This window comes from Sus scrofa, chromosome 17 (genome assembly GCF_000003025.6).
Source record: "Sus scrofa isolate TJ Tabasco breed Duroc chromosome 17, Sscrofa11.1, whole genome shotgun sequence".
Lineage (NCBI taxonomy): Eukaryota > Metazoa > Chordata > Mammalia > Artiodactyla > Suidae > Sus > Sus scrofa.
Genome location: NC_010459.5, coordinates 62,865,185 through 62,931,863, shown reverse-complemented (window position 1 = coordinate 62,931,863; position 66,679 = coordinate 62,865,185). Strand labels below are relative to the sequence as shown.

The 66,679-nt window shown below is 63.9% G+C and overlaps 6 protein-coding genes across 30 annotated transcripts; 4 read left to right on the top strand and 2 right to left on the bottom strand.

Moving 5' to 3' along the window:
* On the top strand, positions 13,487–14,551 carry NPBWR2 (neuropeptides B and W receptor 2). Its single transcript, XM_021077700.1, has one exon. It carries the CDS (start codon positions 13,544–13,546, stop codon positions 14,549–14,551), a length of 1,008 nt encoding a protein of 335 aa, XP_020933359.1. The 5' UTR covers positions 13,487–13,543.
* On the bottom strand, positions 18,846–26,164 carry OPRL1 (opioid related nociceptin receptor 1; the record flags this gene model as incomplete). Its single annotated transcript, NM_214176.1, is given in 4 exon segments — positions 18,846–19,990; positions 20,099–20,454; positions 24,844–25,106; positions 26,050–26,164. Coding segments are annotated over 3 exon segments (1,113 nt in total). The 3' UTR covers positions 18,846–19,466.
* Positions 30,141–32,521, top strand: LKAAEAR1 (LKAAEAR motif containing 1). Of its 2 annotated transcripts, XM_021077670.1 has the most exons (4): positions 30,141–30,770; positions 31,649–32,055; positions 32,196–32,318; positions 32,400–32,521. In XM_021077670.1, the coding sequence occupies exons 1-4, from the start codon at positions 30,767–30,769 to the stop codon at positions 32,457–32,459; spliced, it is 594 nt and encodes a 197-aa protein (XP_020933329.1). In that variant the 5' UTR covers positions 30,141–30,766; the 3' UTR covers positions 32,460–32,521. The 2 variants fall into 2 exon arrangements, with proteins under 2 accessions (XP_020933329.1, XP_020933328.1); XM_021077669.1 differs by having other exon boundaries at positions 32,196–32,521.
* On the top strand, positions 35,715–42,657 carry RGS19 (regulator of G protein signaling 19). 20 transcript variants are annotated; one of them, XM_021077655.1, is made up of 8 exons: positions 36,763–36,810; positions 37,031–37,390; positions 37,546–37,677; positions 39,818–39,919; positions 40,113–40,234; positions 41,444–41,518; positions 41,609–41,843; positions 41,916–42,657. In XM_021077655.1, the coding sequence occupies exons 4-8, from the start codon at positions 39,890–39,892 to the stop codon at positions 42,105–42,107; spliced, it is 654 nt and encodes a 217-aa protein (XP_020933314.1). In that variant the 5' UTR covers positions 36,763–36,810; positions 37,031–37,390; positions 37,546–37,677; positions 39,818–39,889; the 3' UTR covers positions 42,108–42,657. The 20 variants fall into 20 exon arrangements, with proteins under 20 accessions (XP_020933316.1, XP_020933305.1, XP_020933313.1 ...); XM_021077651.1 differs by lacking the exon at positions 37,546–37,677 and having other exon boundaries at positions 36,695–36,810; XM_021077657.1 differs by lacking the exons at positions 36,763–36,810; positions 37,031–37,390; positions 37,546–37,677 and adding an exon at positions 35,715–35,858.
* TCEA2 (transcription elongation factor A2) lies at positions 43,074–65,270 on the bottom strand. 5 transcript variants are annotated; one of them, XM_021077643.1, is made up of 10 exons: positions 65,146–65,270; positions 47,598–47,660; positions 47,279–47,384; positions 46,321–46,408; positions 44,936–45,066; positions 44,672–44,728; positions 44,203–44,357; positions 43,990–44,136; positions 43,448–43,519; positions 43,074–43,289 (listed from the first exon to the last, which is right to left on the bottom strand). In XM_021077643.1, the coding sequence occupies exons 2-10, from the start codon at positions 47,622–47,624 to the stop codon at positions 43,281–43,283; spliced, it is 792 nt and encodes a 263-aa protein (XP_020933302.1). In that variant the 5' UTR covers positions 47,625–47,660; positions 65,146–65,270; the 3' UTR covers positions 43,074–43,280. The 5 variants fall into 5 exon arrangements, with proteins under 5 accessions (XP_020933302.1, XP_020933301.1, XP_020933303.1 ...); XM_021077642.1 differs by lacking the exon at positions 65,146–65,270 and adding an exon at positions 63,497–63,591; XM_021077644.1 differs by lacking the exon at positions 65,146–65,270 and adding an exon at positions 50,805–50,906.
* Positions 60,106–61,996, top strand: SOX18 (SRY-box 18). The gene is made up of 2 exons (XM_021077645.1): positions 60,106–60,584; positions 60,709–61,996. Exons 1-2 carry the CDS (start codon positions 60,227–60,229, stop codon positions 61,518–61,520), a joined length of 1,170 nt encoding a protein of 389 aa, XP_020933304.1. The 5' UTR covers positions 60,106–60,226; the 3' UTR covers positions 61,521–61,996.

Genomic DNA, 66,679 nt, shown 5'->3' with positions numbered 1-66,679 from the left:
GGGGCAGAAACCCGGACAGAGCTAGAGACTCTCGTACTGAGTGAAGTAAATCAGAAAGAGACAGACAAGTGCCATGTGACATGACTTATATCTGGAATCGAGTAATCTAAATGAAGCTTTCCACAGAAAAGAAGCAAACTCACAGACTTGGAGAACAGACTTGTGGTGGCCGAGGGGAGGGGGGGAGGGGGATGGAAAAATGCAAATCAAAACTACAGTGCCATTCACGCCGGTCAGAGTGGTCACCATCATCAAGTCCACACGTGACAAATGCTGGAGGGGGTGTGGAAAAGAGGGACCCCTCCCGCACTGATGGTGGGAATGTAAGCTGGCACAGCCACTATGGAGAACAGCATGGAGGTGCCTCGGAAAACTAAATACAGAACCACCTTATGACCCAGCAGTCCCACTCCTGGGCATCTATCCAGTCTTCACTGAAAAAGACACATGCACCCCGCATGTTCACTGCAGCACCATTCACAACAGCCAAGACAGGGAAACAACCTACATGTCCACCGACAGATGAGTGGATTAGGAAGATGTGGTACATATCCACAATGGAATACTACTCAGCCAGAAAAAAGAACAAAATAATGCCATTTGCGGCAACATGGATGGAACTAGGGACTCTCATACTGAGTGAAGTACGTCAGAAAGAGAAAGACAAACACCGTATGATTTCACTTATATCTGTATCTAATATACAGCACAAATGAACCTTGCCACAGAAAAGAAACTTGGACAATAGACTTGTGGTGGCCAGGGGTGGGGAGGGAGTGGGATAGACTGGGAGTTCTCAGTTAACAGACTCCGAATGCTGCATTTGGAGTGGAGGAGCAACGAGGCCCTGCTGCACAGCACAGGGACCTAGATCCCGCCGCTTGTTGTGGAAGATGACAGAGGATGACGTGAGAAAAAGAATGGGCGCACGTGGGTGTACGCGCATGTACAGGTGTGACTGCCCACGCTGTGTACAGCCGAAGTCGACACGACATTCTAAATCAACTGCAATAAAAAGGGTTCCTGAGAAAATGAGGGGCTGGGGCAGGGTCTGACAGTGGCCCCTCTGCGAGTCTGGGAGTGACGTGGGAGACACTGCCCCCCTCTGGCGGGTGAGGGAGGAGGAGGGTCGGGGATGCAGGTGGATCCCGGAACCCCGTTAAAACACGGTTAGGGTCAGGCTCGCCCAGAGTCGGGCGTGCTAGGAGGGCCCAGGGGCACCCATGTCTGAACTGAACTGGCACTGTGTTTGTGTGTCAGTTAAAGAATTAAAACCCAGGGACCAGGCCCCTTCCAGACCTGCTGGGCGGTGGGATGCGTTCCACAGTTAACAGGCCCCGGACGCTGCTGAGGCGGATGGTCCCAGCCCTTTCGCCCAAGGCCAGGGACCCCGGGAAGGACATGTGGCCCCTGGGTTCCACCAGCGCAGAGCTCAGGCCCGGGCCGTGAGGGAGGGGACAGGGCAGGCCTGGCTGGGAGGACGTGCCCCTGACCTGGGCCCTCCCGAGTGCCCAGCCTCCGGCCTCCTGCTCGGCCCAGCGCACAGACCCAGCCGGAGCAGCCGTGTGCAGACGTGGCCAGATGACCCTCACTGCCCACTCGGAGAGACACGACTACCCAACAGGGTCTCCACTGCAGCCGGTGTGTCTACACTGCAGAGGGTCTTCCCTGAACTACCCCTAGTGCATCCACCCTGTGATCTGTCTACACTGCAGTGCATCTATAAACACATCTGCAGCCAGGACCACCAGGAGCCACCTCCACTTGTGGCTGGATGACAGGGACAGCAATCCAGGACAAACAAACTAATGCCCCTGCTTCAAGGCCCAAGGGTCTTTACGGAGCCCACCCCCACCCCAGCCCAGCCCCCTGCAGGAGCATCTGCAGAAGTCAGTCTGTCTGCATAGACGCACACCCTGCTCTCGCCCAGGAGTCAGAACCCAGGGAGCGACATGAAAGCTTTGACACGAGGGCCACGACCTGACTTCCAAAAAGCTATGCCTTAACATTTTCTAGCATGAGCTGTTTTGAGGGGTTTTGCTTTAAAAACCTCCCGCTGCCTCCACAAAGCCCCCACCGGCCACTGCGGTGGCCCAGGCCCTCAGAGGTCCTCCTTTCCTGCCAGCCTTGGCCCCCGTGTGGCGCGCCCTCCCCCGCACACGCTGACTTTCTCGGGATCCCTCACAAAGGGCCTCAGAGGTTCGTTCGCTCCCAGTCTGGACGGCAGAATTCCAGGATCAAGGAGCAGGCGAGGCCACTCTCTCCAGAGGCTCCAGCCGAGAACCTTCCTCGACCCGCCCAGCTCCTGGTGACCCCAGGTGTTGCCTGACTTACAGAACACATCACCCCCACCTCTGCGTCTGTGGCCCCCTGGCGTTCCTCCTGCGCCCAAATGGCCTTCTTCTAACAAGGACTCGACTGCAACTAGTCACGTGCGCAGATACCGGGGGTCAGGCCTTCAGCATGTCTTTCTGGGGACACAATTCACCCCGCAGCAACCATCAACGAAGAAGCCGGCCACAGGTGACCACGCCGTCCACACATATACACAGGCAACCCAGAACCGAGAAGTGAATTTGTAAGTACAAGCAAAACTGGCCAAGACCCAAAAAGCAATCAGCCATCGCAGTCCACTGGACAAAGTTAATTTGCATCTCCGTGAACAAGAAGCGTCTGCATTACTGTCAACTTTCCACCGCGGCAGAGCTCTAGGGCAGCGCAAAGAAACCGACGACACAAGATCTGGAAGAAGGAGCCAACAGGACACCTGACGCATTTTTTCCACACTTCAAATTCCTTTGCAATTTATCCCGACAAAATTTCTAGCACATATAAAATCAGAGGGAAGACTCCCAGCCCCAGCCACGGGAGCAGCCTCGAACTCCAAGGTCAGCTCCGGGCCCTTTGGTGTCTGCCCCACACCCACACCCGGGGGATCGGCCTGCAGCGAATCCAGACGCCACCACAAGACGCCATTCAAAAGTGTCTCAGTGGAGTCCTTGTCGTGGCTCAGCAGAAACGCAACTGACTAGCACCCATGAGGATGTGGGTTCAATCTCTGGCCTCACTCAGTGGGTTAAGGATCTGGCGTTGTCATGAGCTGCGGTGTAGGTCGCAGACACGACTTGGATCCCGTGTGGCTGTGGCTGCAGTGCAGGCCGGCAGCTGCAGCTTCGATTCAATTCCTAGCCTGGGAACCTCCATATGCCATGGGTGAGGCCCTAAAAAGACAAAAAAAAAAAAAAAAAAAAAGTGTCTCAGTGAATAGCTGGCAATAAGCAGCCAGAGAGAAATGCGGCCATCCTACCAGATTTTAGAAAAATCAGCCTGGTTGCCAAGCAGAGAAGAGACTAAAGGAAGCAACGAGAAGCAGGCAGGAGAAGGCCATCGCACCCACGGGCACCGCACAGACACGCACGTACCCGCCCACCCTCAGGCTCGTCACCCATCACTCGGATGACACCTTCCCACAGAAATGTCAGGTCCAGAGTTTCCGTCATGGCTCAGCAGTAATGAACCCGACAAGCATCCATAAGGACACGGGTTCGATCCCTGGCCTTGTTCAGTGGACTAAGGATCCAGCATTGCCCTGAGATATGGCGTAGGTCGCAGATGCGGCTCAGATCCCAAGTTGCTATGGCTGTGGTGTAGGCTGGCAGCTGTAGCTCCCATTCGACTCCTAGCCCAGGAACTTCCATATGCCATAGATGCAGCCCCAAAAAGCAAAAACAAAACAAAACAAAAAATTAGAACGGTCGAGATCCCCATAGCCGCTCAAGCTATGCAGGCCTGACCCTCATCCGGGAGTCAGCGCCCTGCTTCGCAGACAGAGACCCTGGCCCCTCCCCCGCTCTCCGGAGACGGAGGGTCTGCCCAGCGGAGCGGAAGCAGGCTGAGGCTAGGCAGGGACCTGCTCCAGGCCTCCCAGGCGCTGAGCCCCCTCAGGCGTTCCCCATCAGCCCCCTCCATGCCACAGCCGCAAGCTCAGCCCTCTCCCCACCCAGCTGGGGTCTCAGCGGCTTCACTTGCAACTGGCCACCTACTGCCAGCCTCAACCCTTCCATCCTTCTGTCCTGCAGCCAGAATGACTGTTTTGAATCAACGTGGCTGTGTGGCTGCTCTGCCTAAAACCCTTTCCAGCCCCGCTGCCCACAGAGAGAGAGCCCTGTCTCCTCCCAGGTCAGCCCCGCCGCCCCCAGACTCCCCCCAGCTCCAGCCACCAGTTACTCAGCAGCCTTGCCAGCGCCAATCACGCTCCTCCGGCTCCCACCCCCCCAGCACGCTAAGAGCAGGCAAGCCTCCGACCTGACCAAGGTCAACTCCAGATGGAACTTCTCGCAGGTGAGTGGGGGGAGAGAGGGTCCGACCTGTCCCTGAATTCGCAGGGACATGCCACTCAAGGAAGCACTGTCGCCAAACCTGAGTTCCACCGTGGGGCCTCCTTTGGGTGTGTCCAGGCTAGAACTTAGGAAGGGCAGTGAGGCTCCTGGGCTGGGTCACGGGCCACCCTCCTGGCTCACCCCTAGGCCACCCGTCCCTAACCTCTGCAGCAATGCTCAGAACTGGCCACTGGGAGTCAGGGTTGAGCTGCACTGTGAGAACACGGCCCAGCCTGGGAAAGGAAGGGACCCTGCCCTCCACCCAGCCCTGGGGAAGGTGACTGCTGCCCTGTGGTTGGACAGCGCTGATCCCAGGGGGCCTCCTGGCACAGGGGGGCTTTGAGGGGCTTCCTCACCACAGAGCTGAACACCTCGGGCCAGTGGCTGGTCTCCTGGCTTCCCTGCTCCCAGCACAGGCCTATGAAGTGGGATCAGAGAAGTTCTCTCGGCCTACAGCTCTCGCAACCTGTCCCCTGTCCCACTCACAGCCGATGCAAGGCCAGTGTCCCCTCCAAGCTTCCACCTGAGATGACCAGGGCAGGTCCAGAGCAGAGTGGGCAGGTGCGGACAGGGCTCCTTCCAGCATCAAAGGCCCAGGGTGGGCCCACGCTGGCTTCTCCAGCTAACCCTCTCCACACTCTGAAGCAGGAAAATTAAGGTTCCCATTTGACAGGTAAGGAAACGGAGGCTCAGAGACGCGTACCTCACCCCAGGTCACACAGCAAAGACAGGGCTGGCTCTAGGCCCACAGTCCTGCCCACCACCTGGAGGTGCAGACAGAGACCTCAGATGAGACCCGCCTCCACGGCACGAGCCACCAGCTCTGCTCAAGCCCACACTCCTCCACGCAGGAAGGAAGCAGGGCTCTGAGTCTCCAGCTGCTTCAGCACCTGCCAGGCTCCTGAGGGGGCAGCATGGGGGTTGGCCACGGGCACCGCTGAGCGCCAAGTGTGCCTGTTGCTCCGGGGCTGCACGCACTTGCCAGGGAAGCCCCCTCAGGGCTTCCTGTTCTCACCTGCAAAATGGGGCCACAGAGGCACTGCCCCCATGTCACATGGTGTGGGGTCCACCAGTGCCTGGCACACAGCAGGCATCCGGGTCAACCGGCGGACACAAACCAAGAGAATCAGCAGACCTCTGCCCTGGGTGGAGCGGGGGACAGGGGTCGCCTTCTGGCCGAGCCCAGGCCTGGGCACACCAGGCAGCCTTCCTTGCAGGGGGGCGCACCCTTTATCAGGCAGCCCCACTGACAGGTGGTTTGTCCAGGAACACCTGTTTCCTGGAATACAGGTGTTTGGTGCTAAGCCCAGGCAGTCAGGTCAGCTGGGACAGGTGGCCACCCTCCCTCCCATAAAGGGGACAGTGGAGGTCACAGGGTCACAGGTGTTGGGGCTCTTAAGAGGACACAAATGGACACCAGGAAACGTCCCTGAGTGAGACCTGTTGGGACAGGGTTGCCATGGTGACAGGAGCACCCACGAGTGGGCAGGGGTGGGGGAGGCGGCCCTTGCTGCTGACTCACCAGGGCTGGGCGCGGGGCCCACAGCCTCCTGGCAGCTCCTGGAGCTTTAGGAAGGACACCCAGGTCCTGGGCTCGAGACGCAGCTCTGAGGACATACTGACTGCGCTGCAGGCCTTGGTCCAGCAAGGAGACAGAGGGGAGCTGCAGGGCCTTTGGCACAAGAAGGTGGCCCTGACCAGGCGAGAGGCCACCATGCAGCTGGGTCCTTGCTGACCCCACACATCTGCCACCTCCTCCATCCTCCATCCCGAGGCTGGCCGTGATCTCCAGACCCAGACCACCCCCTCAGGGGCCCTCCCGAGACTCCCTCGCCTGGCCTGGCCTCCGACCTCTTTGCCGTCGCCAAGCCCCCCAAGGAGGGAAACCCACGCACCTGTGCTGCTCCCCACGCTCGGAGTTCCCTGCGGATGCCACGCTGTGACGGCCAACAGAAGCCGAAACGGTGCTTGGTGAGGCACAGGAGCTGCCCTGTCTGGATTCTAACCTCTGTCCTCTCCAGGTACCAAATGACACTGCCCACAGACACTGGGGGGCCCAGCAGGCCCCCACCCCACGTCCCACCGCAGACCCACACCACAGAGGCCTGCTGCGCTCACAGCCTCCAGACCTTGAAAACCTAGTCTTGCTCCCCCACCAAGAGCTCTGGCCACCTGCCATCCCCGAGGGCAGGGGAAGGGCTGAGCCCCTGCGCGGTGCGGGGACAGGGTGGTTCTGGGCCCCAGCCCAGGGCACCAGGGAGAGCCAGGCAGGGAGAAGCTGTGTCCCACAGGACACGTGACCAAAAGGGCCAGAGCGAATGGCTTTTTTTTTTTTTTGTCTTTTTGCTATTTCATTGGGCCACTCCCGCGGCATATGGAGGTTCCCAGGCTAGGGGTCTAATCGGAGCTGTAGCCGCCGGCCTACGCCAGAGCCACAGCAACGTGGGATCCGAGCCACGTCTGCGACCTACACCACAGCTCACGGCAACGCCAGATCGTTAACCCACTGAGCAAGGGCAGGGACCGAACCCGCAACCTCATGGTTCCTATTCGGATTCGTTAACCACTGCGCCACGACGGGAACTCGAAAACGTCTTTTTTTTTTTTTGCGAATGGCTTTTAGACCAGAGTTGCCACTCAACAGTCCCAGCCAGCTCAGCCCCTCACACAGAAGCCCCCAGCCCCGACTCTGGAGGCAGAGCCCCCGCCCCACCTGAGCCAAGGGTTTGAGGCCAGGTAGAGCTGCAGGCCTCAGCTAGGCAGGGGGTCCCAGCCTCAACCCCCTCTCCTGACAGGCAGGGCCAGCATGATGACAAAAGGCCCCACTGCCCTGGACCCAGGCTCCGCCCGGGGCCTGGCACACAGCGCCCGCATCACTGTCAGTGACCACAGGGACCAGCGGAGCAAGTGCGAGCAAATAAGCGGTCCAGGGCAGCCCGCCCTTAGAAGGCCCTCTTCAGGGCCCTATGCAGGGGAGGGGGATTGGAGAGAGTGGCCAGGACAGGCTCAGAGCTCAGGAGGCCGCCTCCCTGGGGCTTCCGTCCCAGCCCTGCCCCTACTCTGCCCCCAGGCACGGCCGCTCCCACAGAGCACCGGGGACCCTGCCCAGCGTCTGTCTGCAGGGCTCTCTGAGGCTGGCAGACGCTAGGCCTCCCCCACAGCAGGACCCCAGAGAAGGCACGGCAGTGCCCCCAAGCAAGCCCCCTCCTGGGGTCTGAGCCTGGTGGGAGAGCCTCCGGCACACAGACCAGACAGAGCAGGGCCATGTGCTGCTGCCACGTGCGGGCAAGGAGGTGCACCAACAAGCTGAAGCGTGTCCATCAGCCTGCAGGTGAGCAAATCCATGGCAAGTAAACACGGCCTGTGTGGGCAGCACGCTGCAAACACGGGGCACGGAACGCGCACGTGCTTACCACACCTGGGACCACCAGACACCAGGCGGGCCCTGGCACCTCCCCATCGCAGGCCCTCAGCTGTCCCTGCCTTCCCCCGCCGAGGCCCACTCTCTCCGTGACCAGCCCAGACAGCCCCCACCCCACCCCAGATGGGCCTAAAGCAGCAGACAAGACACAGCCACGCAGGCGAATCCACGCTGCGGTCCAGGCTCACGTCAGCGACGGGGAGCAAGGATGGGGCACAGAGATCCGTGCGCAGTACCAGCTGCGGGCTCAGGCAGGGCACCACTCTCTGAGCCTGGGTTTGGTACCAGGCAGCCCGGAAGGGGGACAGGAACAAGCAAGGCCAGAGGCCCCAGCCCAGCAGGACCCATCAGCCTGGCCCTGCCCACGGCCAGCTGGGTCTGTCCTCCCTGTCCCATGGACACAGAGCCCCCTCCAAGGTCCACACGTCTGGCCTCCAGGGCATCCCAGACCCTCTGGGCCCAGAAACCCACTGCACTGTGTGGCCCTGAGGCCTTCAGGTCAAGCACGGCTCCCCCTAGGGTCCAGAGCCCCAGGCCTGTCTGAGTCACGACTCTGCAGGAGCTGACTAGGGCCTGAACCAGCCCGCCTGTCCTGCATCCTTCAGCAGGAATTCACATACCGAGCAGGGGGCCAGGCTCACGGACACTTCCTTCCTGGATCCGTCTTCGGTCCCAGAGCTCTGTGCTGCACACACACTCCTGCCAGCCACGCCCGAGACCTTGCCCGCGGGAGACACAGAGGCACCTGCTCCCTTCCCCCACATCCCACCTGTGCCGAGTGACAGGGGGCCACCAGTGTGCACTGGGACCACCCACGAGACATGTCCCCTCTCAGGACAGGGCCACCTCCTCATCAAAGCCACCCCCCCACCCCGGCAGGCTTGTTCCTGGTTTCCGGTGCCTGGGCAGGAAGGAGGGGGCAGCGGCCTTACTCCCCCCACCCCAATCACCGGGGCTGGTAATTGCCTTAACAGCCCTGGGGCTGAGAAGGGCCACACCTGGGGGCCCAGGCCTCCTTGTGCTTCCTGCTTCTCAGCGTGTGTGGGGGGTGGCACATGGGCAGGACAGGCCAGGGGCAACAGCCTCAAGCCCAGCCTCCCAGAGGCCTTGGACGCGGCTGATGCTACCCCCGGCCAGCGGGATTCCAAATGCCTCCTGACCTCCAACCTCCTGCCGGACAGACCCCCGGCTCAGCGCTCCTGCGAAGGCCCCTCCCCAGCCTCCTCCTCGGGGCCTGCTCCGCCCAACCCACCCCCTACAGACCCTCCTCAAACTCTCCAGCCAGAGCCTGTGTCCCGACAGGGTGAGCCAAGCCCCTGCCCCCACCATGGCCTCTGCCCACCCCACCCCCCCGACGCTTGCCAGGCCTCTCCTACCTCCCTGGAGCGCAGCCTTCACAGCAGGACCACCTGCTGGTGGGCAGGTGGACGTCTGCCTTCCTCCTCCAGGACCACTGCTCCTGCTCGCCTCCAGCCACACCTGGGCTCAGGCGTCTTGATCTCGTTTACTCCCCACCAAAGAGGCAGCCTGCAGAGAGCAGGATCTGTCCCCTCTGTTCACGGCTCTGTCCCCAAACACTCACAGGGTAGGTCAATGACTCTGCGCACAGGGTTGGGCTGCAGGAGAGCCGACCGAGCAGAAGCCCCTGTGGGTCGCATCCGGCTGCCCCAGGCCGCTCCCACTGGCCCCAAGCCCGAGGTCCCCCTCCCAGCCTGGCACAGGGCAGGCAGGAACTGTCAGGACCCCAAAGCCATGACCTGCCCCTGGAGACGGCTCGGTGCCCACCAGTGCTGAAAGAGAGGAGGCAGCTGGGCGCCAAGCAGCAGGGCAGGGGTCCTGAAAGGCTGCGTTTGCTAAGGCCCCTCCCAGCCATATAGACGCAGAGGCCTCTCCCAGCTTCCCTGGAAATGAGCCCTAAAGCACCTGCCTCTTGTCAGCAGGCAGAGCTCCCAGCTACCACCTTAGAGGCCGCTGGGGCCCAGGCATTCTGGGCAGCACTCCACCCTGCAGGCCTGTCCTCTGGGCCGAGAGGGGGCCAGTGGGAGGGCAACAGGCCTGGACGCGGGCCTGAGGGCAGAGCACGACCCCACCCCAGGCCTGCCTGGGTGGAGCCGAAATGCCAAAGCACACACGGGCACGCAAGTGAGCGTGGCAGCCCGCAGGTGTGTGCACGTGTCTGTGTAAGTGTGTGCATCTGTGCGTGTGACAACCCGTCAGGGGCAGGCAGAGGGGGCTGCCACACCAGGTGAGGGACAGCCGCCCAGCCCCGGTCTCGGTTCGGCTCTCACTGCCCCAGCCACACTGGGCAGGGTCAGCCCGAACCCCTCCTCCTACCTGCCACGGAGGGTGGCGGGCAAAGGCTCACAGGCCACTAGGGTCTGCTTGTCCCCCAGGCAAGCACGCAACAGGGCACAAGTACACACTCATGCTGTGCAGACTCAAGCGAGCCCCTGGTGCCAGGAGAGCAGGTAGAGGCCTGGCCCTCCCTCCCGGTGCCGCCTCCCCTGCCTCGGCCTGAAAGTCCTTGTGGGCTGGCCGCAAACAGCCACCTGTCTCCACGGAACACACGATGCCTGACCCACGTGCAGACAAAGGCACGCTGCTCCGAGGCCCAGGGCGCAGAGGCTGGGGCGCCCCCGCTGGGCCAGGAAAGAAGGGCTTCTGGGGGGTCCCTGGACATGCGGCCGGGCATCAGCACCCACACCTGCCCCCTCCGCAGCCCCCTGAGTCCGCTGCCTTGGCCCCCTCTTCTCACCCTCCACCCCATCCCACTTCAGGTGTGACAGCCTGGGCGGAGCAGAGATCAGGCTGGAGGAGCTCGGAGCCCCTGACCTGGCCAGACGCCCAGGTATGAGGGGGACCCCAGACTCACGGTTTGCCTCAGAGGCAGGCAGGGCCATGGTGGGAAACCCCAGGAGGGGCCTCGTGATTTTTTTTTTTTTTTTTTTTTTGCATTTAAGGGCCACACCCACAGCATATGGAGGTTCCCAGGCTAGGGGTTGAATCAGAGCTGTAGCCGCCAGTCTATGTCACAGCCATGCCAGATCCAAGCCACATCTGCAACCTACACCACAGCTCATGGCAACGCCAGATCCCTGACCCACTTGGATCCTAGTCGGATTCGTTCCCACTGCGCCATGACGGGAACTCCAGGGTTCTTGTGATTCTGACACAACCTGCTCCCCTAGCGGCTTGAGGGGAAGACCCCCTAAAGAGCAAGAAGGGCATGAGGGCCCCCCATGCTCAGGGGGCTCCTGTCAGCCACGTGCTGACTGGCGGTCAGAGCCCTGGGCCCTCCTGAGATGCTCAGGAAACGGGGTGCCCAGCACCCATCCCCCAGGGGGCCCACAACCAGGCCTGGAGAGGTCAACCCTTCCCCCACCCACGCCATCTCCGAGGACAGCAGCTGAGTGACAGGAGGCCTGGGCCACTCCCTACAGGCCAGCACCAGGGCCGTGGTCAGCCATCCACTCCCCAGCACATGCACTGCCAACAGGCAGGCCCCACGGTCAAGGCCCCATATGCCAGCCCTGACCTCCCCTCTGGCACCCAGGAGCTGCGCCCTGACCCAGCAGCTCCCCCACCCACCAACACCCCCAAATCTCAGACTCAGCCCCAGATTCAGGAGCCTCTCCTCACACTCGCTGACTGCCAGGGTCTCAGCCTGGGCCTCCCATGACCAGTCCAGACCCTGCCCCACCCAGACCAGAGGGCTGCTCTCTCCCAGGCCCTCAGGTTTCGAAGCCCAGCGAGGAGAGCAGTGCCCAGCCGGGCACCTTCGCTCTGCTCCTCATGGAGAAGTTCCTCGTTCAAAGCTACAACACCCACGGTGTCCACGTTGGACAGTGAATGTTCCGAGGAAACCTGGCCACAGCGCCCCCTCCCCTCCCTCCCGCCAGAAACTTAGCCCGTGAGCCCATGCACAGAGACCGCTTGCAGGCAGGGGTTCTGGGGGGTCCCACCAGGGGGCAGCCCACCGAAGGCTCGGCCCCAGGGGACGGCTGGAGCCCCTGGCCTCCCGGAGCCAGCAAGGCGCCCATGCCTTCCTCTGGGCCCAGAGGAGGGGAGGCTGGTGCCCTGAATGCAGCCTCGGGTGACTTCAGGGAGCTCAAGAAAGCGCCCAGGCTCCTTCCTGGCCCAGGCCACGGGCCCAGAGGGACCACAACTGCAGTGAAGGAGGCAGGTCTGCGAGGGCAGGGGGCAGCCTCACCTCCCTCGCAGGCAGCTCGCAGACCCCCTGACCCGGAAGTCCACCTGAGGACCTGCCTGGGAAGGGAGCAGGGCACAGTCACCAGCCACAGAGTCACCTGCAAAAGCACAGCCAGAGACAGCCCAGCCGTCCACGCCTGGGGTTAAATAAGCCAGGTGTGTCCTGCAGAGCAGCAGAAGCAGGACAGGGTCCAAGGCAGAGCGACACGTGGTTCTCATCGGCTGGGCAGGGTCCTCGGTGAGCGGCTGGGGACAGTGGGCACTTCGGGGAGGGACCGGGAGCTGCGGGAGAGTGGACTGCCTCTCCCTCCACCGCCTTCTACCACTCACATGACCTTTCACGTGGACATGATCCTCTTTCAGCAAAAAAGAAGCTGGGTTCTAAGGGGCCACAGGTTCTGCATCCACATGAAAGCAGACAGACCCCCGACCTCCACACCGCCAGGGACCCACAGAGACCCCCCTCAGGCGCAGGCACAGAGCCCACCACGGAAACGCCACCCAGACAGCCGTGGTGCACACACGCGAGGTCAGGTGCAAGACCCGCCAAGACACCCACGTTCACAAATGAGGGCGCCCACGGACAGAGCCCTGCGCCGCCGGCAGGCCGCACACAGGCACACACGTGCACAGACACGTGCACACACGTGCACACACACGCACCAGGCCGCCCGCTGGAGAGCCCGACCAGGCAACCCTGCGGGTGGCGGCGGTGCCGCCTCAGCTCACCCCCCTCCCCAACGAGGGCTCCGCGTCAGCAGCGGACCCGCCTCCCTCCCTCACACACACACACAGCAGCGCTGCCACCCGACTGGAGGCCTTGCGGGGAGCCAGCTCTGCAAAGGCTGCCACGAGCAGGTCCTGAAAGGTGGCAGGGTGCGCCGGGACCCTGTTAGGGGCCTGTCGTGGGGGCCACACCTCTCCCTCCACGCCTGCCACTGCCCGAGCTGGCCATCACCACATGCCCACCAAGATCACCAACTCCTGCCCACGTGTCTCCAGACAGGTCAGTGAGCAAAAGAGCAGGTGACCACGGGGGCGGTCTGCAGTGCGGCTGGGAGGGCGTGGCTCCAGGACGCCTGGATTCACAGGGGGGCAGGGATCGCTGGGAGGTGCCCTTGCAAAGGGACACCCTTGCCCTTATGTAGCTTGTGCTTTGGCGTGTGGCCAGCACAGGGGCTGGGCAGGGGCAGATCCAAGCTCCCCCTTCCCGGGGGTGAGGTCAGCAGCTATTCTCTGCAAGAGGAGGGGGACTCGGGGACGGAAACTGACCAGCCGAAAGTGCTGCTCGGGAGGCGTCTCCACCAGGCTCTCTCTGGCCAGTGGGCAGCGGTGGACGGAGAGAGGCCCCCTGTGCCCTTGACCCTGGCAAAGTGGCCGCACCCTCTGGTGGAGAACTTGAGGCAGCTGCTGTTCTCAGCTGACAGCCAGATCCCAACGTTTCTGGTTGTTTCCTTCTCAGAATCCAGCCCAAGAAGCTCTGACACACCTCCCACCTGCCCAGGGCACACGTCATCATCGGTGCCACCCCAGGATGGAGGCCGCCGGGCCAGAGCGCCTGGACAGCAGAGGCTCCCCCTTCCCGGGCACAACAGGAGCCAGCCTCTCCTGGGACAATGGCACCAGACACAACATCACCTTCCCGGAGCCACTGCCAGCCCTCTACGTGCTCCTGCCAGTGGTGTACTCCCTCATCTGCGCCGTGGGGCTGATGGGCAACACGGCCGTCATCTGCGTGATCCTGAGGGCGCCCAAGCTGAAGACGGTGACCCACGTGTTCATCCTGAACCTGGCCGTTGCCGACGGGCTCTTCACGCTGGTGCTGCCCGCCAGCATCGCGGAGCACGTGCTGCAGCACTGGCCCTTCGGGGAGCTGCTCTGCAAGCTGGTGCTGGCCATCGACCACGGCAACATCTTCTCCAGCGCCTACTTCCTGGCCGCCATGAGCCTGGACCGCTACCTGGTGGTGCTGGCCACGGCGCGGTCCCGCCGCGTGCCCTGGCGCACCCTCCGGGGGGCCAAGGTTGCCAGCCTATGCGTCTGGCTGGGCGTCGCTGTCGCGGTGCTGCCCTTCTTCACCTTCGCCAGCGTCTACAGCAACGAGCTGCAGGTCCTGAGCTGCGGGCTGAGCTTCCCGCAGCCCGAGCGCGCCTGGTTCCAGGCGAGCCGCATCTACACGCTGGTCCTGGGCTTCGCGGTGCCCATGTGCACCCTCTGTGTGCTCTACGCGGACCTGCTGCGAAGGCTGCGGGCCCTGCGGCTCCACTCCGGTGCCAAGGCCCTGGGCAAGGCCAGGCGGAAGGTGACCCTCCTGGTCCTGGCCGTGCTGGCCGTGGGCCTGCTCTGCTGGACGCCCTTCCACCTGGCCTCGGTCGTGGCCCTGACCACAGACCTGCCCCAGACGCCCCTCGTCATCGTCATCTCCTACGTTGTCACCAGCCTCAGCTACGCCAGCTCCTGCCTCAACCCCTTTCTGTACGCCTTCCTGGACAACGGCTTCCAGAAGAGCCTCCGCACTGCATGCAGGTGCCCGGGGGCATGAGCGCCCCGCCCACCATGCCCTGTGCTGTCGGGAGGGAAAAGCACTGTCCCTTTCAAGGAATGTCCCCTCACTATTTTCTCCGGGCACAGAAATAAAGTCTCATGAAGGTTGGCCACCGAACCGGCAGAGATGGCCGTGGACCCAGCCATGACTCTGGCTCCTGGACAGGCCCTGGGTGGTCAGCCGTGGGGATCCAGGTCCTGCCCCACCCCACCCCCCACCCCACCCCACCCCCGCTTGCCTCCTCAGGCAGAAGGTCCTGGCGCGAGAGACAGCTGACCATACGCACTCAGAGGGACAGACAGCTTCGCCAGGCAGCTCCCTCTACCTTCTCCCTGCCAGCAGCCGTCTGCAGGGACAGACCTGAGCTGTGACCTCATCCTGGGGCCAGCTCTGCCTTCCACCAAGAGGATCCCTCGGGCTCCTCCTGAGACAGAATTGGGAGGTGACAGAGTGGGACGCCTGGGGCAGCAAAGCCAGGTGTCGCCGTAAAAGCCAGAGATGAACATCAAAGGCTCTTGGCCTGAAATTCAAGCAGCATTTCACCAGAAGGCCTGCGCCCGAGGCCCCTCCTGGCTCCCGGAGTGGGAATCAGGCCCCCTTGAGCCCTCCTTGCCATTGCCTGTGGCCCCTCAGGTCCTGCTATAGGACCCCAGGGCCCTTCTGCCAGGACCTCTGGACCCCCACAGTCTAGAGGTGGCATCTGTTCCCCTTCCTCCCTGGGGTGTGGCCTGGGGCCTAGACTCAGCCAACAGGGGCTCCGTGCTGAGCCTCGGCGGGGGGGTGGGGGGACTTCTGAGGTTCTGGCTGCTCAGAGACCATTTTCTGCCACTTGGGGGGGGCAGGTCCCTGAAGACCCCCTCCCCTAACACCACATCCATGCCTGGACCCCAGCCTTGCCATTCCATGAGCTGACAGCCTGGCACCCAATAACCCTTCCAAGCTTGCAGGGCCCCAGGCTAGTTCCAATCCTTGTGACACAGCTTTGGCCAGTCTGTCCAGCTGGCAGGCAGGACCCACCTTTCACCACAAGGTGAGGTGGCCCCCGAGGTGCATGGCCACCTCCCCCCATGCCACTCTCCCCTCCTCTCTCCCGGCCTGAAACGACACAGATGCTACCTCCGTCCTGTCCTCTTCCGGATGTCATAGACAACACGGTGTCTGGAAGCCACTGCTGGATAACAAGTTTACTATCTCACAACCTGTGGATCAGAAACCTTCCAGCAGCTCTCGGTTGGGTCTGGCTCAGGGTCTCTCGTGAGATTTCAGGCAGAACTTCAGCTGACGCCAGGTCACCTAAGGCTGGACTGGAGCTGGAGCAGCTGCTCCCTCACACAGTCCCTGGCTGGAGGCCTCCGTTCCTCCCTGCTAGCACCGTCCACCGGCTGCCTGGCGCCTCTGGACATGGCAGCGGGTCCTGGCGGGGGGGGGGGGGGGGGCATCCGAGAGAGAGCGGGGGTCGGGAGGGGTGGGGGAAGCCTCTACACCTTTAGGCCTGTCTGGGACGCCATGCGCAGCTTCCTCTCCCTTGGAAGTGAGTCCCCACCCCTCTGGCCATTTCTCGAAAACTAGCACGCAGCCTCTCTGGGGAAGAACTGGCTGTTCCCCCCCGCGTCCTCACTGCGCTGCAGTCGCACCTCTCCAAACAGCAGCCCTAATTACCTTGTCAGCGCTCATCCCGTGCCCTGCGAGCTCCTTGAGACTCCCACACCCCCGCTAAGACCCCAGCGGAGCCAGAGCTGCAGCGAGGTGTGAATGCGCGAGGCGGAGACGCGACGCGGCTGCAAGGGGGTCGCCGCTGCGGGAACGCCGGCGGAGGGGCGCGGCGCCTGGGAAGGTCTCCCCCGGCCCCAGCAGAACGGAAGGCGCCAACCAAGTCTCCCCAGCGGACCCCACACTCTGTTCCCTGCGGCCCCCGCCGCATCCACAGCCCAGCAAGGAGAGCCCGTCTCGCGCGGCTAACACCATGCTGGGACGAAGGCGGATCAGGCCCAGCCAGGCAGTCCACGGACCCCCGCCCCGCCCGTGTATCCGATGGGAGGGAGGGTCCTCACGCTGGGCGCGCAAGACCTCAAGGCGGCGTCGGGGGGGAGCCGCGGGCCAGCCAAGATGGAGGGACAGGAGAGCCCTCACCCGGACCCTACCCAAGTGAGCTGCCGACCCCCGGGGGAAATGCCGCCCCCTCCCCGGAGACTTCCCGAGGTGGGGCGGGGAGCGGGGAGGGAACGAACCCGCGCTCTGGGTTCCGGGCCCCCAAGCTCCTGGCCCTTTGCCCGGGACCCAGCACCACCACCCAGCCCCGCCCCTGGTGGGGGTCTCCCGCCGACCACAGCGCCCCTGGTGGGCAGAGTCCAGAGCGCCAGGTGGGCCCGCAGTTTCCCCGGGCGAGGCCCCTTCCCCTTCCCCCGCCCCGCCCCCGCCCCCGCCTGCCCGCACCACTGCGCAAGGGAGGTTCAGCGTCCCTTTTGCGCGGGCGAGGAAAACAAAGCTCAGAGAAGCCAGGGGGCTGGACGAGCCCAGCGGGTGCGGCTGGGGCGGGGGCGCGGAGACGGGCGAGGCCGGAGGTAGGGGCGGAGGCGGGGCTATGGGCTGGAGGCGGGCCTGGAGATGGGGACGGGGCGGGGCTGGACGCAGGGGGCGGGGCTGGACCCAGGGGGCGGGGCAGAGGGGAGAAGCGAAGGGAGGTTGGGGTGCAGGTGGGGAGAGCTGGGGAGCTGGGGCCTGCCTTCCGAAGTTCCCCGAGGCTGCTGGCCTGCCCCTCACCCTGCTGGACAGGGAGGAGCGCAGACGCTTGCTGTGGGGGGCAGCCTGCTGAGCAGGACGCTCACGGCCTCCAGGACCCACCTCGAGCCACCTCCTGCCGCCAGGACCTGACCGGCGCCTGAGTGCTGCCCACCCAACTACTACCTGCCACCAAGTGGCCCCTTCCTCCCAAACCTTTGCTCGAGGCTCGATTTTTGTGTTACCAGCAATTTGCTTGCCATGAAAACTTATATAAAACCGGACATTGGTTCATCTGCCTGTGAGCTCGCCCTGCCGCCCCTGACAAGCCCCTCTCTGACAGGGGTGCCTGCCTGAGGATCACCCAGGGTGGATTTGGGCCCACACAAGAGCCAGGAGGACAGGAGAGTCTCAGGGCCGCCAAAGGAGGCCGTTCTGTTCACCTGCCATCAACCTTCCCCTGGATCCGCACAGGGAAGGGGAAAGGGGCTAGAGTGGGGGGACGGGGCTGAGACTAAATGGGCTAAAGAAAACCCATGGCCCAAGCGTGAGGAAGCGTCCTTCACAGGACCCGTCAGAACCTGGGAGGCAGGGGCAGGGGTGCCGTGCTGGACTGTTTGAGGAGAAACTAGGCTAAAGCAAAGGTGACCGTTCTCAGCAGATCGTGAACTAGCCAACCCCCCACAGTGCAGCCTCCCAGGGGGACGGCCTGCCAAGGACAGAGCCTGGCCAGGTGAGAGGCCCAGAGCCGGCGGAGGGGGGATGAGCCACCTACACCCACAGACTAACCCAGAGAAGTCACCCCAACAGTCCCCCTCAAAGAGCGAGAAGCACCAGTGGTGGGCAGAGTGCCCTGACCAGCGTGCAGGGTTTATTGTGCCTCCGGATGACCCCTGGAGACAGGTTCGGGGCTGCTTACATGCAGGGGAGTTCACGCCCTTTGCATGCATGATACACAGAGATGTTACAAATTCACAGGTCTTCCAGCCTTGGCAGGAAAAGGCCACGGGAGGCAGCACAGAGAGAGCCCCCACAGGGCCAGGGCTCCCCAGCGGGAGAGGCCAGTCCAGAGTCAGCAGCCCCTCTTCCTTGCAGGTGCCTAATGTCACCTGGCCAGGGTCTGCAGCTCAGCTTGCAGGCAGAATCGTGTTTCCACCATTGCAGGTATTTCAGCAGCTCGTGCGCAGGGAAAACATTTGCTGAGTCACTGGCCTGCAGCTTCCATTCACAGGCTGGGAGGGCGCTTCTCCAGGTGGCCACAGCAGGAAGGGACCCTCAGCCCCTCAGCCCAGGGGTGCCAAGGCCCACCCCTCATGCCAGGGCAAAACAGTCCTCTGGTTCGGCACCATTTAAGACAAGCCCTGGCTTGTGAATGAGTGTGGGGCCAGTCACTGGGGCTGCACTGTGCCCACTGCCATCCCTCCCAGGCCACCGGGACTCAAAGAGGGCGCAGGGTCCTGCCAGCCACACAGCCTCGGGCCTCTGGCGGAGGTCTGAAGGGAGGCGCATGCGGGTGAGCCTGAGGCGGCACAGCACGCAGCGGAGACCTGGCCCCCAGGGCTGCTTCACAAGGGACGGAGTGGCCTGCGGCAGCCATGCAACCCCCATGAACACACCACCTCTGGGCGAGAGGGCTCATCGTGTCTGTGGAAGGAATGGGCTCGCTGAGAAGCCTCTGAAGGGAGCCCACTCAGAGCGAGTCCCTCTGCCCAGGGTGCCCGCTGGGCTCTCCAGGCAGCGCCAGCTCATCCAGCTCCCTGAGGAGACGCCGAAAGAGTCCATGCAGACGGCACGCAGTGTGACGGCCCAGGGGGCTGTACAGCCGCTGGCACACCTGCAGGTGCGTGCCCATCTCCACAGGAGCAGGGTGCATCAGGAGAGGGGCCAGAAGAGTCCCCGAAGCCTGGGCACCGGTGGGGCTCTGGCGAGCACGTGCACTGGGGCGTCCTCGCACCCCCATCGCACACTGCACTAGGGGGCAGCTTTAGTGTGACCAGGGCCTCGGGGGCAGCACGAACACTCTGACCTGTCCCATGATGTCACCAGACCCTTCAAAGCCACGGGCAGCCCGTGGAGGCCGGTGGTGCCCCGTTAGTTGCATGTCAGCCTAGAGAGCAGTGACCTGGGTGAGCTCCGTGTTGGGGGTCGATGGGCTCTGCGGGCTGACAGGCGCCATGGGCAGGTCCACGCCTAGTCATGCAGGTCGCGGCACCGTCTCGGAGGTCTTGCAGGCAAGAGCCACGTCCTTGGCAATGCTGCGCACACGGTCCGACACCTGCATCTCCCGGCGCCGGGTGGGCGCACAGCAGAACTTGCGGAAGCAGGCCTTGAAGTTCTCGTCCAGGAAGGCGTAGAGGATGGGGTTGAGGCAGCTGTTGACGTAGCCGAGGGCAGTGCAGAAACGCAGGACAGCCACCGCAGTCTCACTGCCCGGCTGAACACCCAGCCCTTGGACCAGCACGAAGACCTGGACAGGTGTCCAGCAGCCCACAAACACAGCCACCACCACCAGCACCAGTCGCGTGATGCGCCGCAGGTTCCGGTCCTTCTCTCGGGAGCCTGAGAGCAGGCGGACGCCGCGCAGCCGCCGGACCATCAGGCTGTAGCACACAGAGATGATGAGCACGGGGATGACGAAGGAAAAGAGGAAGATGCAGACAGCAAACACGGGGCCCCAGTAGTCCTGTGGGGCAGGGATCTCCACCAGACACTCGATCTCTGCAGGGAGAGAAGGGGCCGGGGCGGTGGGCCGGTGGGCAGGTGGGCAGGGATGGAGCCCCCCAGAGCGGGGAGCCTGGGGCTGGGGAGGAGGGGTCCCCCACTGACCTTCATCCTCAACCTGTGCCGAGCCCATGATGGCGACAGGAACGCCAACGATGGAGGCCAGGGCCCAGATGGCCACATTGACCGCCTGGGCCTTGCTGGACGTCCGGACGTCAAGGGCACGGATGGGATGGCAAATGGCCACGTAGCGGTCCACGCTCATGGCAGTCAGCGTGAAGGTGCTGGTGAACATGTTGTAGTAGTCGATGGCAATGACCGCCTTGCACAGGGCATTCCCGAACGGCCAGAAGCCCAGGAGGACATCCGTGCCCTGGAAGGGCAGCGTCAGCAGCACCGCAGTGTCCGCCAGGGCCAGGTTGAAGATGTAAATGTTGGTGGCCGTCTTCATCTTGGTGTGTCTGCGGAGAGACCAGGGCAGGGGAAGGCTTCGCCTGGCCACCCTGGCTGGACCTGGCGGCCAAGGCCAAGGGACCCTTCTTGTTGGCCAGCACAAGGCGTACCCACGCTGACCCCATTAAAACGTAGGCTCCGGGGCCCGGCCCAACAACATGGAGCCTGAAGGCAAACACTGCAGCAACTTCTTCGAGTGCTCATGGCACACACAAACCGTACACAGCCTAAAGACTGGTCACTTTGGACAAGACGGTGAGCGGGCAGAGCAGGTACCCGGCCCTGCGGAAAGCAGAGGCAGGACTCACAAGACAGAGAACCTAACCTTCTCCATTTCAAGTCTCCCCCAAGGCCCCTCTCAGACTGGAAGGCTGGCCCGACCACCGCGAGAGATTGCCAGGGGCTCCAGAGTCCACAAGCCCCTGTCACGCCTGTCCTCACCATTGCCTCCAGTCAAGACAGGGAATGGTGACAGGGAGGAACCGGACCTGAGTGTATGCTAGAACCGGGAGTGGGGCTGGGGAAACTGCAGGTGCTTAATAAACCTTTGCCGAATGAACGAAGAGTTGTGATAATGGCCATGGTGGCAGTGTTTGTGATGGTAGCAATCGTGGTGGGGTTAGTGGTGGTCACGGTGACGGTGGAGGTGATGGGGGTGGTCATGGTGACAGCGGTCGTCATGGTGACGGCAACGGCAATGCCAGAGATGACAGTGTTCCGTGTCAATTAACCTACCATGAAGGAATTTGAGGGTTAATTCTGCTTCTTAGAGAGGGATTAAGAATAAGCACAGGAGTTCCCGTTGTGGTGCAGTGGTTAATGAATCTGACTAGGAACCGTGAGGTTGCAGGTTTTCAATCCCTGGCCTTGCTCAGTGGGTGAAGGATCCGGCGTTGCCATGAGCTGTGGTGTAGGTCGAAGACACAGCTTGGATCCCGCGTTGCTGTGGCTCTGGTGTAGGCTGGTGGCTACAGCTCCAATTACACCCCTAGCCTGGGAACCTCCATATGCCGTGGGTGTGGCCTAGAAAAGGCAAAAAGACAAAAAAAAAAAAAAAAAAAGAATAAGCACAAAGAGGCCTTAATTATGACCAAATAACCACGACAATGATGATGGCAGATGCTTGTGCCAAACTTGGTTTTCGTCTCATTTAAGATTTCAAAATTGCTCCTTTGATGCTCACTCTGTGCAGGAGGACACTCAGCGCAGAGGATCTAAGGGGTCTTCTTAAGGCCCTAGAGCTGGTAAGAAGCAGAGCAGCTCAAGAGAACCAGGACAGCAGAGTCACCTGGTAGCTTAGTGGGTTAAGGATCCGGCATTGTCACTGCTGTGGCTTGGATTTGATCCCTGGCCTGGGAACTACTGCATGCCACAGGCGAGGAGAAAGAAGCCGAGGGAAGAAAGAAAGGGAGGGGGGAGGGGAGAGGGAGGAGGAGGGAGGGGAGGGAGAGGGAGAGGGGGAAGAGGGAGGAGGAGAGGGAGGGAGAGGGAGGGAGGGGGGGGAGGGGGAGAGGGAGGGAGAGGGAGGGAGGGGGGAGGGAGAGGGAGGGAGGAAGAAAACTAGAGAAGCAGCCTCAAACAGGAGAAGAGATCTGCCAAAGATGCACCTGATACAGGACGGCTACCCAGCCACACAGAGACCCTAATACTCGACAATAAGAAAGCACACCTGGGTAAAAACGGGCCAAAGACCTTAACAGAGCTTTATCAAAGAAGATATAAAGGGAGTTCCCTTAGTGCCTCAGTAGTTAATGAACCCAACTAGGATCCATGTGGATGCAGGTTTGGTCCTTGGCCTCACTCAGTGGGTGAAGGATCCGGCGTTGCCATGAGCTGTGGTGTAGGTCGAAGACACAGCTTGGATCCCGCGTTGCTGTGGCTCTGGTGTAGGCCGGCAGCTGTAGCTCCGATTTGACCCCCAGCCTAGGAACTTCCAGATGCTGCAGGTGCGGCCCTAAAAGGAAAAAAAAAAAAAAAAAGATACATGTATATATATAGATAGATATAGATATAGATATAGACAGCAAATAAGCACCTTAAAAGACGCTCAGGTGGTCATATGTAATCAGATAAATGCACGTTAAAACAACGAGACACCACACGCACCCACGCGGACGACCAAAGTCGGGGCACCGACACTAAACGCTGGCGAAGACGTGGAGCTGCAGCGGCTCCTGCTCATGGCTGGTGGAGGTGCACCATGGTACAGCCACTTTGGAAGACAGTTTGCCAGCTTCTCACAAAGCAGACCCTTACCACACATCCCGCAATCACTCACCCCTTGGCATTTCCCTGAAGGAGCTGAAAACTGATATCCACATAGAAACCTGCACATGGATGTTTCTAGCAGTTTTATTCGTAATTGCCAAAACCTGAAATCTCCTCCGAGATGTCCTCCAGCTGGTGGACGGATAACTACACCACGGTATATTCAGAAAACGGATGCTCTTGAGTGATAAGAGGCATGAGCCCTCCAGCCTTGGGAAGCCTCGGAGGAGCCTCGCATGAGCGTTACTGAGCGAAAGAAACCAAGACGAAAAGGCCACCCGCTGTTTGTCTCCAACATGCTGGAAAAGGCAAAACTGCAACAGGAAACAGGGCAGTGTTTGCCAGGGCTTGGGAGGTGGGGGCCGGGCAGCCAGAACAAGGGGGTGGTGGGGCAGTGAAACTGGTGTTACCCTGCTGGGGGCTACATGTCAGTGTGCGTTTGCCACACAATGTGCAAAGCAAGAGGGAGCCCTAGGGAAAAGCATGGATTGGGGGTGATTACGACCAGTCTACCCGGTTCTTCAGTTGTAAAAACGCCCGGCTCTGATGGGGGTGTTGGCAATGACAGTGACCTGCAGGGGAGGGCGGGCGGCGACTGCACGGGGTCCTCTGTATCTTCCCCTCAGTTTTGCTGTGAACCCAAAACTGTTCTTTTAGAAAAACCAGCTCTTGGAGTTCCCGTCACGGCACAGTGGTTAACGAATTTGACTAGGAACCGTGAGGTCTCGGGTTCGATCCCTGCCCTTGCTCAGTGGGTTAAGGATCCGGCGTTGCCGTGAGCTGTGGTGTAGGTTGCAGACGTGGCTCGGATCCCGCGTTGCTGTGGCTCTGGCGTAGGCCAGTGGCTCCAGCTCCGATTCGACCCCTAGCCTGGGAACCTCCATATGCTGTGGGAGTGGCCCAAGAAATGGCAAAAAGCCAAAAAAAAAAAAAAAAAAGAAAAGAAAAACCAGCTCTAAACAAGAGCAGGGCTCAGACCCAGGAGTTTCTGACTCGGAGGCGGCCCACCCCAGTCCAGTGGCTCAGAATCCACTGCACCGCCTCTCAGGCCGGGGCGGCCGCAGCAGTTCCTGTGCTGTGAGTGGCTCTCCCTGGGGACTGCTTGTGGGCGAGATGGCCTCGGGGTCTGCTCTACTCCACGCAGAGCAGAGTCACCGAGAAGCACTAACACGAGGCAGGGGCACAGCCCAACCCCAGCTGCTGCATTTCTCAGCCACAACACAGCCTCCAGCCACAAAGGGACACAAGAGTCCAGCACCCTGGGGTCAGCATAGGGGAAGGGGCAGCCGCTCGGCCCAGCCCCTTGTCTGAGCACACACAGCATACAGCAGCACATACACAAATACAAGGGCTTCTCATGACATGCACAAACACAGGTACACAGCCACAGATGCCTTGTACATGCACGCATGCACATGCAAAGCACACACATGTGCAGGACTCACACTGCACACATGTACGTGTTCGTGCTCACCTATTCGCATACATGCTCACATGTGTACAGATGTATACCTGTCTGTGCCTATTGTGTACCTGCATGCGCACACACGTACAGGTGCAATACACTCACAGATATAGGTACAACCCAGACTGCAACATTCACACGTGTGGGCACAAACCTCCTTCAGGTGAGCCCAAATACGTATGTGCTCACATGCATGCACACACGTGCATGTCCCCACGCCCCCCCCACACCGTTCCCACCCTGTCCTCACACACGGTCCCCGCATGAGACATGCTGTCTCAGCTGTCCTAACACACTGTCCACACACTGTCCCCCTGGGATGCCCTACGGCGGCTTGGCTGCCCCTCTTGACCCCACAAGCGCTCCCACCCTGAGCACTGGCCCTGCTGGAATGGGCCCAGCCGGCAGCAAAGCACACGGAGCCCTGGAGCCAGGGGGGAGGGGCTTCATGCGGCCGCCCAGGCCCCAGCCCCGAACTTGCTGCCGGGAGCTGCCTCTCGGGGTCGCTGTGGGGCCCGAGAGACTCACCCGGCAGCGTGGCAGGGAGCCTGGCCCGGCCTCAGGCCGGGAATGTCACCTGTCAGGAGACAGAGCGGCACCTCCTCCTCCCCGCCCCCCCCCCTCTGCCCGAGCTGCAGCCGGGACCCTCGAGGGCTCAGCCTACCTGAGGATGACGTACATGACGAGGCAGTTGCCCAGCAGCCCCCCGACACACACTGCCAAGTAGAGCCCCACGATGGTGACCTTGAGCCCGAGGGGCAGGAAGGCGCCGTGGCTGGCGTTGAGCAGCAGGTGAGGGGGCAGCAGACTGTGGTTGGGGCTCAGGAGGGAGAGGTTGCCCTGCAGGGGGCTGCCGTAGAGAACCTCCCAGAACGGGGCCGGGAAGAGGGACTCCATGCCGCCACCCTGCGCGCAAAGCCGAGGTCCCTGGAGGGCACAGGAAGACATGAGCGCGGCACCCAACCCCCGCCCGGCCCAGACCGCGGGCGCCGCACACGCAGCCCCCAGACCGCACCGCCACACAGGCACGTGGGCACACGCCTGAGCACAAGGAGACACGCAAATGTGTGTGCCCAGACAGGGACACACAAACATAGGGCACGTTTGGCTTGCAGGCCCCCACACGGGACGTGTGGATGCAGTTACATAGCATGACACGTGTCCACCCACAGGGACCCACAGACACACAATTGCCCACGAGTGCACACACGCGCGCGCGCAGGCACACACACACACAGATGCCCAAAGCTGCCCTCGTGCCCACGCAGGCACAAAAGGGCTCGAGACACACCCAAAACACCTGGAACACAGGACACAGGGCTCCCTCCTGCCCCTCCCCAGCCCCGCCTGAGAGCTGCAGGCGCTGTGCCCACGACTCCGCCTCACCTCAGTCGCCTTGGCGGGGGCTGGGACCCTGGAGACCCTGACCCTGGCCTGCAGGGCAGCGAGGGGCGGGAGCCCCTCCGCAGCCAGCACCGGGTCTGGATGAGTCTGTGGCTGGGCGGCCGCGCGGTGGCAGCTGCTCCTTCTCAGTAGACGCCGGACCAGACGCAGCAGCCTGGTGCCTGAGCTGGGGGAGGGGGAGGAGCTGCGGCTCCAGGGGGCGGGGCCGCACAGGCTGGAGGAGGGGGCTGCAGGGAAGGGGGGCACGGGGCCCCAGGCTGGCGGGGACAGACACGGACCAGGGCACCCTCAGAGATGAGCAAGAGAGAGGCCCGCACCCACAGAGCCTGGATAGAGCCTGGCTGGGACACACACACAGGGACCGGGAGGCACAGGGGCACAGAGACACACGGACACACACGCACGAGGACATGCAGAGGCACACAAAGACACAGAACAGATCTGGAGAGAGGTGCGAGGCACACACAGAGACACAGCCTTGCACAGATTCGGAGCCGCCTCTGCTGGCATTCTGTTCCCAGCGCCCCTCAGACCGGCTCCTCATGAACAAGCAGGAGGCTCCAGGCGCCCTGTGTGCCTGTTGTGTGCCAAGTCCATCACCAGCATGAGCTCCTCCAGCGGCTACACCTGGCCTCTGCCATCAGCATGACCTTGTGCCAACAAGAGCATTAGGACTCAGAGGCGAATGCCACCTGTCACAGTGGCAGAGACAGGGTTCAAACCCACTTTTTTCTGTCACTTTGAGACACACCAAGGCCATCTCTGCTATATCTAGGTCCCAGAGCAACATCTGAGCATGGTTCCCTCACAGCCTGGGCCCCCAGCGCCCACGCAGCTGAACCCAGAGCTGCCTCCTTCCCGGCCCAGGGGGGTCACACGCCATGTGGGTGATCCCAGAGCTGAACCACAGCCCCACCCAGTCATGGGTCATTCTTCCTGCCCAGGCTCTGCCCACACAGCCCAGACCCTGCTCAGAGCATCTGTCTCCAAGGATGGGGACCTGGCTGCTAAGCAACCGGCAGCCTTGTTGCTAGGATACCTGGCGAATCAGAGGAGGACAGAGCAGACAGCTACCCTAGGACTCAGCATCCCAAGCTGTCCCCCAGGACTTATCTCCGCATCTTCACTGCAGTCGACTCGGGGACACGTGGGAGACATGGGCGCATCCACGGGGGCGCTCAGGACACAGACTCACGTGGCTGCAAGCACACACAAAGATGCTCCAACAGGCACACGGGTAACACACTGACACAGGTACATGCTCAGAAATGCACAGACCCTTGGAGGGACACGCGCACAGGGCCGCACACACGCAAACCCACACTCCGGTAACAGGAGGGAACAGACAGACACACAGGTCAAGGCCACAGACGCCCAGGTCACACACGTGCACCGCATTCCCCAGGCAAAGCTCGGAGCCCCAACCCATTGACCTTGGGGGCCCAGCAGGGCAGGAACCCAGGGAGGTTCGACCTCCTGCAGCCTCTGCCAGCTGGGCTCCCCACGGTCTGAGCAGCCAGCCCCAGTCCCTCCTGCCTCCTGCCCGGGCCCATCCGCTCACTTACGGAGCTGAGCTTCCTGATGGCCTGCAGCTGTCTCCCAGCCCAGGCCCTGGTCTGGGGAAAGGGCTGGGCTAGGAGGCTGCTTTGAGGGGGCTGTGAGTTCTGGTCTGGACAGATTTCCTTCAAGGGCACACAGGACGGAGCCAGCACAGAGGACAGCTGGGGCGGACACCTGGCCCCTCACAGGCCGGAGGACATGCCGGTGGTAGCCAGGCCAGGGATGGCAGCCACTCAGCCATGGACCCTGAGGGAAACGGCCCAGGCCTCTCCCGACCCCCTCACGGCCAGGGTAAGACACAGAGCGTGTGCATCACACATGGGGCAGCAGGGAGTCCGGTGGCCTTTGTGTCCACGCAAGACAACCTCAAACACACGCGTCCTACGCAGGCCAAAGAAATACGCAGGGCACACGGGACAGCCCAAGACGCGCAGCCTACACGACAGCAGCACAGAACACGTGTCCACAGATCACAGTGGAAGCCTGACCAGGGCTGCAGGGGGGTCACAGGCATTCAGGCAGGACCCAGGTCCCAGAGTGCCATTTACACCACAAACTGGCGTGACCGCCCCTCACTCCTGCACACTCAGGGACTCGGCCAGCCCTCAGCCTGGCGCAGGTGCCCTCGGCTCCCGCCCCAGCTCCGCACGCTTCACAACCCCTGAGCTGCGCGCAAGAATCAAAGCAGAACCATAGGCAGCCTCACCCCGAACAGTCATCCCCGGGGAATTCAGTCACCAGGCCAGCTGCGCTGTTAAAAAGCAAAAGGATTTTACTACTTCTAGGCCTCTTCCCTAAATGTTACTTTTCCCCTGTGATTTCTTAATATTTATACACAGCGAAGGACAACTGAGGGGCTGATTCTCAGTATAACAGTAAAATCTGCAGTCACTTAACAATGCTCATCAATTTTAGGCTCAAGTTTTATCTTCAGGCTTTGGAGCCACTCAGCACACGCTTCGACAGCTCAGTATTTCCATGAGCCCTTGGAAAACACGTGACTCCTGGACACAGAAAGAGCGGAAGACATGGCTTGATGTCCCTGTGCCGGGGGACCCTCCCTTCCCAGGGGGCCACAGGTGTGGAGAAGCAGAAGGAAGCTACGCTCAGGAATAGGAACGTGTGGACACTGGGCCCTCCGGGAACTAGACAGGAGAGGCTGCCAAAGGGTTTCAATCCTGCAAAAGCAGAGGGAAAGTTACACATCCTTCCTACAAGAGAGCGTGCCTGCTCCCCTGTAGCTCTCACTCCAGCAAGCCTCGCCCCCTGCTCTGGACCCAGGGAAGCTGAGAGGAGGGCCACATCCCTGTCGCAGAGAACTCACTCACGAAGGAGCACAGAGCGAGGGCCAAAGGTAGCCTCTGCCCGGACTGCAGGCTTCCAGGAGATCTGCCTGGAGGAGGTGGCTGCTAAGTCAGCCTTCCTCAGCCCTCGTTGCTTCCTCTGGAGCCAAAGAGAACTTTGTCTTCAAAAGCCCCCAGGTGGTGCTGAAGGCCAGGCCCAGGTCACACCTTAGAGGCACTAGCTGGGCCAGAAGGGGCAGCATCCATCCGGGGAACAGCTCCTGGAAAGGCTGAGAGGCTGGTTCGGAAGTGGCTGGCGCGCAGGCTCCGGGGAAATAGACGCACAGAGTCCCAGCTGCCCTCTCACCAGGAGGCTGGAGCAAGCTTCCGAAAGCAACAGCAACAGTCGACGGCCTCCTTCTGAAAGGCCAGAACCTCATCTGAGACCCCACCCCCAAAGTCAGGACAGTCCCTCCCCTCAGGGGCTCAAGTCCTGAAATCCCAGAAAGGCACCCTCCTGGCCCCAGTGTCCACACTGGCCCCAGCATGTCCACGAATGAAAGGGAAAAGGGGGCGTTCCCATCGTGGCTCAGGGGTAGCGAACCCGACCAGGATCCATGAGGACGCAGGTTCCATCCCTGGCCTTGCTCAGTGGGTTAAGGATCCAGCATTGCCGTGAGCTGTGGTGTAGGCTGGCAGCTACAGCTCTGATTCGGCCACTAGCCTGGGACCCTCCACAGGCTGCAGCTGTGGCTCTGAAAATAAAGCAAAAAAGAGAGAGAGAGAGAGGTGTGTACACTGCAAAGCAGCCAAAACATTAACTAGGGAGTCCCCATCGTGGCTCAGTGGAAACGAACCCAACTGGGAACTATGAGGTTTCAGTTCGATCCCTGGCCTAGGAATCCAGCGTTGCCGTCAGCTGTGGTGTAGGTCACAGATGTGGCTCTGATCCCACGTTGCTGTGGCTGTGGTGTAGGCCGGCAGCCACAGCTCCAATTTGACCCCTTGCCTGGGAACCTCCATACGCCATGGGTGCTCCCCTAAAAAAAAAGGCAAAAAAACATCAACTAGTTATGGACTTATGCACTAATTTTGACCCAACAAACTGTGGAATGAGTACATGAATTAATGAATCTAGAATAAAGTGATGAGTGCATGAAACAATGAAAGAATTAATAAAGTGAATCAGTTATAAACACTATGAAATTAACAAATGCACAAACAGATAACAGAAATCTAGGACCCAGGACCCAGAGATTTAGGGTTCATCAAAACCTGAGTCTGGGAGTTCCCATTGTGGCTCAGCGGGTTAAGAACCTGACATAGTGTCTGTGAGGACACCAGTTCCATCCCTAGCCTTGCTCAGTGAGTTAAGGATCCAGCATTGCCCCGAGTTGCACTGTAGGTCACAGATGCGCCTCGGATCCAGTGTTGCTGGGGTTGTGGTGTAGACCTGCAGCTCTAGCTCCAATTCAACCCCTAGCCTGGGAGCTTGCATATACTGCGGACATGGCCATAAAAAGAAAAAAGAGTAGTTCCCGTTGTGGCGCAGCGGAAACGAATCCAACTAGGAACCTGGCCTGGCTCACTGGGTTTAGGATCTACCGCTGCGGTGAGCTGTGGTGTAGGTCACAGACGAGGCTCAGATCCCGCGTTGCTGTGGCTGTGGTGTAGGCCAGCAGCTGCAGCTCTGATTCCACCCCTAGCCTGGGAACCTCCATATGCTGTGGGTGCGGCCCTAAAAAAAGAAAAGAAAAGAAAGAAAGAAAAAATAAACAAAACCCGAGTCTGGTCTTGCACCAGTCCTGGGACCCCAAACTTGCACTGGAAGTGGTGAAGGGTCCCCAGTTCTGCCCACTTCTCTCTCTGTGAACACCAGCTGCTGTGGAAGCCTCTTGGGCCACGCAGAGGGGACATGGGCTCAACCAAGAAGGTCTCCTCTAAGCTGCTCCCCGACCCCAAAACTAGCCCGCAAGCACCCCTCCAGCCAGGAAGCTGGGCCCAAAGCCAGCAGATCAGCAGGCTTGGGGCCCCCCCAGAAAGGAAAGAAAGCACACCGGGGCTGGAAAAGCTGGCGGTCATCTCCTCCACGGTCTGCGGTCTGCCACAGCCCGGGAAGTCTGGCAGGGCAGCCGGCCCTGGACCCCTCCTTGCCCGGACATCTGCTTGCCCGGATCAGGGCTCCGCCCACGCGCCTCCCCGAGGGGTCGCCCCGCCCCTACCGGCCTGGGGGAGGGGCTGGCCTCCTGGTTGCCAAGCAACCTCGTCAACAAGCCCCAGAGAGCCGGGGCTGAGTTGGAGGCTCAGAGGGGAAAAGAAGGCGAGAAGGCAGAAAGCAGTATGGGTGTGGAGACAGGGGGCCCCGTCCTAAGGATGGGGTGGGGGAGGGAGCCGACACCAGCTGTCATGGGGTCTGTGGCTCTGCCTGTGTCCCAGAGTGGGCGGGGACCTGCTGTGGCCCGGGGTCTGGGGTGCCGCTGACAGGGTGCCAGGGTGTTCCTCTTCCCACCTCGAGGCCCTCCCTGCTCTGTCACCTCCTCCCTGGGCTCCACGCTCTCCCTCCACCCACACCCCACAGGCCACAGACTAGAGGCCACTGTCCCCTGCAGCCAGCCCCCTGTCCACTCAACTCTGGGCCTCCCGTGCACACACATGAGACCTCCCACAGACACACACACTGACCCACACAAGAACACGACCCCACACAAATCCCCCAGAGAAGCCTGAGTCCTCTGCCCAAGGTAAAATGAAGCCCCCCCCCCCATCTCCAGCCCCCAACCGGAGGACAGATGCCCCTGAGACCAATGAAGACAGGGACTGAACACAACTAGGGTCCCAGCGTCATGGGGAAGTGTCCCCCAAGCCTCACCCAGCCCGGTCTCAAGTGGTCTGCTCCCCTAGATGGTGCCTAAGGTCATCTCAGGGGTCTCAGCATATATTCAGTGGACAGAGCAACAGCCTGTGGGCACCAAGGGAATCTCCAGAAAGGGACTGGAAATTTCGCAAAGTCCTAGCTGGCTGCAGGGGTCAGTAGGGAGGCTGAGCTGGCCAGGAGGTGGGCTAGGCTTGGCCAGAGGTGCAGAGGTCGCAGGTGCCGACTTCAGGCCGCGGGGAGCCCAGAGGGCCGGGAGCTGGAAGCCCGTGGTGGGACCAGGTCGAGCCGAAGGAGTGGGCGCAAAGACACCGCTCAGGTACCAACAGGAGGTCCCCTTCCCTCGGCAGAGCCCAGGATGCAGCCGCCCGCCAAGGAGGCCGGGCGCAGGGGCCCCGGGGAGCGAGCTGGAGAGGGGCGCGCCAAGGGACCGCCGGCGGCGGCGGCGGCGGCGGCGGCGGCGGCGGCGCCCCTCAAGCCCGGCTGGGTCCTCACGCTGGAGGGGCTGGCGGCCTTGAGCCCCGCGCAGCGCCACAGCCACCTGCTCTTCGGAGACCTGCTGGAGGACGTGGGCGCGGCCGCCTCCGTCTTCCCGAGAGAGTCAGCGGAGCCGGGGTACCGCATGCCTGACCCGCGCGCGTGGACGCAGCCACTCGAGCCGCCGGGGCAGCGCCAGGACCGGCTCCTCGGCATCCTCAAGGCGGCCGAGGCCCGCGGCCGGGTCCGCGCCCTCCGGCTGCGCTACGCCCGCATGCGGGTGAGGCGCGGGGCGAGGGAGGAGCGGGGAGGCGGACGCGGGTGGGGGACCACCCAGCTGGGTGCTCTGCGGGCGAGGCGGGGCCCCCGGCCGCAAAGGCTCCGAAGCAACCCCGCTCCCCGACCCCCCGGGACCCGCAGGCGGAGGAGATCTCGCTCCTCATCCTGCGGCAGAAGTCCGCGCGCGCCGCCATCCGGCTGGAGACGTTCCTGCCGCCGCAGCTGAAGCCCACCCGGATCCCGGACCCCCTGGACCGTCAAGAGGTGCCTGCGAGCCCGGGGTGGGGGGGGGACGGGGAGGGGTCCCGCCCCGCACAGCCGGCCCCAGCCCCTCTTCCCCTGCAGCGGAGGCGGGTGGAGACCATCCTGGAGGAGAAAGTCGACGGCAGCACCTTCCCGCGTTGACTGCGACCCCTATAGGTGCACGACCGCGCCGCACCGGCTACATAAAGGTCTCACCTTCCAAACACCGCCTCTCGTCTCTAGGGCCCCCGGGGCGGGGTGGGGGGGGAAGAGCGGAGGGAAGGGGAGGTCCGCATGCTGCCTCTCCCACATCCGACGTCACAGTCAACAGCGTAGACAGCACGGCTCCTGCAACAAGATGGGAAAGTGCAAGTTGGCGGAGGTCACATGAACAGGGCAGGGGCGCCTCTAATCCCTCAGACCCCGTGCTGCCCCCTCATGGGCTCCCCAGCCTGGGTGTGACAGGAGGAAGAGCCTGACTCCGCATCAGTCGCACCCCCCAGAAGTAAGGGCAGCCTTAGGGAGAAACTGGTACCCAAGTAGGGTCCCAGGCTGGTCTTTCCCGCAGAGGGTCCGAGAGGAAGGTGACATTCTGGGCAGGAGAGTGACCGAGCAAGTGAAGCTGGCCCTGGGAGCATCAGCCATGCCTGAGAAGTTCTCCATGGGGGAAAGGCGATCCCCCCACACCCCCGCAGGCGGCCCCTGCTGCTCAGACAGAAAATCACCCTCTGGTTTTCCTTCGCACCCTGGCCGTTGGCCCCCCTTTACTGGGCCACATACACACACACACAGAGGATAGGAAGGACACCACCCCTGCCCCATTCTGACAAACCCACGTCCTACAAATCGCTGGGCTCTGAAGAGCCTCCCAAGTTTCTGGACAGACTTCCCCTTCAGAATCTCTCCCTGACAAGGCTCTTTGCAGAGCCTGGGGTTTCTCTTAGAAGCGTCTCTCTCTTCCTCCCTCCCAGCCTGGGGCGGGGGGTCGGGGAAGGGGCTCAGATAGGGCCCTCCACCCACCAGGAGAAGTGGGGAGCAGAGCTGCCTCTACGAGCAGAGGGCAAAGCTGGGTCCAGCAAGGAAGCATGCTGAGGGGCAGCCAGCGCCCCCCTAACCTGGCTCAGGACAGGGACCTGAGCCCTGTGTCCTCAGCAAGCCCGTCCCCCGCCTGCATAGGAACCTTCGCCTCTTCTGGGCTGTTGCACCCTTGGCATCGATCCGAGCCCAGGGCTGTGTGTGGAGCTGGAGTCTGTGGAAGCTCCAGGAGCGAGGGGAGAGCTCTTTGTGGAGGAAGGAGGTTCGGGCAGGGAGGGAAGGAAGCAAGAAATGGGGAGAGAGGGTGGCTTGGGTCGGGGACAGCAAGAGAGGGGAGGGGAGGCAGTCTCTCTGTCCACTTACCCACTGACATGCACAAGGCGACAGCCGGCTCTGGCTCCCCCGGTTGAGCGCCCGGCAGTCTGAACCCCAGCGCTGAGGGTGTGTCCTGAGCGCAAGACAGTGTCCTCTGTCTAGTAAAAGCCCGTTTTATTCCATAATTTCTCTGCGCCTCCATTTCTTTCTCTTTAAAAAGGAGGTTCTAGGGAGTTTCCATCGTGGCCCAGCGGAAATGAATCCGACTAGGAACCATGGGGTTGCGGGTTTGGTCCCTGGCCTCGCTCAATGGGTTAGGATCTATCATTGCCGTGAGCTGTGGTGTAGGTCGAAGACACAGCTCAGATCTGGCGTGGCTGTGGCCGTGGTGTAGGCCGGCGGCTACAGCTCCGATTCAACCCCTAGCCTGGGAACCTCCATATGCCAAGGGTGTGGCCCTAAGAAAAGCAGAAAAAAAAAAAAAAAAAAAGAGGTTCTAATATCCTACTTGGCACACCTGGCCCCCACACTGCGAGTGCTCCATAAGAGAGGGGTCACTAGAGCAGGCAAGAGGGTGGCCTCACAGCCTGCTCTGTACCAGGAATGAAGCCCCACAAAGGCGCCTCGGTCTGCAGGGAAGTCCTGGGAAAGTGGCGGAAGGCATTTCTGCAGGGCCCGGAGGAGGCTTCCGCTCTGGGAAGGCAAAGCACGTAGGCCACAGCCCAGTGTACTGGGGGCTGTGCGGGATCGGGCAGATCCTCAGGGCGGGGAGCTCACGCCCAAACCTGGGTCCGAAGGCCATCTCCAGCAGTACCTGCTGCAGAGCCTTGAATGAGCCCCTGCCGGGCCCACTTGGTTCTTCTCTCGGAATACGGCAGACTCTCCAGAGGGAGCACAGAGGACCCAGAGGGGCCGAGGCTGGGGGATGGAGAGACCCAAGTGGCCAGCAGACATGGGAGAGCAGCCAGAGGAAGGACAGTGTAGGGAGGACTGGGAAGGAGGGGGGCGGGCAGGGGGGTGCAAGGAGGGGCCCAAGATGCTAGAGGAGTGTGCTGACCCCACCCACGTCCAGCTGCCCCACGGGTCTCAGGAGGCGGGTGGCGATGCCACATGGGGCACCTTCGCCGCAGAATCAGCATAGCTATGTGACCTTGACTTAGCGCTGGCCTGACATCGTAGTCCTACTGCCCAGGACTGTTATCCAGGCTGAATAAGAAGCAGCCACAGGAGTTCCCTTTGTGACATAGCAGAAAGGAATCTGGCTGGGAACCATGAGTTGTGGGTTTGATCCCTGGCCTTGCTCAGTGGATTAAGGATCTGGCATTGCTATGAGCTGTAGTGTAGGTCACAGATGCACTCGGATCCCACGTTGCTGTGGCTCTGGCATAGGCTGTCAGCTACAGCTCCGATTCGTCCCCTAGCCTAGGAACCTCCATATGCCGCAGGAGCGGCCCTAGAAAAGGCAAAAAGACAAAAAAAGAAAAAAGAAAGAAAAGAAAAGAAAAAAGAAGAAGCAGCCACCTCAGGAGTTCCGGTTGTGGCTCAGCGGTAATGAACCCGACTAGTATCCATGAGGACACAGGTTCGATCCCTGGCCTCACTCAGTGGGTTGCTGTCAGCTCTGGTGCACGTCGAAGACAAAGCTCAGATCTGGAGTTGCTGTGGCTGTGGTGTCAGCCAGCAGCTGCAGCTCTGATTCGACCCCTAGCCTGGGAACTTGCATATGCCGAAGGCGCCGCCCTAAAAAGACCAAAAAAAAGAAAAGCAGCCACCTCCCCTCTGGGCAGGCTTCTGGCCTCTGCCCTGGCCAGCCAGTCAGTGTGGCAGCCAGGCGGTTCCCTGGTCCCATCAGCCAGGCTCACAGCCTCAAGAGGCACCCAGCCTCCAGGACCCCGGCCCCGCACTCTCCTGCAGCTGGGCTTTGGGCCTCCCAGGCCCCTGCCCTGCTGTACTTCGGGCTCCAGCTCCGTCCTCTGTTGAGCAGGATGCAGGACTCCTGCAGCTCTCTCCTGTGCTATGGCTCTCCTTAGCCCTCCTTACCTCTCACCCAGTCTGCGAGTCCACTTCTTGTCTACTCCAGGGCTGGTCTGTCCTGCTCACCACCAGGTCCCACCGCCTGACACGAAGGGGGCACCCAGAGACTTGACGGATGGATCAGCAGCACATCGGGCTTCCCTTTAGACCCCCAAGTGCTCTGAAAAACGTGAGCAGGTAAACGTGCAACTGGAACGCAGCGTTTGCTCAGGGCCCCCGGGCGCCAGGCTGAGGGCCTGCAGTGGGACAGGAGCTGCACTCGGTCGGAGTCCCCCTGGCCTCGGACCGTCTGCAGACCACTTCCAGAGTGGGGTCAGGGCCACCCAGACACCAGCCTGAAGCATGCTGGGATAAGGAATTTAACTCCCAGCTGTACGGGGTCATAAAACAGGAGGGGAGTTGGCCCAAGAGAAGGGACAGACATTCGTGGCAAAGGGGAGGGTGTGGCTTTAAACTTCAGAACCTCCTGGGGCAACTGGAGGGATTGAAAGAGACTCCGCCAGGCCCCTCGGATCCCCCCAGCAGAAGAACCGGTGCCCCCAGTCCCCACTGGCACCGCGACAGGGAACCCCCTTCCTTGGGAAGGGCCCCTCCAGCCCCGTGACAGTTCACAGGTGAGGACACCCAGTGTCAGAGGCGAGGGCCGGGCCGGAGTGACCGCCGGACAGTGCTTTCCGGCGGCCCCTCCCTTCCTCGAGCGGGGCAGGAGGCCTGGGGGGACCCCGGAGTCTCGTGGACGCCCCACAGCACCGGCAAAGCTGGACCCGCTCCGCTGAGCCGAGCTGGGGGCACGGCCACACCCCCAGCTACGCCGGAGGCCCCCTCATCAGCACCTCGTCTCCCCCGGCCACCCCCAGCCACGGGGAGGGCGGGGGGGGGGGCGCCGCGCGCCGGGCTGTGGGGGGGGCGCGGAGCCGGCCGAGCGCGGGGCGGGGCGGGGCGCGCCGGGCGGGGCGGGCCGGGCCGGGCCGGGCACCTCCCCGCGCGAGGAAGTCCCGGCCCCGCGCTTTGGGGAAGTGCGGCCGAGGCGCCTGCGCACTGCACCCTGCGCCCGCTCCCCGACGATCCGGCCGGACCTCGGAGCGCGCTGGCCGGCGGCTGCGGCGCGAGCGGCTCGGGAGCGCGGCGGGTGAGTGTGCGCGCGCGCGGCGCCGAGACCGCGGCCCTGCCCCTCCCGCCCGGGGCCCCCGGGGCCGTGCGGGGCGGGAGCCTGGGAAACCCGCGCCCGGATCAGCACCCCAAGGACTCCCGCCCCGGGGTCCACGTGGACCCTGGGCCGCGGAGAGACTGGGGCCGGTCCCCGCGCGTGGGGGAGGGGGCGTTGCAACCGGGTTCCCCTTTTTCTGCAGCTCAAAGCCTGGGGAAGTGATTGCTCAAAGGGGGGGGCCGGAAGAACCCAGGTTTCCGCGTCTCCCGCCTCCCCCCCTCTGCCCGGTGGGGAGGGGCCGAGGCGGGACACCCGGTCTGCCCCCGCCCCCACCCGGTTGGATCTGGCAGCCTCTCAACCCTGCGAGTCGCAGGGGAGGCGCTGCGCCCCCGGCCCGAGCCGATCGGGGGCTCCTGGAGCCAGCCTCCCTCCGGAACGCGCGGGAGGACCTCCTGCCGTCTGACTTGAGTCCTGCTGCTGCAGTGCACGCCCCTTCGGCAGCCAGGGTGGGGCCCAGAGCGAACCTGGCCCCTCCCGCCCCCACCTCGCCTTTGGGTCGCTGGTGAGTGGGGCGCGTGGCCCGTTCCTTGAGGTAGGGGTGGGGGCGTCAGAAGCTGGAGGAAGGGGCGGACTTCTCCAGGCCGGACCCTACCAGCAGAGAGGGAGAGAGAGAGAGAGAGAGAGAGAGAAGTGAAGTGCGTTGCCCCACCATTGCAGAGGTGGGCCTGGGCAAGGGTCACCAAGGCCAGGATGACCCGGCCTGCCTCGGAGGAGCCTGGCTGGGACTTTCCCACGAGTCCAGTGCCAGGGGCCGCAGACAGGAAGGGCACCGAGGAGGATGAGACGAAGGTAATGGAGCCCCTCGGTCAACCCCCCCCCAAAGGTTATGGCATTTTTTCTCGGGATTGTCACATTTTCTTATGCTTTTTTTGGACTGGGCGGGCTCGGGGACGTTCTTTTCCTTCTGTGGAGCAGAGCAGCAGCTGCTCCCAAGGGAGCTTGTGTCCCCAGAGGCCAGCCTCATTGCCTGTCCGGCTTCTCCCATCCCAGACTCAGGGGCGGAAGCCTGGAGGGGCTTCGGGAGGGGAAGGACTCCCCTCCCAAATGCCAGAATGAGGGGCAGGAACCCCAGTTCAGATGCTGTAGCCCCACCAGGGAAGAGAGCAGGTGCCCCAGGGGCACAGGTGGCCCCAGCCAGCCTTGAGGAGGGCTCTGGGAGCCAGGTCCCAGGCCTGCAACCCAGACGGAAGGGACTGCCTCCCTATCCTCTGGGCCCCTGCACGCTCGGCCGGGCCCTCCTCAGTTCAAGCGGAGTTGGAGAAGGCAGCCCAGAGGAGTGGAGTCTCCGGGTGCTGGGGGCAGGGGCAGGGGGGCCCTGCCCCCACTCACAGTGGGTGGGGGTTCAGAGGAGGAAGAGCGGCTCTGCCTGGGGAAGTCACAGCCCGTCTGGGGTACAGCTACCAGACCTCAGAGGTTGCCACACCCCTTCCTTTCCCTAGAAACTTGACCCCTGAAGGAAGGCATATGCAGTGGGGCCACCGCTTCCCCGTCTGTTTGCTGGAAGCCTGTGGGACCCAGTTTGAGCCCCCCACCATGATCTCAGGGGAAGCCAGACAGGTGGGGAGGGGCCAGGGCCCCACGAGGTCCTACACCTCACCCCCAGACTGGGGTCAGGGCAGGGGCCTCTGCATGCCCAGGCTCTGGAGGCACGGGGACCCTCGGTCTTATCTCGGGCTGGCACCTCTGAGCACAGCACCTGGCCAGGGGCTGGGACCCAGATGCTGCCTGCCTGGTGACCCGCTACAAGGCCTGTGCCAGAGGACCCCCCTCCTCCCCTGCCGTAGGAGACCCCAAGAGGCTAACAGGGACCAAACAGTCATTAAAAGGCCAAGAGCAGAGGGATGGTGGGGTCAGCTGGGATGATGCTAATTAAATGAGAAAATAATGTGAAACCAAGCCGTGAGCCTCTCAGCGGCCCATGGCGGCAGCGGCGCGGTTTCAGGAGGTCCTTTCAGGAGGTCCTCGCGGCAGACGTGCAAGGGTGCGCCCTGGGCCTGTGGGCCCTCACCTGGGCGGAGGCGGGAGGTGTTCAAAGCTGCCTCCTGGACCCTGATTGGCCGCCCCGCTCATCGCCCGCGCAGGCTCGGCCTGCGGGCTCCTTGCGGGGGCTGCTCGCCTGGCTGGGATTTGAGCGCCCCTCGCGCCTGCAGGTGCCCTCGGACGCTGAGCTGAAGGGACCACTGCGGGAGCAGGACGCACCCCCCCCCCCCCCCCCCCCCCCGCTGCCCCTGCCTCCCGCCGGGCACACCCGCCCTGCGGCAAGCCTCTCGGCCCGCAGCGGTTTCCGCAGCCCGGCGGGGGGAGGGGGAGGGAGGCCAGGAGACCCTGGGCGCGGTAAGGTGCCAGGCGAGAGTAGGAGTGCCTGCCTGTCAGGGTGGTGTCTGGAACCCAGAAGGCTGCGGTCCCTGGCCACTGCTCCCGGCCCTACTCACCGGGGCCCTGTTGGACACCTCAGGAGTCCCGAGTCCCACTCTGCTCGGCTGCCCCCCACCCGCAGCAGGTGGGCATCTCCCAGGCCCCTGGGGCCAGTCTGCACGCCTGGTGCGCGGCAGCCCTCCCCCAGGGGAAATCTGGGATGGGGGCTCTAATGCCTGACCACCACCCCTATGCACCAAGCCGGTAGCCCCAGACTCGGGGGCCCCCAGTCCCCTTGGGAGGGGCCAGGAGCCGGAAACCAAGAAAGAGGAACCCAGGCTTCCGGCTTCCCAGCCAGCGAGCAGATGGGGGTGTCCCAGAACCTACTGAGGAGGTCTTGTCTGGGGCCCTGCACTGCTCACCGCCCTGGTGGAGACGTGGGGTGGGAGTCGGGGTCGGGGAGGCAGTGGCACAAGCCCCGTGGGGGCTCTGGGAAGGAGGGGCCCTCTGGACATGGAGGGGGGGCAGGCGCTGGTGTCAGGTTCTCCTTGAGAACCTGGGCCTCTCTCCTCAGACCCCCAGGCTGTGGTGAGTGAGGGTCCTGGAGCAGGCACCACGGAGCCCTGGCGACCTCTTCCACCCACCCATGCCCACCCCGCATGAGGCTGAGAAGCAGGTGGGCCCCCCAGCCCTGCCTCTGCCCCTCGGGACCAGGTGCATGACTACGAGTGGGGAGACCCTTGAAGACCTGGGAGGCCACAAGGTCACGCCCCTGGGACGAGCAGGGCCACCAGCGGGCAGTCAGGGGAGAAGTGTGTGGCTGCAGTGGGTTCTGGCCTGGAGGCTGAGGCAGCCCCATCTTCCCCCAGCACAGAGGGCCGGAGGAGGCAGACCAGCCCCCCTCGATGTCCAGTCATGAGGCGGCCCCCCCGGCTCCCCCCAGGCGCAACCCCTGCTGCTTGTGCTGGTGCTGCTGTTGCAGCTGCTCCTGGTACGTGGCCTGGGGACACCCAGTATGCCTGGGGGGAGGGGTGGGCTCGACAGACCTGGGACCAGGGTCCTGGTGACCAGCAGCCAGGGCTCAGGCCCCTCTGTGCCTGTGACTTCCATGCCTGGTGTGCCTAAGGCTGTGTCCATGTGTAGACACCTGGCCTGTGTGGGGTGTCTGTGGGTGTGCGTGTGCGCGTGTGAGAGAGAACCAGCACAACAAAGCAAAAGCAGGAGTTCCCGTCGTGGTGCAGCGGAAGCGAATCCGACCAGGAACCATGAGGTTGTGGGTTTGATCCCCGGCCTTGCTCAGTGGGTTAAGGATCCAGCATTGCCGTGAGCTGTGGTATAAGTCAAAGACGCGGCTCAGATCTGGCGTGGCTGTGGTGGTGGTGAAAGCCGGCAGCTGTAGCTCCAATTAGATCCCTAGCCTGGGAACCTCCATATCTCGAGGGTGTGGCCTTAAAAAGATCAAAAAAAAAAAAAAAAAGCGAAGGCAATTCCTATAGACTGCGTCAGGTGCAAGGGCTTTGAGCAGAGGCCTGGCCCTGGGACAGGGCGGGGGGTGGGTGGACATGGAGCCAACTGGTTTCTAGGCACGTGGAGAACCCAGGCGGGAGTTTTGGTGCCTTGCAGAGGCCTGGCCCTAGTCAGGCTTCCATCCCTCGGCTGTTGAGGGAACCCTAAAGGGCATCAGCTGACCAACAGCAACTGAGGCCTGAGCCCTGGACCCAGGCCTGAAACGAGTCGGCCTGGGGATGAGACGTGAGGCCTTGGCTAGTTAGGACCCACTGGGAGTTGGGCTGCGGGGGCCAAGAGAGGACTTCTGGGTCTGGCAGGCAGGGGGAGGGTGAGAACTGAGTTCTGTCTGGACTTTTGGGTCTGAAATGTCGGTGCCATTTCAGGGGCCCTGGAGGGAGACCCGGCTGGAGGTCTGGGTTAGGGAGCTACACCCTGTGGTGCCGGGAGCCAGGAGACGGAGGGGGTCCCCAGCAAGAGTCAGAGGCCGCAGCGGGGGGTGGAGGTCCCCAGTCCCACTGCTGGCAGGGCCTCAGGCACAGGGACGGGACCGAGGGCTGTCCCACAGCGGATCTGCAGGTGTCGAGAGCCCCTCGGCCCTGTGTGTGTTCGTCGTGTGTCGGTGTCACCATGTGCTGAGCGTCCTGGCTCACACGTGGCCGCAGAGGGCCGAGCCACCTTCCTCTGCCATCAGGAATGAAGAGCGGCGGCGGGCATGGCGGGCCTCGCGGGAGAGCAGGCCGCAGCCCCTCCCCAGCTGCGAGGTCTGGTGAGTCTGGGGGCACCCGTTTCCGTGGGGCGGGGGGGGACCAGGCCGAGGGGGCCCGGCTCTGACAGGGCTGGTGGCGGATGCCTGCAGTGCCACACCGAGCCCCGAAGAGGTGCAGAGCTGGGCACAGTCTTTCGACAAGCTGATGCGCAGCCCGGCCGGCCGCGGCGCCTTCCGGGCCTTCCTGCGCACGGAGTACAGCGAGGAGAACATGCTTTTCTGGCTGGCCTGCGAGGAGCTCAAGGCCGAGGCCGACCGGCACGCGGTGGATGAGAAGGCGCGGCTCATCTACGAGGACTACGTGTCCATCCTGTCCCCCAAGGAGGTGCGCCGCGCAGGACGGGGTGGGGGGTGCAGGGCGCCTCCAGGCCCCTGACCGCGGTGCCCTGTCCCGCAGGTGAGCCTGGACTCCCGGGTGCGGGAGGGGATCAACAAGAAGATGCAGGAACCGTCGGCGCACACCTTCGACGACGCGCAGCTGCAGATCTACACGCTCATGCACCGGGACTCCTACCCGCGCTTCCTCACCTCCCCTGCCTACCGCGCCCTGCTGCTCCAGGGGGGCTCCCCGTCCTCCACCGAGGCCTAGGCTGCCTCCCGGGCGCCTCCCGCAGGCACAGACTCCTTTCACCAGAGGGCCCAGCACCCGCAGGCAGGAGCTCGGGCGCGGGGCGGCTCAGAAGCCCCCCTCTCCACCCAGGGGACCTGGTGCCCTAAGGTCCTGCCGAGAGGCAGGTGGCAGGGCCTCTGCCCCGGCAGCCTCTCCCGCCCCAGCCCAGCCATGGCCTGCCCGCTGCTCCTGTGGGGCTCCCCGCTGGGAGAGGAGCCGCCCTCCCTGGAAGCAGCGCAGGCCTCCCTGAGCCCTCTCCCCGGGCAGCTGGGGGCCCCAAGAAACGCCTTCGGTGGAAAAGAGACCCTCTGTGCTGTCTGTTCGCCGTGTGAGAAGACCTGCACCCGGCGCCCACTGCACCGGCATCAGCCGAACCTCAGAGCCAGGCTCACGGCACAGGACCCGGTTTCTCTTTTACATGTTCCTTGAGTTTAAACCAGGAAACACGTCCTCACTGTGTGTTTTATCAAAAAAGAAAACGTTTTCATATTTAACTCCACCCCAAAATAGAACCTTATGATTGAAGATATTTTTAGAGCAAAAGCTGCTCCTCTCTGTCCACGTGTAGAGTGAGGCCTCGTCCCAGACCCCCGGCAGGGAGCTGCCCAACCCCACCCCTCAGAGCTGCTGGGCCCGGAGACGCCAGGTCCTCTGTGTGCCCAAGGCCCCTCCCTGCCCTCACCCTGTGCCCGCCCGGCCCTGCCCCCCTGCAGACAGTCACAGGGCCTCCGAGGGCCAGTGGGCTCTTCCCTGCAGTGCTGCCCTCCCCCCCCGCCGCCGCCACCCCAGGCCAAGCCTAAGTGTCACTTGGCAAAGGGAGGAGGGCAGTCCCCACAGGGGTGGCAGTCGGGCGGGGGGGGGGGCAGACCAGACGTGGGGGGAGGGGACCCAGCTCAAGCCCAAGCCTGCACATGGCCCACCAGGACCAAGGGCTAGGGACAAAACTGGCAAAAAGAAACATTTAATACTTTGTGGGGAGGGGGAGAAAGGTGCACTGTAGGTAGGGGTGGGGGTGCGTGCTGCCTTCCGAGGAAGGCCAGGTGGGCACAGGGCAGGTCTCCAGAGAAGCTGCATCTGTCGGCAGAAGATGGGGCAAGGGCGCTGGCCAGCGCTGGCCTCGGCCCAAGGCTGCAGGCGCACGTGCACAAAGCCTCAGCAGAACTGTAAGAAACAGGTCTGGCCATGTGGCCCTCGGGGCCCCCACAGGGCAGGAGGCTGGCTGGCATGGCTGTCCCCTGGGTCGCACCACAGATCCTACAGGCTAGAGACAGCTCCCTCCAGAGTACAGGGCAGGGGGACACCTGGGCTCACCCACCTACCTTCCAGCGGTTTCCACACTCGTTGCAGACAACAAAAGTGGTCATAGGCTCGTCGGAGCTGCGGGTCTGCACCTGTGGGGAGGGTGCTGTGGGCGGGGCCAGCCCAGATCCCGCGGAAGCAGGTCTTCCCTAGAGTCACAACCCGGGGAGGCCACCCCCAGGTGGCCCTCTGGGCGATCAGGGCCGAGGCTGCCCAGCAAGCCCAATTTCCTCTTGGGGTCCACATCAGCGCCTCCCGCCCCAGGTCGGGGTGTAGTCCAGCTGCTGCCACCCAGCACCTATCCTCCCGCCAGCAGCAACAGAGCCGGGCCCAGAGCAAGCGGGACCTAGCACCCCAGACTGCCTCCTGGGGACCAGGGGTCCTCAGCAGGGGGTGGCCCCAAGTGTGACCACGCCTCCGGGCCCAGGTGGAGACCACCTGGCTGGGACCCCAGCTCCAGCACCGCTCACATGGCGTGCGTCCAGGCGAGGGTGGGCCAGCCCGCGGAGCGGGGCAGGCACAGCTCGGAAGAGGGGCGGGGCCCGGAGCGGCCAGTGCTCACCTGCGTGTAGGTGCAGTTCTTCTTCCGGCACTTGCCGCAAGTGAACAGGTCCGTCTGCGTGCCGCCCGTGCGGGCCATCTGGTGCTCGCGGATGGCCTCCTTGGTCATGGCCTTGCGGATCTCCTTCAGCTCGTCGCTGGCCATCTCCTGGGGTGAGGGCGCGTGCTCAGCCGGGGCCCGGCAGGGGCGACCCCCACGCCCCCGGGGGCTCACCTCTGACGTCATCACGGCGATCTGCTGGGGCGTGATGGCCCCGCACAGCACGCTGCGCCGCAGGCCGGGGTTCTTGGCGTCCTTGAGGTTAGAGAGGCGGCTCCGCACGCGGTTCTTGTACTTCATGTCCGTGTTCCCCACGGCCCGGAAGATGCGTGCGGCCGTTTAAGGACCCGTTCGGCACTGCTGCCGTGGCCTCCGCCCACTGCCCAAGCCAGCGAGGGCCTCTCGGGGGCCGTGTTGGAGGAGCCAGCGACAAGGGGTGGTCAACGCTGACACATCGCCGGCTGAGACCCAGCTGCAGGCTCAAGGCCCAGGACCCGCGCCCCCCCGCAGGCAGTCGGACCCCAGCAAGTCGGGCCAGAGGGCCCTCGGGTCAAGGTGAGTGGTGGCCTCCAGGGAAGCTGGGCCCAGCTGGCCTTGTGGCTCCTTCAGAAACCCAGCCCTGAGCCCCCCCCACAAAGGATATATTCCTCGATCTGGGCTGACAGGCGCTCGCAGTCTGCTCCGACGGCCGTGTGGTCATCTGCAAGAAGGAGCCCTGACCACCACCCGCTGGCCCCACCCTGCCGCCTCAGCCTGCCCAGGATGCAGGCGCCCTGCTCCCCAAAGACCCCCGGGCCCCGCCTGAGGTCAGCAGAGACAAGCTGGGCTCAGGCCCCCGCGAGCAGGTGGGGCCCAGGCCACCGGGGAATCGAGGCCTGAGTCAGGAGCCAGGACCCCAGGCACTCACGGTCCGTCTGCAGGGCGGCGGTCAGCATCTCGCGACACTTGTTGCGCACCGCATCGCAGGTGACCGGCACCGGGGGAAATGTGGTGATCCTTGGGGTCGCCGGCACCCGAGGCAGCTCGGGCCTCTTGCGGCTGCAGAGAGACAGGCCCACTCGGGCCGCCAGCACCCCCCGTGAGACACCGGCCCCCAGAAAAGACAACGTCACAGCCACGAGACCCCCAGGCCCCACCTGCTCCAGCCGGACGGCCCTGCCCCTCTGCGGTCTGGCCCAGCACGTCCCTGGCGTCGGCTCAGGCGGCCAGAGGCAGCGCGGCTCCCAGAGCCAGGAGTGCTCCCAGCGGGGGTCCCCACCCCCAGGGGCCTGGAACACGGGGCCACGCTGCCCAGTGCAAACCGCCGGGTCAGGCAGAAGCAGACGGGGCTGGAGGCCGCCCCAAAGCAGGTACCACTCCGCAGGCAGCCCCACCCAGCACCCCCCGCGGGCTGTCTGGGCGTCCACCCAGCCCTCCCCTCACGCCCCTGCATCTCGTGACCCCGTGACCTCCACGGAAGTCAGTGGAAACAGGAGGCTTCCTGGAGAAAAACAACACGTGCAGGTGGGCGGATGAGCCACACTGTGAATCCAAAGCTCAGCTCTTCCTGGCCCCTGGCCCCTGCTGCCCAGTTGGGTCAAGGGCAAGGCAGCCTCTCAGCACAGTCCATCCCCACGACCACCGTCCCTGGGGCAGTGGGCCCAGCGGCCAGGGGCAGCCCCGGGAGGGCGGAGCCGGCCCACAGGCACCGGAGCCCAGACCGGGGCCTGGAGCCAGGGGATGTGATTAGTGGGTGCCCACAGGCCACTGAGGGTGTGGGTCAGCTCCCTGTACCTGGGCAGACACAGCCTCCCTCAGACATTCACGGCTGAAAAGACCCAGAGAAGTCCCTGGAGGGAAAGTGTCCAGCAAGAGGCTGATCGGGGAGTGGTGCAGTGGTTAACGAATCCGACTAGGAACCATGAGGTTGCGGGTTCGGTCCCTGCCCTTGCTCAGTGGGTTAACGATCTGGCGTTGCCATGAGCTGTGGTGTAGTTTGCAGACACGGCTCGGATCCTGCGTTGCTGTGGCTCTGGCGTAGGCCGGTGGCTACAACTCCGATTCGACCCCTAGCCTGGGAACCTCCATATGCTGTGGGAGCGGCCCAAGAAATAGCAAAAAGAAAAAAAAAAAAGAGGCTGACCGGGCTGGGCACAGCCCCCTGGGGAGGGGCCCTCCAAGGAGCTGAAAGGGCTGTGTCCTTACGGCCTCAGCCCCCCGCCTGGAACTCAGGACACCTGAAACCTAGCAACCTCGTCTGCCAAGAAAGTGGGGACGTGGGGGAGGGGTGCACCCGCCTTCCAGATGTGCTACCTGGGATCCTTGGCCTCAGAGGCCTCCTTGGAAGACGTGGGCAGAGGCCCGCCCCTCCTCCGCTCCCTGGCTTTGGCGTCTGAAGCATCTGCAGGTGCCAGGAAAGAAGGGAGGGCTGGCCAGGAGAAGGCAGACCCGGAGGGCCAGGGAGGGGAGCAGACCACCACCCAGGCACAGCCCCGGCCAGACCCCTGGCCCCAGCCCGAGGACCCTACCTCCAGCCCCAGCTTCCTGGGGGCCCGCTCTCCCCAAGCCAAGAACAGTCCCCAAAAGGCTCCCAAACCACTTTCCCACACACGCTCCTACGCAGCAGGCCACCTGTGAGGCGCATGTGGGGGCCCCATCCTGGCAGAGGGGCTGCCGCTCGCCAAGTGATCCCTGAGCACAGAGACCCCCCCGAGAGGTGGCCTCCACAGAGGCGTGTGAACTTGGACCAGAAGCGTCCCGCACGCCACCAGGGGAAACGTGCTGGTCCAGCACGCAGCCCGACAGGACTGGAGGAAAGCCCGGGACGCACAGCTGTTTCCCGGGGCTTCGGACCAAGCTGGGAGGGGCTCGGAAGGGAGGGGAAGCTCAGGGTCCAGGGTGGGCACTTCTGCACCCCAGGGCACCCCACTGTCCCCAGAAAGGGGCCACCCCTGGTTCCCTCTGAGTGGCTGTGGACCTTCTTCCTCCTCGCCCACTACCCTCTCCCCCAGGTGGGGACATTCCCCCGCGTGGCATCCCCCAGCTCCGCTGGGTCCCCCTGAGGGCTCAGCACTGCCTCCTCCCTCAACGGTCCCCTTGCTCCGCGTGGAACCCTCCCCTCCCAGCCCTGAGCCGGAGCCTCCTGGACCAGGCCTGCCCCCCACAACTCCTGGGGGCCACGGCTCAGGGACAGCATAGCCAGCGCCCTGCCCAAGGCTGACCTTGGGGTGCCCCTCGCCCCAACACTCAGCCCAGGCTGCCCGACCCGCACCCAGGAGCTTCTTCCAGGACTTGATGAGAGACTTGGCCAGTGTGACAACCTCCTCGTCCGAGCTTTGCTTCCGCAGGGCGTTGACAGACATGCCGACGCGGGTGGACTGCAAGGCAAGCGGCCGGCTGGGGGCGGGCAGACCTTCCCCAGTGACCCCAGCACCTCCCGCAGGGCAAGGCTGGGGACTCCGCCTGAGGATGACTGGGAGGGACAGTGTCAACGCTCGAACGCCCCCCCCATCTCACTGAGCAACAGGAAAGGCAGGGACGGTCTCCTTAGGGACAGGCATTTGTGCCAAGGGCCAGGGCGGGGGCCCTACCTGCAGCAGGTGCAGCGTGACGGGCATGGTCTTCAGCTCCCGCAGCAGATCCACGGCTCCGTCCTGGAAGCAGAAGGGAAGACGCTGATAAACCACCTGGGAATCTCAGGAGGCAACCCCCCTCCTACCTACACGTGAGGATCAGGGGGACACAAGGCAGTGACAATCTGGACAGTCACCTGGAACCAAAGGCCCAGGGAAGACGGGCATGAGAAGGGAAGCGGCTCTGCCCCCCATCCAGCCCAAGGGCCAAGTGACTCCTGCTACCCACTCCCCAGGTGAAGGTGCAGCCCCAGGAGTGCTCACTCTCACTGGGTCCCAAGTCCCCTACCTGCGTGGCCTGGGCAGTCTCTCCCCAGAGTTGAACGACCAACCCAGGACTGCACACCCCCACCCCCTCCTCACTCCCTCCAGCCACCAGCCCTCACCCAGACTGCTGCTGCCTTGTCTCTCGTCTGCCTGGCACCCCCACTCCACATCTGCTTCCTCAGAGCGGCTCTGCAGCCACACACACACACACACACACACACACTCGCGGGTCACACTGTTCCACGGCAGGCACAGCTGCCAGGGCTCCCGGGGGTGGGATGCAACCTGGCTGCCCCAGGACCTCTGCACCTGCTGCTCTCACTGCCTGCAACACACCTGCACCGCCAGCCCTCCAGAGTTTTGTTCCAATGACACCTTGGGGGAGGGCTTGCCCACTGAAGACAGTGGGCAGTCCCGCACAGCCCACCCCTCCCCACTCGGCTTTCCCCCACCGAAGCCTACCTAACCCACAGACCATCACGCGTGCGTCTCTTTCACGACACGAAGGGAGGCAAAGACATCCGACCCGGCCACCCAAGGTGCGGAGAGCCTCAGATGTCCTGCAGCCTGGCCGTGGAAGGGGCTGAACTGGCCCCCTCCCTGCTCTGGATGGCATCTCTGCTCAGGCTACAACCCTCCCATCAGCCCCAGCAGGCCCCGTGCTAAGAACATCAGAGGAGACGAATGGTCGCCAGAGCCAAGGGCTCAGTGCCACTCAGCGCTCATCTCCCATGATGGAGCCTCAGGCGGCGGAACACCAGCTCCCTGTGGCCTCCAGACCTGAGAGGCATAAACGCAACTCCCAGTCATGACCCCCAACTCCCCCAAGGGGCCTCCAAGGCCCTGGGACCCACCGGGAGTCTCCACTGGCTCTCACTCCCCACGAAGTGGTGGCCCCAAACCCGCTTCCAGCCCACACCTGCTCCACCGCCTCACCCTCCCTGGACTTCCACTCCTGCAGCTCTTCCTCTGGATGCCCTCCCCAGTCCTGCTTGGCCCACCCACCCTCCTGGGCTGCGGGCCCATCTCAGTCCCCACCTGGGGGGCACTTGCTTTGTCTCCTTTGGGAGGGAGAAGCTTCTTTCTCTGGAAACAGCTGTAGATGTTCCCACACCCTGCTCTGTGCCACCCACAGTCTCCCAGGGGTGTGAGCGTCATGCCGGGATTGGGGGGTGCTGCCTGCCGGCTGACGGACGAATGAAAGCGTGGGAGCCAGCCCCAGCTGCAGCCCCAGGGTAGAACTCTGTCCGATGCAACCTTGCTTAGCCCAAAACGCCACCCTCTCAGGCCCACGGCAGAGCCTCTGCCCCGCCCCCGGAGCTCAGTCTGGGGAGAGACAGGCCATGTTTACTGAGCCTCTCGGGGAGCCAGCAGGACACCTCTCTAGCCCCTAGAGGCAGGTACCACCCACCCAAGATGATTCTTGTGAGGGTTCAGGTGGCCAAGGTCCAAGGGGAACTGGAGACCCATCCACCCGGCCCCTTTCAGAGGCCTCGGTGCAGCCTTCCCCAAAGACTCACTGGCCGAGGGACCACAGAGGCCCGGCCACACAGCCTGCACGGCTGGCCCAGGGTCCAGCGCCCAGGCACCCCCAGGACGGGCCAGGGGCCTCCCAGGGCTCTCTCCGGGGGTGTCTACACATCGACCCGTTCCCAAGAGCTGCGGGCGAAGGAAGGGAGAGAATTTATTAGGGAAGCCTAGTTCTTGGAAGACTGAACAGACAAGGAAGAAAATGGGCCTACGCCAGGCAAGGCCTCCAGCCGGCTACTAAAATGAGATAGAGGGCGGCGGCCCCAGACCGGGCAGAGGTAGGGGAGGCGCTTTTTCTCCAGAGGGAAAGGGGGTCCAAACGCATACTACAAACTCTTGAAGGCCAGGAAAGGGATGTGGAGACTCGGGGTGGGACAGAGAGCTCTGAGTCGGCGGTGGGGCTCTGGGGGAGCTGGGGGGGCGGGGGGGCAGCGAGGATGCGCAGGTAGGGGAGGAGGAAGGAGAGAGGGCGGGGCGGCCGGTAAGAAAGGGCTGAATCAGCCGGGGCTTCCGCTAGGCCTGGAGGGGCGGGGCCGAGGAAGGTCTCCGCCGGCCCAGCCTCCTGAGGGGGTCCGGAGTCAGGGGACCCCAGGCCTGCGGGGTCTCAGCCTGGCGGTTGGGGTCTGAGTCCAGAGCGGGCAGCTCCCGGGACAAGGTCCAGGCCGGATCGCGGCCTCTGCCGTGGGTGCGAGGTGAAGGGCAAGGCCAGCCCAGGGTGGGGGGTCTCGGCCCCCTGCGGGGGTCTCCCCGCGTCCCGGGAGTCTCTGCCTGGCCGGGGTCTTGTCCTGACCCTCGGGGGCTCGCCGCGGCCCTGGCGGGGGCTCGGCAGTCTCGGCGGGAGCTCGGCGAGGCGGGGGCCCTGGGGTCGTGGCGGCCCGCGCCCCTCACCGCGCTCTTCTTGGTCACCATCTTGTCCAGCCTCCGGGCGATCCGCGCAATCTCCTCCTCCTTGCCCATCATCGCCTCGGGGGCAGCGCCCCCAGCGCCCGCCGCGCCAGCCTCAGCCTTCCGGCCCAGACCCCAGCCCCGGCCGCCGCAACCTCCCGCACCCGCCGCAGCAGACGCAGCCCCGCCGTGGGCGGGAGACCCCCCGTTCAAACTCCCGGCCCCCGCGGCGCCGCGCTGCATCCTGGGACACGTAGTTCCCCCGCCCGCCAACCACGCGCGCGCTCTCCCCATCCCAGACCACAACTCCCAAGAAGCAGGCGGGCGCGCCTGGCATCTTAGGAAATGTAGTCCTGACGCGGGCCACGGCCCGAGGCCCGCGGGCCGGAGGACTCGCAGCCGCACAAGCTCCGGAGCGAACCGGTTAGCCGGCGGAGGGCGCTGCGGCGGTGTGGCCTCCGGCCGCGCGCGTGGGGGCCGTACCGCTCGCCGCCAGACTCTCCGCGCGGGGCCTCAAAGGCGCGCGGGGCCTCAAAGGCACGCCGGGGTCCGTCCCCTCTCTCCGCCTCCTCCACCTCCCGCTGTGCCTCGGCCGCCGCCTGAACGCTCTGTCCTGGACTGTGGCCGCGGGCCCGCGCGGGGCGCCTGGAGGTGGAGGGAGCAGTAGCCGGGTGCGGAGTCTGGAAGAGCCTAGGGGTGGGCTTAGGAAGGCACCCGGGGACTTGGAGAGGCTGCGTGGGCGGGGCCCCTCCCTCCGGAGTCAGCTTCCAGGTGCGAATCCCAGGCTCTCTGTCCCTCAGTCTCCCGGCCGGGAACGGGGGCGGTGGTAGTGCCTGCCTCACAGGGCCGCTGTTGGGATCAAGTAAGCTGATTCACGTCGTGCACCGAGAACAGGGCAAGGGACGGGAGCAATCAGATTGTCATCACCGTAGCTGCTGGAGGGCCCTGGGAAGGGCCAGACTGCACTCAGCTGGAGAGCGGAGGGATGGCCCTGCCCTGGGGAAGGCTGGGGAGAGGGGCAGGGCCAGTATCCCCATCCGAGGTCGGCCCCCTCCCCAGTGATGCATAGGCTGGGCGGTTTGCCGGAGGTGGCACAATTATGGGGCAGAGTAGAGGCTCAGGACTGTTATCTGTCTCCAGTGCTGTGGGCCCACAGTCACTGAAATTCAGGCCAGGAGTTCCCTTTGTGGCTCAGCAGTTAATGAACCTGACCAGGATCCCTGAAGATGTGAGTAAGATCCCTGACCTCGCTCAGTGGGTTAAGAATCCAGAGTTGCTGTGGCTGTGGTGTAGGCCAGCAGCTGTAGCTCTGATTTGACCCCTACCCTGGGAACTTCCATATGGCGCAGGTGTGGCCCTAAAAAGACCAAGAAAAGAAAAGAAAGAAAGAAATTCAGGCCAAGCAATTGTGATTCCAGGTGGCAGAAGGGATGTCCAGACAACCTTGAGTGACCATGCCTTGGCCTTTCAGTGGCATTAATTGAACAAGACGAGTTTCCTGGCAGCCAGGGTGAAAAGAGAAACAGTCATGAGATTCCTTACTAATCATAAGGAGTTCCTCATGGGCAGCAAGGGTTTGCCAGGACAGAGGCCCTGTGATGGGCGAACACAGCACCTCCTTTCCAGCTCCCACTCTGTCCCTCTCTGTAAGCGGCAGGCAGGCGGGGCGCATAGCCCTGAGTCCAGCCCACCAAGCTAGCCCTCATGGCCCAAACCCCCTGGTCTGAGTGTGTCTGCAGCCTCTGAGGTCTCGCCCCAAAGGGACACCGGGAAGGCTGGAGGCGCACACCCTTCATCAGCTCCCCTCAGGGGACCACTGGCCAGAGCAAGGTGCTCCCCGCAGGGCTCATACCTGTCCACGGAGGCTGCCCCCTTAGAGTTAAGCTAATTCAAGGACTGACAGGAGGATATGCCCCCTTGTGCTGAAGACCTCCAAGCACCAAGACGGGGCACCCTGGCGCTCGAGCTCAGCCACGGCTTCCGACAAAAGTGGGGAGGGTAAACCCACCTGGTCGGCACGGAGCAAAGCCCTCAGCCTCTTCCCTCTGGAACAGGCAGAAGTATGTCTGGGAAACCTCAAAATGGCTTCCGGTCCTAGGCTTGGAGTCAGGGAGGAGAGGATCAGGGCCGGCCTCCCAGAAGCATCGCCTGCTAGAGAAGGCTCCACGCCGCAGTCCAGCCTTGGGGAGGCACCAGTGGGGCAGGCTCTGTGCCATCAGCACAGCCCCCGGGGAGCAGGTCACGGCTAAGAAGCCAGCCTCCAGGCCAGTCCCCATCTGATTTCTCTGCAGGACAGACGAGGACAAAGTGCTGGGGGCGGGGCACGCAGACACCCTGGAAAACCAGCCTGAGGACCCCCCCCACCCTGCCTAGACCGGGCAGACCAGCCCTGAGAGGTTAAAGGATCTGGCGTTTGTCACAGCTGCAGGGTAGGTCGCAGCTGTAGCTCAGATTCAGTCCCGGGCTCCAGGAACGTCCACATGCCACAGGTGCAGCCACAAAAGAAAAGAAAAAAAGAAGCCAGGTGGTCTGCCTGCGGGGCCCCTGGCAAGATGGGGGTCAGGGCCCCAGAGACAGCTCAGCACAAGCCTAGTGCGTCCCAGAGGCCCTCGACTGAGGCCCAGCAACGCTGCCAGCAAAGGGAGACCGGATGCCATGGCCCTGGGGAGCAATGGCCAGGAGGTAGGGCCTGTGGGAGGGGGCCTGGCCCAACGCAGGGTGGCCATGGGGAAGAGGGAGTGGACAGGGGAGGCAGGGGGCTCCTGAGCTGGGGGCCACAGCCCTTTGCCCTGTGACAGGAGCCCTGAACCCTGACATGGTACAGGCCAGCGTGGAGGCCACCATCACGGGGGGGAGGGGGTGACCTGGCCTTGTGGCCTGAAGCACCCAAAATGGGCAGAGGCCTCTAGGTGGCAGGAGAGAACCACAGACGGTCTGCAGGCCAGGCATCTGCCACCCTCCCTGCCCCCACCAAGGTCCAGTGGTTCTGGCCATAACTGTGAGGCAGCCAGGGTGGGAGTGGGGCTAGTTCCAGAGAGTGACCCTCGGGTGTGGGGTCTCACAGCTGGAGGAGCACTGACTGAGCAGCCCCAAGCCCCCTCTCCACCCCTCATGAACTCCCCACCCCCTGAACCTTGCTCAGCACACTCCGTGGCAAGCCCCCTCGTGGGCCCTACCCAAACCTGGGAGCTTCTTCCCCAAGGAACTTACCCCAACAAGCTGCCTGGACCCCTAGCCCCTCCTGTGCCCTCAGAAAGCCGTGCCTGGAGGGGACCCCAGCACCATACTTTGGCGCATTTAGCTGAGCCTGGCTGTACCATCACCGGGTGCTCACCAGGCCTGGGTCCCCCACGTCCTGTGCCACATCCCTGGCCTCCCAACACCTCAACTGGGTAATGAAGGCACACGCACCCTGATGGAGCCACAGAGGACCTCCACCCCCACCCCCGGCCCGGGAGAGACCAGGTCCGACCCACTTCCCTCCGGCCCTGGGCTGAAGGCCTAATACAGAGAGAGCCTCCTGGAACCAGCAGGGCCATCCCCCTAGGACCCCAGGCCAGGAGGAGGAGCAGGAGTGGGGCACAGGGAGGTGAGGGCCAGGTGGACCCAACAAGGAGGTGCCAGGCTGTTTAGACTGTGAGCCACGAGGAAGGGGAGCTCCTGATTAGAGGTCAGAAAGGAGGGGGAATCGGCAAGAAGCAGGATGGGGCAGGCAGCAGCTGGGCCAACCTTCCCAGACACGCCACCCGCCTTCCACTGGGGGGCCGCCCTCCGTTGCCATGCTGGTCTCCGGGGAAGACTCTGGGTGAAGCCGCACTCCCGCCCCACCCTCGGGCTGGGGTTGCACACCCCCTTGCAGCATCTTCCCCACTTGACCCCTTTATGGAGAGAGACTCACGGGTACCCCCCTCAGGAGCCCTGCTCTATAGGGAGCCTGGCCCCGACCTGGGGGCTCTGAGGGGTCAGACACAGCGCTGACGGGTCTGGGGATGACCCAGCAGCACCCCCAGGGTCCATCCCTCACAGGACCAGCACTGGCTGCACCTCTGGCCCAGAGGCCTGCCCCTCCCCCGTCCTCAGCCCACAGAAACATCGGAAGCTCAGGCCGTTTCTTTTTCTATTTGTGTCCCCCCACTGGCCCGCCCAAAGCCGGCCGTGACCCCAGCAGGTCGAATCCGCGCTTCCCTTCTGGCTGGGGCAGGGGCCTTGGTGGGAAGGCCAGCACTGCCAGACTCACATGGAGCCCCCACCCCCACTTCCCATGGCCGCCAAGTGGGGGGCAGGGACAGCCTGCAGCCTCAGAAGCCCGCAGCCCTCCCCTGCCCCCCGGGCACCCATCTCTTTCTGCACCCTACTTTGTCAGACCCTGCAGCCCACCCCGGAGGCTCCGGGGTGCCCTGAGCCCAGCCCACCCCACTGAGGCCTCCCTCAGATCCCAGCCTCTGAGGTCAGGCAGGGCGGCGACAGGGGCTAAATCCGGCACAAGCGCCCTCATGCGCCAGGGCACATCTCAGCTCTGCCACCGCAATGGCCCTCTCTCCGGGCCTCAGTCGCCCAGTCTGTGGAATGGGGAGAACTGCCTGCCCAGGACAGCGGCACTTGGAAAGTCCCCAGCCCAGCCCGCAGCCTTGGCCCAGGCCCGGCTCCCTCCCCCAGAGGCAGCACTTTGGGGGCAGCAGGAGGCAGCCCCCAGAGGCCAGTGGCAGCCCAGTAGCCTGCTCCAGGCTTCCTCGAACAATGTGCTTCCCCCACACAATTCCCAGAAACACCGCCCTCCCTGCCCTGCCGCCCGCCAGCCTGGCGGCCGCTCCGCCCTCTCCCTCCCCAGGGGCCCCAGGCAGGCAGGGTCAGGGGCTCCGGGGAAAGCAGGAGGTCTGACTCACGGGGGTCCCAGAGGCCGCGCCCGCCCCAGGGGTCTAGGCACACCGCCTACCGTCCTCAAGGAGAGAGACAAAGGAAACTCCCAGGACAGGCAGACTGGGGGCCCGAGGAGCCAGGCCTCGGGCGGTGACCTTGGCCAGGCCCCACTCCAGGAGCAGACCCCTGCCCTTCACTCCTCCTGGTGAGCTGACGTGTCTCTCCTTCCTGCCAAGTCCGCACCATTGCAGCTGTGGAGAGCTGTCAGCTCACACCTCTCTGCTGAAAACCCTCCCAAGTCGCCAGGTCTCTTTCAGATGAGAAGGCAAGAGCCTTGGAATTCCCTGTTGCCCTGGCAGCTAAAGGATCTGGCGAGGTCACTACTGCAGCTCAGGTTCAGTCCCTGGCCCAGGAACTTCGGTATGCCAAGGGTATGGCAAGCAAGCAAGCAAGCAAGCAAGCAAGCAAGCAAGCAAGAAAGAAAGACCCCACAGCCCCTCATCACTCCCTGCACACCTCCCTGCCCCAGGGCCTTTGCACATGCTGCTCCCGCTTCCCGCATATGCCCTCATTTTTGTTCACGTTTGTCTCCTTCAGGGTTGACCCAGAAGTCACCTCCTGAGGCGACAGGCAGTGGGCAGTCCTGACAGTCCTCTCTCCTCCACTGCACACATCAGAGCCTGAGCCTCGGGTCGTGACGCACACTCGGTGACCGTCTCTCTCCATCAGGACAGAAACGCCCCTGGCCAGGCTTGGGTCTGTTTCGTTCACGGCCAAACCCTGATCTCCTGGAACAGGGCCTGATCCACAGTGGCGTCAATGACCCGGGGAGGATGGATGGGTGCTCCCTGCTCCTGGGTGGATGGTCCCCAAGAACACAGGCCAGCCCCCCAGTCCATTCGGCAGCCCCAGCCGGTTGGGCCAGCAAAGCCATTGGTTACCAACCAGGGCAGCAGCAGAAAAGAAATACACAGCGGCAGTGCCTGCCAGGCCCAGGGGCCGGTGACCCGCAGCGGGCCCTGCTCCTTCTCTCCATGATTCCCAGGGCAAATCAGGACTGCCACCAGAGCTGGCAGGAGAGAGGGCGGGGAGGGGCCAGGCTAGCCCAGGGCAGGGGCCTGGGACATCCCAGTGTGTCAACACACAGCCCCCCAGGCAGGGCACATAGACAGCCCCTCTCTGCCCCACCAAGGGCCACCAAGGGGGACCAGGCACAACTCCTGTAGGACCAGGACACCCACAGACCCAGGCCTAGGGCACTGGGGTCTGAACAAAGCCAGCCTCAGCCGCGGCTCCCGCGGGCCCAGATGGAGTGGCGCAGGGGGTGGAGCCCAGGGCAGGAGCACTGGGCCTGGCCGGCCAGCCCGGCCGGACGACTAGACAGACAGAGTGTCTGGCGCCTGCTCAGCCAGGCTGGCCCTCGGCTCCCTCCACGCAGCTGCGGGCTTCCTTCCGGAGCTGGTGTTTCCTGGCTCCTCCCTGCCGTTGCTGTGGAAACCAGAGTGGCCTGGGCCCCCCCGCCTGGTTCCCACGGAGCCCCCGCTGAGCACCAAGCGGGCCCACACAGGACGCAGCAACACCAGAGGACACACGTGCCCCTGACGCCCCAGCTCCTGTCCAGCACCACAGACCCGTGCCTGGAGCCAGCCTCTGCAAGACCCGGACACCTGGTCACCCACAAAAGTGACCCGACCTGACCCACCACAGCCTGACTGCCCCCTGTCACCAGGCCTTCTTACGCCCACGCCCTCAAGGCCCCGTGCTCTTGGTCCTGCTGGGCCCCGGCCCTCAGGGCAGCCCCGGCCCCGCACCACACCCCTCAGACCTGCAGCTGCACCCAGTGACCCCCTCCCACTGCACCCTGACACCCCCCGCCCCCAGCGCTGCCCAGGCCTCGCAGGTCCACTGACAGACCCCAGCACTCTGAGAGCTCCAGCCTGGCGAGTGTGGGCGCCACGCCAGCAGCTTGCTCGTACCCCTGTCTGCACTCTCCCAGGAGCGAGGCCCACAGCGCGTCCGCAGCCCTGGGTTCTCTGCACACCAAGCCCAGGACTGAGGGCAGGAAGGTGCGGGGCAGGAAGGTGCGGGGCGGTGGGGGGGGGCGCTGTTCCCAGGCTTGAGCCCAGGGGCCACCTGGATGAGGCAGGCACATGTGTGTGCCCACTTGGCTCTAGGCTGTTGGGTGGCCCCCCTACAAGCCCCACTCCCACCCCCAAGGACGAGCAGGAGGACTCTGGCCAGGCCTGGAGCCCTAGCCTCTAGGACCACAAGGACGAGTCCGAAGTGGGCATCCTGGCTCCAAAGCTGAGGTGTCAGGAGACCAGCGTCCGCTCCACCTGGACCAGCATCTGATGGGGACCCCACCCCCACCCTCTGGGAGCAGGAGCGTCCTGCCCCGCAGGACTCAGTAATTGGTCCCAGCCCTGCTGCTCCTGCAGGAGTCCGGGCTGGGGGGTGTGGGGGGAGCCTGTGAGGTCTATGCCCCGGGCAGCGCTTGGGAGGTCCGCCACCCCCAGAGCCCAGCCAAGCTCCCACCCAGAGCCACCGAGAGGATTACCCAGCATCCTTTGCAGGCTTCACTGGGAACCTAGGCGTCGGGTCGGGCTGAGGGAGGGAGCGGGCGGAGGGCCAGGGAGGCAGAGTCCCCTGCAGCCCGGGGCCTGCCCCCACTCAGAACCAGCTCAGCCTCTATTTCCACCTCGTCTGGGAGATGAGTGTGCGCGACCTCAGACCTGGACCAGGTCAGGCTGAAGGGGGAACCGTCCCCACTCTCGGAATCACCCCCACTTTGGATGGAGCAGGGGCCACAGCACAGTAGCCACAGGATCCTGGGGATGCCTCCCTTCATGGGTGTTGAGGGCCAGAACCTCGATTCTACTCCCCCGGGGGCACCCCCTCCTCATGGCAGAGTCCAGCCTCGCCCCCACACCCAGGCAGACAGACAAACGCACACAGACCACACACGCCTCTGATCACAACTGGCCACACCCATGTCAGCCCTCCTACATCCCTGGGGAGTACCCCCAGCCCTGAGGCTCCAAGGTCAGGGCCACCCTGACTGCAGCCCTCACCCCACTGTTTTCCCATCGGGACAGCGGGCCAGAGCCATCACCCTCACCCCCACCAGGCAGCACCCAGGAAAGGACAGCCTGACCCAGAGGAGGTGTGGTTTACCCCAGGAGGCTCTCCCCGCCACAGGACGGGACAGCAGGACACCAGGCGAGGCAGCCATCCTGGGGGGCGTGCCCCAGTGGTGAGGTAATTCTGGGCACTGTCCACCCCCACACTCCCAGCAGCTTGAAAAACTCTGGGCTGCCAGGGGCTGCAGGGGGGCAGGCGGTGCCCCCGGGGAAACTGAAAATCCATCCCGAGGGAGCGACGGCCAGCCGTGCGGGAGCCTGGCCTCCTTCCCAAGACTGGTGATCATCCTCCCAGACCTGTGGCTGAGCCAGGCCCTGGCGACCCCAGACCACAGCCCCAGACTACAGCTGGCTTCAGGCAGAGGTACCCTCTGCCCAGTACTGGCCCCTTGGACCCACCCTTCCACCAAGAGTTCCCCTCACACCTCTCCCCCACCCGCCCCTTGGGGAGAGGACTGTGCTGCCGTCCACCCAGTGCCTCCCATTCTTGCCTGCTTCCCAGGAAAAGCCAGTCCCCCCCCATACCCAAGAGGACCTACCCGACTGCGCCCAGTACACCAGCCTGGGCCTGGGAGATCTGGAACCCGGTCTGGACCGCCCAGCCCTATGTGTGACAGAACCTGACCTGGGGACAGGGCGAACACCCACAGCCCTCCAGTGGGGGGGCGTCGCCTCTCCCCAGGTCAGCTTAGGAGCTGTAGGACCCACAGGGGACCTACCCCCCTCAGAAGCGCTGGCCGTGGTCTAGAGGGACTTAGGGGGACAGAGGATGGAGAGCTTATGGCCAGACCCAGGCTCACCAACACCTGTGGCCACGCACGGTGGAGCTCCCAACACTTGGGGTGCGGGGTGGTCCTACGTGCTAAGGGGGCTACAGAGCGCCCAGCTTCCAGGCTACGGACAAATGTGCAAGAGGGAAAACTGATCCCCCAAGAGAAGCCCCCTCGGTGGGAAGGGACTGGAAAGCAGGTCGCCCTGGGGGAGGCCCCTCAGTTTCTGGAGCCCTGACGCCCCTCCTGGTGGAGTCGGGGGACTGGAAGGAGGCTGAGAGCGCCTCTGCTAATCCTCCGGGGTCTGATGGGGGTGGGGGGTGGGGGTGGGGAACCCTTCCTGCACCTGCCCCAACCCTGAGTCCAGCCTCGCTTGGGCAGCGCTGGCCCACCATCTGGGTGACCTGCTCTGGACCCCTCGGCCCTGGCTCAGGTGTGGGTCCAAGGCAGCCACCCTGCCCATGCTCAGCCGTGCCTCACCCAGTTCCCAGTCGTGTGGGAGTGGGATAGGGGACACGGAGACACCTTCTCGTTTAAGCCTATGCACAGGCCTGGGGTGGGAGAGGCCTGAAGCTCCCAGCCCTGCCGGCTCCACATGTTGGGGGAGGGCTGGGGACCACGAAGCTGCCGGGTTCTCCAGAGCAGCTCCCCAAGACTCCGGGAGCTTTCCCAAGGCACCCTGCCCTTGAAGCTAGACTCGGTGGGGAAGGCAGCCTCCTCCAGTTACCGCCCGGGGGTCCGACTCCGTGGGTGGGGGGCAGCTCGTCTCTGAAAGTCTGACAGCCCCCATGAGGATGCCCCCTGCCAAGCCTCAGGCCACATCAGCCGCCCTTTCCCACTCGGGGGGTCTCTCCTTCAGAGAGGGCGCGGGGGGCGCTGCGCCGAGGAGGCCACGGCGGAATCTGGCGGGGCCGAGAAGAAAGGGAGCCCCCGGAGGAGGGGGCGGCCCAGACCCGCCCCGCCCCGTCCGCCCCGCCGCCTATTGGCCCCGCGCCGCTATATCTGAGCGCCCACCCGGCGCGAGGCCACCGCCGTCCCCGCCGCCACCACCGCCCGCCTTGCGCGACCAACCCCGAAGTGCCCGCCGCCCACCTCTGCGCTCCCGCGCTCCGTTCCGCCCAGGCCGCGCCCAGCTGGAATGCAGAGATCGCCGCCCGGCTACGGCGCACAGGACGACCCGCCAGCCCGCCGCGACTGTGCATGGGCCCCGGGCCCCGGGGCCGCCGCTGAGCCGCGCGGCCTCCCAGCCGCTCCCGCCGCCCTCGCTGCGCCCGCCGCGCCCGCCTCGCCGCGCAGCCCGCCGCGCAGCCCGCCGCGCAGCCCCGAGCCGGGGCGCTATGGCCTCAGCCCTGCTGGCCGCGGGGAGCGCCAGGCGGCCGACGAGTCGCGCATCCGGCGTCCCATGAACGCCTTCATGGTGTGGGCCAAGGACGAGCGCAAGCGGCTGGCGCAGCAGAACCCGGACCTGCACAACGCGGTGCTCAGCAAGATGCTGGGTGAGTGCGGGGGACAGGGACGGGCGGGGGCGGGGGCCGCACCCCGGGGGGCCCGGGGCGCGCGCAGGGCTCGGCAGTCCGCGCGCCCGACGGCAGCCCGCTGACCCGCGCCCGCGGCCCGCAGGCAAGGCGTGGAAGGAGCTGAGCACGGCGGAGAAGCGACCCTTCGTGGAGGAGGCCGAACGGCTGCGCGTGCAGCACCTACGCGACCACCCTAACTACAAGTACCGGCCGCGCCGCAAGAAGCAGGCGCGCAAGGCCCGGCGGCTGGAGCCCGGCCTCTTGCTCCCGGGCCTGGCGCCGCCGCCGCCGCCGCCGCCCCCCGAGCCCTTCCCCGCGGCCACCGGCCCAGCCCGGGCCTTCCGCGAGCTGCCGCCGTTGGGCGCCGAGTTCGACGGTCTGGGGCTGCCCACGCCCGAGCGCTCGCCGCTGGACGGCCTGGAGCCCGGCGAGGCCGCCTTCTTTCCCCCGCCCGCGGGGCCCGAGGACTGCGCGCTGCGGGCCTTCCGCGCGCCCTACGCCCCCGCCGAGCTGCCCCGGGAGCCCGGCGGCTGCTTCGGGGCGCCCCTGGCGGAGGCGCTCAGGACCGCGCCCGCCCCCGCCGCGCCGCTCTCCGGCCTCTACTACGGCGCCCTGGGCGCGCCCGGCCCGGGCCCGTACCCCGGCCCGCTGTCGCCGCCGCCCGAGGCCCCGCCGCTGGAGGGCTCCGAGCCGCTGGGGCCCTCGGCTGACCTGTGGGCCGACGTGGACCTCACCGAGTTCGACCAGTACCTCAACTGCGGCCGGACTCGACCCGACGCCGCAGGGCTCCCGTACCACATGGCGCTGGCCAAGCTGGGCCCCCGCGCCATGTCCTGCCCAGAGGAGAGCAGCCTGATCGCCGCGCTGTCCGACGCCAGCTCCGCGGTCTACTACAGCGCGTGCATCTCGGGCTAGGTCGCCGGCCAGGCCTGAGGCGCCGCGCCGAGGCGGCCGCTCCCTGTAACAGTCCCCCCGTAGGAACCCGCCACGCTGGGGCGACGCCAGGGCGGCGCTGGGGCTTGGCCGCGCGCCCAGGGCGCCCCCAGGGGTGGTTCCCGCACGTCCCCGGCTTTGCCAGGAGGCCCCGGCCTTGGACCGGTTGGCTGGCCTTGCCCGGGTTAAGTTTTGAAGCGCCTAATCCTTTTTCTTGCAGCGTATTTTCTAGAACCAGGCTGTATGTTTCACTTGACCCTTTTTTTGTATACATAAAACGATATATTTAATTTTTAAGGAAACTTCTAACCCTTTGCTCCCGAGGGGTTTCAGTGATCCACAGCATTGATGTAGCAAGGGCTTTTCAATACCGTTTGTATGCTGTACAGGCCAGGCCAGGAGCTGGGTCCCCCTGGGCCCAGCGAGGCCTCAATAAAGCGCCTCACCTTTCCTCTGAACCCTGTGTCTGTGGTTGTGGCGGAGGCGAGCAGTTCTGCCAGGGGCCCTGTACGGGCCTTCCCTGCAGATCTGCCCCAGAGACCCTGACTCCCCGCTTGGGTCCCACAGCAGGCACTCCACCCTTCCAGGGGCTATCCCAGCCAGAGCAAGCGGGTGGGAGGTGGGAGCTGCGGGCCATCCCCACCCTACCAGCCCTGCGTTCCCCTCCTGCCGCCCCACGTCAGCTGGAGCCAGTGGGGGTCAGACCACGCCCAGCGATCCCCCATCCCGCACCAGGCACCAGGCTTCGGCATTCTCATCTCCTTAGAACGCCCTTCAAGCCCAGGGACTGCCCAGGTGCTGACGTGACATCCTTCAGCCTCCACCCGTCATGCTCAACCTCATGTCCCCAGAGAGGGCAGCATCACGACAAACGCATGCTGCTCCCCAGGGTGACCTGCCCAGGAACCCAAGGTCAACGGCCTCGCATCTCAAGATCCAACTCTGGAGTCCACCACTCTCTTGCCATGCTGCCTCCTTGGTCCCCTGAGCTCCTTCCCAGCGCCCCTCGGTGGGTACAGGGCAAGTTCACAACCACCCTCTTCCTCCTGGGACGCTCACCCTTCTTGGGCCTGACAGGTCTTCCCAGGCAAGTGGAGGGGTCAGGTGTCCCCCACTCCACCCCTCCCACCTGGCCTGCCCCAGCTCCCCCCACCCCACCCCCCGCCCCAAGGCGAATGGGGTCTGGCCAACCTCTGACAACCCTGACATGGCGCAGGCCCCTAGGATGTTGCTTCCGTGTAATGACGTGCGCTGCTCTGTGCCGCAGTGAGCCTGAGTCTGACGACACGAGCGTGAGTGTGTGCGTGAGCCAGTGGCTGCACAGGCGGCTCCGAGCCCGGCTGTGATGCTGTGGCTGTGTGACCGTGAGATCATCCGAGAGGGTGTGTGTGACGCCCAGTGTGTCTGAGAAAGTGCACGCGTGGAGGTGGTGAGAGCCCGGGTAAGCCTGCATGTGTGCAGAGGGGAACAGGGGTGGGGCTGTTTGCCTCTCAGACAGGGTGACGTCATCTCTCATTAACTGGCATGAGCCCCACATCTCAGCTGGTGGCTGGGCAGCGACACCTGGGTCCCCTCTCCCCTTCTCATTGTGAGCAGGACCCAGAAACCTCAAAGGCAATAGGGCACAAAGACACACAAAGTGCCAGACAGAAGCCAAGGAGGGCAGGAGGTGGACCTGCAGAGAGGGACCCTGGGCAGGTAGACAGACAGGCAGAAATGGCCCACAGGACATCAAGGACAGTGCTGGCACCCAGGAGGGAGGCAGGGAATGAGGACCAAAGGGACAGGGTGGTCCAGCCACCTTCCTCATGGGGCGTGGGGGCTCGGAGGCACCATTGCTGAGTCCTGGGCCCACACGAAGGCTCTCACATCACCTGTGCGTGTGCACACCCAGCTCTCCCAGCCCCAACCCCTACTTTGGGCCTGCACCTGGTGGGGGGGGGGGACAGGCGACTCACCCTCTGGAGCCCCAGGTCAACTCGGCCAAGGTGTGCCCCCCCGCCCCACATGGGGACAGGCTGATGGGGACTCAGAGCAGCCAGCAGCCAGGAGACTCTGGCCGGGTGTGGCTCCTCCCATCCCCTCACCCCACCCCCTGGCCCAGCCTCTCTGGTGGCCTAGAGCCACGTGCACAGCCCCACGGAGGGCCTCTCCTGGGCCCAGGCAATGCCCCCTCCCCAGAGACACCCATGAACACACACAGAGAAAGGCGGCAGACAAGGAGGCCCAGCTGTCTGTGCCTCTCATGCGTATGGAGCGAGCTCCTAGTATCCTCTTCACCCCCCAGGAGTTGGGGGGTGGGGGCCGCAAGGTGCCCTGGGGTGGCACAGGCCCCACTGCCCAAGTAGGCTGAGCAGCTTGCTCCCCAGAAACCCCTCCCACAATGCCAGGGTGGGAGGCCGGGCGGAGGGGACCCCAATTTGTACCAAGTCCCTGCCGTTGGGGGCTGGGGGCATCTGGGAGTCGAATCAGGACACACACATGCAGCAGCTGCTTTCAGCAGCCTCCTCAGCGGGGCACCCTGCCTGGGGCACTCCCTGAGGGACCCGGCCCTGCTCTGCGGGGGTGGGGTGGGGTGGGGTGGGGGTGGGGGGCTGGACTGGGCAGCCCTCCCAGGCAGGACCACAGCCCCAGGGACTGGGTGGCTCCAGCCCCGGGTCAGGCTTCCCACCCCTCCCCCTCCCGGCTCCACCCACCTGCCTCCCCTCGGGTCAAAGAAGGGAAGTCCCCACCCCCAGGCACCGCTGAGTCAGGCCCGCCAGGAACAGACCCAGGCGACCCAGCTCCTGGCGGGAAGTTCTAGCAGCCCTGCCTGGCATAAGCCACCGCTCCCACGCCCAGGACCCTGCCTCGCCCTGGAATGACCTGAGCTGAGGGGTAGAACCCTGCTCAGCAAACTGCCCAGAGGAGGGGGTTGGGGAAGGCGGGGGGGGGGGGGATGATGCAGAGAGCAGGGAGGGGACCCCTCCCCTGTCCTCCCCGTAGTGGACATGGTCATCACTGGGCATACCCCCTCAGGAACAGCCCCACAAGCAGCCTCGCACCACGCAGGACCAAGGCTGTGCCCGCACGCCTGACCAGGCCGTGCTGGGTTGGACAAGGAGGGACCCAGCCAACCCCTCAACAGGCCAAACCCTCACCAATCCAGCTCGCATCCCTCAACACCTACCTATGCTTCTCAGAGGCCAACTCAGTGATGTTCAAAATACATTCACAGGGTCGTACAACTGTGACCACTACATCTTTTTTCTGTTTTCTTTTTTTGCTTTTTAGGGCCGCGCCTGGGGCACATGGAGGTTCTCAGGCTAGGGGGCCCATCAGAGCTCCAGCTGCCGGCCTGCACCACAGCCCAGCCCCTCGGGATCCGAGCCTCATCTGCAACCTACACCGCAGCTCACGGCAACGCCGGATCCTCCACCCACTGATCGGAGCCAGGGATTGAACCCGCACCCTCATGGCTCCTAGATTGGGTTTGTTTCCCCTGCGCCACGGCTGGACCTCCTGTGACCACTAATTTTAGTGCTCTTCCATTCCCCCCCCCCGAACGGCCCGTTAGCCGTCACTTCCCATTCCTCCCTCCTTGCTCCCAGCCCTGGGAACCACTCACCTACTTTCTGTCTCTGTGGATGTGCCTGTTCTGGACACTCTGCACAAATGGAGCCACACTGTACGTGGCCTTTGGAGTCTGGCTTCTGTCACTGAGCACCATGCCCTCAAGGCTCATCCATGTTGGGTGGTCACTTCACTCCTTTTTCTTTCTTTTTTTTTTTTTTTTTTTTTTTTTTTGTCTTTTTAGGGCCACACCTGCGGCATATGGAAGTTCCCAGGCTAGAGGTTGAAGCGGAGCTGCAGCCGCCGGCCTGCACCACAGCCACAGCCACGTGGGATCCGAGCCGCGTCGGTGACCTCCACCACCGTTCACGGTTAACACCAGATCCTTAACCCACTGAGCGAGGCCAGGGATCCAACCTGCGTCCTCAGGGATGCCAGTCAGATTCTCGTTTCCGCTGAGCCGCGGCGGGAACTCCCTTCACTCCTTTTTAAGGCTCAATGATCTTCCATTGTATGGATGGACCAGATTTTATTTATTCATCAACCGATGGACAGGTTGTTTCCGCGGTTTGGCTACTGTAATTACGTCTGCTGTGAACACTCCTGTGCAAAGGTTTCTGTGGCTGTTTTCATTAAAGTAACAAACTTATGTCTCTAATGACCAAGGCTGAGCAAGATCTTAAATCTTATCTTAAATCCACATACTGGAGCAGCTAGCCCCCAAAGGGGGCGTCCAGAGCAGCCGACCTCCGATCCCAGCAGGGCCCCCCAAAACAAAACTCCATCTTCCACCCAGCCCCCCACCCAGACTCCAGCCCCAGGCTGGGGAGGGGCCCCAAGGAGCAGGCTCCAGTCCAGGCCACGGAGGGTTCAGGCCAAGTGTGTGTGGGAGTTCCTGGCCCGGGACTGGGGAGGGGGAGGGATGGGAGCCCCGATGTTCCTTCTCTTTGTGTTTCAGAGCCGGCTGTGCAGCTTCGCACCCCGTCTACCTCCGCAGAAGCCCCGGCCTCCCTCCGGGGAAGACCTGGCGGGGCTCTGCACCCTCTGCCTTGCTGCCAGGACCCCGCCCCTCCGCCCCACTCCCACGACCCCGCCCCGCTGCCCCACGACTCCGCCCGCGCGCGCGCGAAAACAGGAAGGGGCCCGCGGCGGCGGCGGCGGCGCTGGGAGGAAGCGCAGGAAGCGGCAGCGGGTGCGGCGCTTATCTCGGGTCGCAGGCGGACCCCTGGCCTCACGCCCCGCGCGCGGGGCCGGGCAGGGGCTGCGGAGGCCAGGCCTGCTCACCTGGCGGGGGGCCCTGGCCGCCTCACCCCCAAGCCACAACCGACGCAATTGGGCTGTGGTGGGAGGCGGCAGGACCTCACTGGGTCAAGCTGTACCCCTCCAGTGCGGGGACCCAGGAGCTAGCGGCCACCGTCCGACCCCAGGGCGCCCTCAGCTCCCGCAGAAGGCACGATGTCCTACCCTGCCCCCCATTTCCCCCTAAGCAAGGACTCACTTCACCCAGCAGGTGTGGGCTCCCTGCTGGTTCTTCCTGGCTTTAACTGGGGAAGGGGGGCGCAGGGTGACGGTTGTTTGTGTCTGTGTTT

What these genes read in the sequence shown, in the direction of transcription:
- NPBWR2 (XM_021077700.1), top strand. Translation starts at nt 13,544, where the DNA reads ATGGAGGCCGCCGGGCCAGAGCGCCTGGACAGCAGAGGCTCCCCCTTC.
- LKAAEAR1 (XM_021077669.1), top strand. An exon ending in TGCGCTACGCCCGCATGCGG is followed by an intron (nt 32,056 to 32,195) that starts GTGAGGCGCGGG and finishes CGGGACCCGCAG; the next exon opens with GCGGAGGAGATCTCGCTCCT.
- RGS19 (XM_021077646.1), top strand. Translation starts at nt 35,797, where the DNA reads ATGGATCAGCAGCACATCGGGCTTCCCTTTAGACCCCCAAGTGCTCTG. An exon ending in ACCTCGCCTTTGGGTCGCTG is followed by an intron (nt 37,391 to 41,443) that starts GTGAGTGGGGCG and finishes CTCTGCCATCAG; the next exon opens with GAATGAAGAGCGGCGGCGGG. An exon ending in CTCCCCAGCTGCGAGGTCTG is followed by an intron (nt 41,519 to 41,608) that starts GTGAGTCTGGGG and finishes GGATGCCTGCAG; the next exon opens with TGCCACACCGAGCCCCGAAG.
- TCEA2 (XM_021077640.1), bottom strand. Translation starts at nt 50,396, where the DNA reads ATGATGGGCAAGGAGGAGGAGATTGCGCGGATCGCCCGGAGGCTGGAC. An exon ending in TGGTGACCAAGAAGAGCGCG is followed by an intron (nt 47,661 to 50,324) that starts GTGAGGGGCGCG and finishes TTCTGCTTCCAG; the next exon opens with GACGGAGCCGTGGATCTGCT. An exon ending in TCACGCTGCACCTGCTGCAG is followed by an intron (nt 47,385 to 47,597) that starts GTAGGGCCCCCG and finishes CTTGCCTTGCAG; the next exon opens with TCCACCCGCGTCGGCATGTC.
- SOX18 (XM_021077645.1), top strand. Translation starts at nt 60,227, where the DNA reads ATGCAGAGATCGCCGCCCGGCTACGGCGCACAGGACGACCCGCCAGCC. An exon ending in GGTGCTCAGCAAGATGCTGG is followed by an intron (nt 60,585 to 60,708) that starts GTGAGTGCGGGG and finishes CGCGGCCCGCAG; the next exon opens with GCAAGGCGTGGAAGGAGCTG.